This window comes from Callospermophilus lateralis, unplaced genomic scaffold (genome assembly GCF_048772815.1).
Source record: "Callospermophilus lateralis isolate mCalLat2 unplaced genomic scaffold, mCalLat2.hap1 Scaffold_143, whole genome shotgun sequence".
Taxonomy (NCBI): domain Eukaryota; kingdom Metazoa; phylum Chordata; class Mammalia; order Rodentia; family Sciuridae; genus Callospermophilus; species Callospermophilus lateralis.
In genome coordinates this window covers 721,396-793,213 of record NW_027512573.1, presented here as the reverse complement: position 1 = coordinate 793,213, position 71,818 = coordinate 721,396, and the positions used below count along the sequence as shown (strand labels likewise).

General features: G+C 46.4%; 1 pseudogene; it reads left to right on the top strand.

The window, feature by feature from the left end:
- Positions 1-22,003: 22,003 nt before the first annotated feature.
- Positions 22,004-65,321, top strand: LOC143387888 (E3 ubiquitin-protein ligase RNF213-like; annotated as a pseudogene).
- The last annotated feature ends 6,497 nt before the right edge of the window (positions 65,322-71,818 follow it).

Genomic DNA, 71,818 nt, shown 5'->3' with positions numbered 1-71,818 from the left:
GGAATCATGAAGCTCCAGAAAGATCCATAATTGTCCTTTGGCATATCTGTGCTTGGCAACTTTACCCTGGGCTCCGTTGTGTCTGAAGATAGCTGGATCTTGTGGAATACTCCATGCCAATGCTGAGTAAACCTCTCCTCAAAGGTGTTACTCGAGGGGCTGGAGATATAGCTTAGTTGGTAGAGTGCCTGCCCCTCATGTACAAGGTTCTGGGTTCAATTCTCAGCACCACACACATCCAAAAGAAAAAAAAGAAAAAAGAAAAAAATGGTGTTACTCCAGTTTCTTCTGGTATTCATTGCTGATAAAATAACTTGGGAATCTGGCTGTGGCCTTGTGTTTCTGGGAGGTCATGTGCTGTCTGTGAGTTATCTAAATAATTCCTGAGATGTTTTGCTCACATAAGGTAAAGCCCTCATACTTTTTAGGCTTCTTTCAAAGGTGATGTTCTAAGTGTTAAATAGCAATTAGAACAGGACATTGCATCCCTATCTTGGGTTGTAGGGCAGGAAATTCAATAGGTACTATTCAGAGGCAAATGGCTGACAGTATTTAGAGAGCCAATGTTAGATGACCCTGGTTCTGAGTCTGAGCTAGTGGTGGGGACTCAGACAAGGATAAGTTTGGAGCTAAGTAAAATCATTGGGCAATGAGCAGGACACTACCACCCCACAACTCTTCTCAAACACAAAAGGCAAGCCAGAGTAGCCTTCTGTTTCTCAGCAGGTGTTTTTTTTCCCAAGATCTTATTTTAATGTTTAAGGTTTGACAAATATGGTGGAGCAAGGGCCGGGAGAAAAGTGTCATGCAGATACTTTAGTATAAATTTGTACTGGTATGGAATTAGAGAGTTCATTGAATAACATGGAGGAAAGCCTAGCAGAGGTCCTTATCATAGGCACCAGAGCCTTGCTGTTTAGAAGGCCCCACAAAAGCTGGCTGCATTTCTACTGTGAGTGCTATTCCAAGACCTTGGAATAAACAAGCTGCTAAGGAACAGAAAGCTGCTGTGGCTTGCCTTTTGTGTTTCAGAAAGATTGTGAGGTAGTAGTGTCCTGCTCATTGCCTAGTAACTTTACTGTGCTCCTCAGAGAATGAAGGAGGTCATCTAATTCCTTTTTTGTTCTCAAGTTACAAATTTTTAGTTATGCTTTCTTGCTTACCAGTATCTCATGCAGTTTTTGTACATAAGAGATAATGAAAGAGATACCTTTGGGCTCTACTTGTAAGAGTGGGTTGTTTGCACAGAATGAGTCATCTGGTGGGTGGCAAACATGGTGTTTCTGGAATTCCCTGTGAGAAGAGTTGGAGAGGCATGAGATTCTGGCAGCCATCTGTCACCAGGAGAGGGATGACATGGAACACATGGAGAGAACATGGACTGAGATTGCTGGGACAGGAGAAAGCAATGGCACAGAAGATAGCAATGGAATAGAAGAAGGTAATGAGACAAGAGATTTTGATGGGAGAGGAGCAGGCTATGGGACAGGAGAAGCTAATGGAACAAGAAATGGCAATAGGAAAGTGTTATCGTTTGGATGTGAGTTGTCCCCCAAAAGCTCATGTGTAATACAATACAAGAAGGTTCAGAGGAGAAATTGTTGGGTTATCAGATTCTTAACCCAATCAATGAGTTAATCTCCTGATTGAGATTGATTGAGTGGTAACTAAAGTGGTAAGGTATGGTTGGAGAAAGTGGTTCATTGAGGGAATAGCTATGGAGTATATATTTTGTATTCTGAGAGTGACTATCTCTCTACTTCAGGATCACTATATGAGATGCTTCCCTCTGTCACATGATTCAGTCATTATTTTCTGCCCCACCTCGAGCCCCAAGGAATGGAGCCAGCCTCCTATGAACTAAGCCCTCTGAAACTGTTATCTGTCAAATAAACTTTTTTCTTCTTTATAATAGTTCTAGTTGAGTCCTTTTGTGTGAAAAAGATAATTAAAAAAGAAAGCCTCATGTTTGATAAAAATATTTAAAAAGCTTCTAGTTAAGTATTCAATTAGTTCAGCATTTTTTAGATTAGTTCTTGACTGATTATCTCAGTCTCATTAACCTATCCATAATTCCATGGAAATGACTTTCCTTCATATTTGAAAGGACAGCAAGGAAATAAACAGGAATAGGTATAGTATTTGTTTCTGATATTAAATAAAATAGACACTGTCACAATATATGAAGTTCATGATTATTATACATGTTAAACTGTTAAACTGTGCTCATAGTTTGGGTTGCTAAAATCCAAAAACTTACCTGCAACATGAACTTCCCATCTTGTGATAATTGTGCTAAGTTCCAGTACAGCAGGTTTGCTGACATTTTAAAGCAGCTGTCCTGGTCATGAATCATAGCTGATCTCCATTGCCTAAGACCTTCCTTTGAAATGATGCCTTTGCCGAGAAGGCCAGCACCTGCTGCAGCTGTGACTCTGAAGTGCTTTCCTTGAAATACTCCTTTAGATAGAAGGGAACAGAAAAAAACTTAATGGAGCACAAGTTACTGGTGGTAGTTACTTAATTTCAGTTTTTTCTACAGGTCTATTTGATGCACCAAGATGCATACTCCAGGGAAAAATCCTCTAGCAGAGGCCTCTGCACCTAGGGCCTGAGGCTCTCCATGGTGGTTCTGGGTCAGCTGAACACTCATGCCTCATGGTCACACACTCAGGTCCTCACTGTACATGGCCCAGAAGTCAAGGGCAGAGTCTGGGGAAGATGCTGAGTAAATAATAGGAAAAACAATAGCTGCACGGGCATTCTGTAGAGTCATTGAGGGTAAATCTCTAAAGGAACTGGATTTCTCAAACTGTAAAAATGGATTGGAAATAAAATCAAATGACAATAAGGAATAGGATAAAGTTAATTTGCAGAAGATGCAGAGGTATATCAAAACCCCTGAAAAGCCAGGAACTCTCTATAGGGAACTAAAAATAAACTCAAGGAAACCATGCACAACCTTCCCCACAGAAGGAGTCTGCCAGGCCTCCTTGGTGTCCTTTTCTTGATGACCAGGAGCCCTGCAGAACCACCCTTCCACATCTGGATCTGGTCCTCAGTTCACAATCCCTCTGGGGCCAACTTTTGACTGTAGGGCTCCTGTGGAGAGAACAGTGCAGTTAGAACATACTGAGCCCCCAGTAGCTTGTGTGCTATGAAAGAGCTGGTCTCAGAGCCAGAGGACTCGGGGCACAGATAAATCCAGGTCATCACCATTCCTTTGTCCCATGAGCTGAGCAGTTCAAGGCAGAAGGGGGAGATGGGCAGTGGCCTAGGGCATTTTCTGTCAGGACTTGACTTTTTGGATGCATCCAAGGCCTGTGCCAGGGGCTGATTTCCCCACTTTACCCTGACCTCTGAAGCCTCAATACAGTGACTCCCAGCTACGCCCACTGCCTTCAGGTTCTCTGCACTTGGACTCAGCCACCCTGATCATCCTGCAAAGGGGTGACTAAGACCTCATGGGACTAGCTGGGATCTTCATAGGCTCACTGGGCACAGAAAGCAAGAATGGTCACCACAGCCTCCAAGGACCTAGAGGACGGAGACAGAGAATGGCAGATAGGTCTGTCAGCAAAGCTCGGCTCCTCCAGGTCACTAGGACCAGGCCCCACTGATCTTGATGACAAACTGGATGCACAATTCCTTCAGTTCCCCAGGCCTCTCCGCCCACACTCTACAGCTACTCATTGGAGTAATACAGTATCCCACAAATTCAGCAGCCTCTGCACAATGGCCTCACAAAATCTCCTGCCTCCAGAAACCAGCACCAGTCCAGGCTGATAGAAAGTTTCTGGGTTCAGGGAAATGACTTATTAGAGTGGCTCTACCTGGTTTCAAAGGACAAATTCAGGTCATCTCTATCCCCAAGTTCCCACTTCCCATGGAGTCCATTCATGCACTCATCAGTCTCTTGTGGTCATATTCCAAGTGCCTGTTTCTGACACACACATTCCCATGATCCTGTATTTGGGGGAGAGGGGTGTAACAATGAATAAATACATAAATACTATAAATAGCAGTGGGCCAGGCAAGGGCATGGACTAGGAAGAACAGACCTGGCCCTCCTGGGGACAATGGGAGATTTGTGGGATGGGCACTCAGGAATAAGCCCATTGAGAAGGTAAGGAGCCCTGTAGCATTGGGGAAGGGGTTGGCATTCCTGGCACAGGGAAATCAAGGAGGGTTTCAGAAAGAAACAACATCCAGAATGGTTCAGGGAAAACCCTAGCATGAGTGCAATGCCATGGGGGAGGGATATGATGAGAGAAGCCACAGAGGCCCCCAAGGGCCACACCCTGCAGGACTTTGAGGCACTAGGTGAGATCCACGGGAGGATTTTTAGGAAGGCATTGATCACTTGGCTTTCTATTTAGGGATATTTGGGGTTCTGAACAGGAAATAAAGGAAGGAGGAAGGAAGGGAAGGATGCTGCCTATTGATGAGGAGGATATTGCAGAGAATCCAGGGGGTTCTCTCTCTCTCCCAGCTGTGTTTCTGACATTCTAATCTGTTTCCAGGTATGGGAGATTGAGCCATGCCCTCTGTCTCCTCAGAAGACTGTGATGTGCTCCAGGGCTGCATCTGTGGGGCACTGTTCTGAAGGATGAGGGCAGAGGGTGAAGTCTCAGTTCAGAGAGGGTCTGACAGTTCCCTTGCTGAAGCCAGTGGTTATGGCCCTTGTTGTAGTTGCAGCTGGATGGCTGTGAGGCTATGCCTATTTTTGTGTTTTCTGCCCTGCACTATATAATTCATAGCAGCAGAAAATTTTTCTCTTTTAATTCACAACTTATTTCACTTTAACTACAGTGCCTAGTGTGTAGCACTTCCTCAATGTGTGGGGTGTGTGTGTGTGTGTGTGTGTGTGTGTGTGTGTGTGTGTGTGTGTGAAAGAGAGAGAGAGGGACAGAGAGAGAGAGAGAGAGACTGCATATTTTCTGTTAGTGGAAAGCTTCCCTTTTTCTTTCCTACTTTCTCACTTTCCTTTTGTAACTCCATAAAGTCTTCTCCATCTTTTCTGCATATTTTGTGTTTGTGGGGATTGCTAGAAAAATGTATGGGTGCCCAGCCCCTGGGAGGTAGCGTTTGTCTAGATGCCTCTTTGCTGGTTCATTACATTTCCTTTTTTTAAAAAAATATTTATTTTTAGTTGTACACAATACCTTTATTTTCTTTATTTAGTTTTATGTGGTGCTGAGGGAGGATTGAACCCAAGGCCTCTCATGTGCTAGGCAAGTGGTCTACCGCTGAGCCACAACCCCAGCCCTGGCTCTTTACATTTCTAGAGTCCTTTTGCTGTAGGTATTTATTGTATTTCCAAACTAATAAACTATCCTGAATTCAGTTCTTGTCTCCCATGAGATAAAGAAATGACATTTATTTGAAAAGTTAACTAAAACTGGGCAAATAAGGAAATATCTGTCACTGGAGGTTGGCAGTGTTTTATTCATGTTTAAAATTTGTGATTCTCTAAACTGTGGGTTAAAGTTGAAGCTAGTGAAAACCTGTAGAAGTAGAAATTTTGCAGGTTTACATTTGGAATCTGTAGCTTTGTTCAGAGGCAATGGCATAAAAAAGGAACAGAATTTCCCAAATATTTTCTCAAGGAGAGAAAACCATTTGGGAGACCATATTTACAGTGTCTCAGTGTCTTGGTATTCTGGGGGCAGGAAAGGGCTGATGGTTTCCCTCTTTGCTTCCAGTTGACCAAGTAGTTTCAGAGGAAGGAAGAGTGGATGTGGGGATTCTGTGGAAAGTCTCTGTGAAATGTCTCTGTGTTCAGTCCCTGTGGGAACTCTATGAGGTGCCTGTGTGACATCTTTGTGTGAATCTCTCAAAATTGGTAAAGTATGTATAAAGTCTCTGTGTGAGGACCCTCTATGAAGTCACATGTTTCTCTGAGATATCTTCATATTATATCTCTTTGTGGTCTCTGTGATAATTTCTCACTGAGAAAATCTGTAGGACATCTCTGTGGAGATGTTTCTCCAAGGTCTGAAACTCTGTGGGAGGTCTCTGTGAAAAATTTACTGCATGAGGACCATGTGTCAGTGAAAGGTTTTTGTGGAAGATCTCTGTGTTATTTCTCTGAGGTTTCTCTTGTAGGTACAAGTCTCTGTCAGAGGTGCCTCAAAATGGTCTGTGTCAGGAGTTCTGTGAGATCTCAATGTGAGGACCCTGAAGTTGGTGTTATTTCTGAGGGAGGTTCTTGTGTTTCTTTGACTGCTGTGTTGGAGGTTCTGTGGGGGTCTCTGTGGGGAATCTTTTAGTTGGGTCTCTGAAGGGCTTTGTGTCTGTGGGTTTTGTGTCTGACAAAATTCTGTGAAAAGTTTCTGTGAAGAGTCTCTTCATGCTCTTCATGGGTCTCTGTAGAGTCTCCTGATTGTTGGCATTACTGCTCCTCATAGATGAGAAAGCTGGCAGCAATACAGGGTACAAGACTTTCCCTCATGTTTCTTGCTGTCCATCAGTGTCACTGTCTGTGGCATTATCCACTCTGGATTCCTGGGGTCCCTGTCTAGTCCTCTGCATGGAGAACCTGCCTCTCTGGGTTCAGATAGGACCCAGCAGGATCAGAGTTAATGACCTGTCTCTGTTCTAGCCCATTCTTCGTCTGGGTCTGTTCTTGATGCTAAGCCCTTCCTGGGGTTGATTATGATCAAGGAAGGGACAGGACCTAGCTCAGGGGTTACACTGGGAGGGATTGCCTGCTTTTACATATGGAGTACTTTCAGACATAAGATCAGGACCACGCCTATATCATCTGCATTGGTGGCACCTCCAAGTATGGGACTCTCCGTCAGGGAACAAACAGGACAGAGGACGCTGGAGTGGTGCTGCTGCCTTCCCAGGTGGACCATAGCATCAAACACTCTGAAGACATGGCTTCTCCTCTTCCTTCTGTGGGGCCTGCCTGCTTTCCCATGTGGACCCGCCCTGGGAAGAAGCAGCATGTACTGAAAGCAGAGTGAGATGGAGGAAGACTCTTTCCTGGTTGCCCCCCCCCATCCAGCTTGCTCTCACGTTTTGGACAAGTCACTGCTCTGATGTGACAAGTTCTAACTGAATCATCTCTTCTCTGGTCTAGGGACAAGTTCTGGAAACCTAGAAAAACTTGCTTTGTGAACCCAGGCTACCCCCTGTGGTCTTTTTAGGTCCCCATCTTTCCACTGCAGAGGAAGTGCTAGAACCATGTATGTGTCTAAAGATCACCAAATTGGGAGTCACAGCTAGAGTTCCTTGGTCCTGGCTATTCTGCCAGTTGTTAACTCATCCCTTCTATAAATAGAAAAACTCACCCAGCCTCATTCAGTATAATGTCAGGAAATGAATTTTCTCTACCAAAGGGCTTGCTTCCTCTCTAGCCTGTGTCATTGCTAAAAAGCCTTCTCCAGGCCTGTGGTCTGGGAGCAAGAATAGAGTTCACAGGGGTGGAGCCAGGGTGAGTCTGTGATGTCTCTTCCCCCTAGGTTGGTAGCTGATACTGGGAGGGCAGGGGCTTCCCATCCACCATATCATTTCATCCCCATGTTACCCTCTGCCTCTTTTTTTTGCTCCATTTCAGTCCTCCACATCCCACTCTCAGTGACCACTGTCAGATGGTTATTTTGTGCATATTTGTTCATACTTGGGGCTTTGGGAGAGTGCTACATGTGACACAGCCCTTAACAGCCAACCTGTAGTTCTTGTCCAGATACTCACACACAGACCTGCAATTTCCATCCTGATTACTGCTATAGAGAATGAAGAAGGCAGGAGCAGAAGGGGGTGACATTGGTAACATTATCCAGCCTGAGCTAAAAGGACTTTGTGAGGCCCATCTCAATGTTAGCCTCCAAAAGGCAGGGATTCCAAGGGCAGATGTCCTCTGTTCCCTACCAAGACATCCAGCATCCACTTTGACCATCTCTGAACTCAGGGCCAGGAAACTACCTCATTCTTCAAAACTCCAGAGCCAATTTTGTGGCGTGGGAAGCTACTAATTCCCATGACAACCCTGTACACCAATCCCTATAGCTCACAAAGTTCAGGATGGAGGGAAAGGCTGATTCAAACATTAGAGTAGGGTCTTTGTGGGTTTGTCCCATCTTGATAAGTCCCAAAGTCATTCTATTATTCCTGTAACAATCAAATCATGCATTCTTAATGTATAATGATGGAATATGGCATAAGGGTGGTAACTCAATGCTACTGTCACTTCCTTGCATGTCCAGTCTCTTCTAGAATCCATTCTAATGAACAACAGATGCAACCCCTTTTCTATGACCCAGCACAACAAAGACAGAAGCCTCTTTGATTAAAAAGCAGTATTATTAAGCAATAATAACCTCATTAGGAAAAAGCCATTGTCAAATAAAGTTTGGGCTCACATGGGGACAGTTTTGGGTTTTTTTTCAGTATGTTTTGAATTATGGGAAAAAAAAAAAACCTTCTTCCCAACAGGACAGGAGCGGGAACCATATTGATATTGACCAGACAACATACATTTCTGAAGAGCACAGTGCCTTGGACAGTGAATATTGTGGTCTGAGATACATGCCACCCTATGCTGGCAGGGGCTGGGCAGAGGTGCAGACTCCTTCGTCAGGAAGGCCTAATTGTTGTCCTTGTTTCTGATCCACCTGTTCACAGGATAGCTGTGGCCACTGGGGCTGGGGTGGTGACCACAAGTCTTAGATCCCATCACTTTCTTTGTTCCTGGAGAAGGGACCCCAGGAATAATGGGATTGCCTATCCACAGGGGCCTAGGTGGAGTACCTCTTTGACCATGTTTTTCTTTGAGACAGAACAATCATGATGAAACCTCATTTTCTGCTCTATGATGACCCAACAAAAGTTATGGGTACCTGGGCTTCCAATGCCCTATTGTCTATAAGCAGTGAGCCTGTGACTGACGCTCAGCTTTGGGTAGAAGTTAATGGGGTCATGATTTTGAGTGGGGAGTTTGTCTGCCCTTTGCCTTTACTGGAGGAAATATGCTGAAGAAAGTTCTTTATCCTGTCCCCAAAGTTTCTATTTGAAGGAGCCTGGGAGGACTTGTTCCCCATAGTGTCTCCTACCTCCATGACCTGGACAGAAGGGCCCATTTCTCTAGCACAAGAGGTCCTCCCACCGGAAGGCCTTTCTCCATGTGCGTCTGACTTGTGCCAAACCCTGTTCTTTCTCTCTTGGCAGCTGGCCTAAACTTATTTCTCCTTCTCTTCCATGGATCCTGGATTTCAGGGATCTTGGGCTCATGCAGCTCCTGGCTGCTCTTGTCACTGGATAAGGATCCATACATCCCCTGAGAAGTTGATGCACTGTTACTGGACATTCTTAGGGAGCTGGACAGTCTCCCTTGGGAAGCCAGGATATTTGCAGCCAAAAGCACCTCAGGATCACAGTCCTGCAGGAACTGTCAGTGGATGTTTTATAGGATGCTACCCTTAAGCCATATCATGAGGCTCATATCTCTGGCTCAGTCTGTGCTTTAAGGCATGAGTATCCTTGGCCCTGGGAATTATAACTTCTAGAAGGGGAGGAGATTTTATTGGTCCCCTGAGATTCTAAGTTCCCGCAATTAATATGTACATTTTGGAAGTTTGACATCTTCCTGATTTCCATGGTGATTGCTGAGTCAGAAAGCTTCTTATTATCTTCTATCTTTCTGATTTCTTCACCTTTTCAAAATGGGGCCCCTACCTGAAGTGATGACATGCTGTGGCATGAGCCTTTTGAACTCACACTTCCACTCTCCAATGGCTCATGCCTGCCCATTTCTAGGTTTAGATTTGGTCCACTTTATTTCTTCCAGTTCCCAGGACAGCAATGCTATGCCCACAAGAATGTAAGTATGGGGCTGAGAAGGCAGGCTGTCCTCTTCTGTGGTTGAAGGAGGTTCTGAGAGCCCACAGTTGTCACCAGATGGAATTTTTTCTCAGGGACTCAAATGAGGAGCCAAAAAGAGGACTCTTCAGGGTGGAAAGTGAAATTAGGGCTGCCTCCTTCAATCCTGGGCCTTTCTGAGTAGATTTTACCAGGACCTTGAGATCGTGGGCAAGGGAGTCAGCCCTGGAATCACAGAAGGATGAGGAGGGAAGGGCAGGATGTGAAACTGGTGAAGTCTCAGAGTTTTTCATCTTCAAGACATTTATGTGCTTGAGGACCCTGAGGGGTAGACCCCACCTGTGCCTCACTCTTAGACTTGTAACATGTGCCTCTAGCACCTGCCAAGTGTTAGCATCAAGGAGGGGGAATTCCTCCAAAATGTTCCTAAAGGCTTCCCCCCCCATTAAAGATGGTTCATCCATAGTTTTCTTATGGATATTTGAATTTCCTAGCAAGGCAGAGACATAATATGTTCCAAGCCTAGAGTGACAAACATCCACAGAAATCATTCCTTCTTGGATTATTTCTGACCTCTCTAAATCAGTCTTCTGTATAGCAGAGCTGCTGTCATGTGGAAACACTGAGGTCCAGGAAGATTCATAATTGTCCTTTGCTGGATCTTTCCTGGGGACTTTGTCCCAGGACTCCTACAGATTCAGAAACAGATAGATATTGGGTGGTAGTTCATACTGGTGTTGCATGAACTTCTTGGGAAAATGTTGCTCCATTTTCTCCTGTAGTTCAATGCTGAAAAAGTACCCTGGGGGCTTGTCGATGGGCTGGTCAGAGGAGTCCCTGTTTTCAGAAGCGAGATAACTGAAAACATTCTGAGACCTTAAGACAAAATAAGGTAAAACCTCTCTACTTTCTACTTGTTCCCTCGAAGGGTGGTATTCTAGGTGGTGACGAGCGGAAAGAGAAAGCTGCTGGGTCCCCGCTTGGCTTGTGGAGCACGGAAATCCACAGGCAGTTTTCAGCAAAACATGGCATGGCAGGCTTGGGAGGGATGATGGGAGATGGTCCTGATGGTGTATCTGAGCCAGTGATGGGGACTGGGACCAGGACAAGGTTGGAATCACAGGCTGGATTTGGACAACAGGGTGGGGTTACAACTGGGAAGCAAAGAGTGGCCCAGGTGAGCCTGCACCTGCCCTAGAATGTAATCAGGAACTTCATTGAATTCTATGGAGGAAAAGTCTGCTGAAGGCCCGGAAGTGCTGATAATAGCCACCAGAGACTCACTGTGCAGAATGGGAAGGTCCCAAAAGAGCTGGCTGCATTTCTGCTGTAAATGGTCCCCCACAACCTTGGTGGAAAAGGGCTGCTGAGAAACAGAAAGCTTCTCTGTGCTGCTTTTTGTGTTTCAGAAGGGTTGTGGGATGGTGGTGTCCTACTCCCTGCCCAGTGACTTCACTGTGCTTCCCAGAGAATTAAGGGAGTAGTCTGATTTGACTTTTGTCTTCACATTGCAAATTTTCAAGTCTGGGCTCTTGCTGATCAGTTTCTCCAGTTTCTGGACATCAGGTTTAATGAAAGAGGTCCTTTAGCGTCTACCTGCAAGAGTGGGTGGTTTGCGCACTGGTGCGTGAGAAGAATGACCTCTCTTGTATTCACTGGGTGGGGAGTGGGAGAGGACCCCGAATCTGGCAGCCATCAGCCACCAGGAGAGGGATGAAATGGGATAGGTGGAGATAACATGACCTGAGATTGAGGGAACTGGAAATGGCAGTGGGACAGGAGGAGGCAATGGCACAGGATAAGGTGATAAGTTAGGACAAAGCAAAGGGCCAGGAGAAGGCAATGTGTCAGGAGAAGATGATAGGACAGGAGACGTCAACCAGTATTATTGGGTGGAGAGGAGTTCTGTGGGTTGATTCCCAGTGAGAGTGTCATTGAGTTACAATGAGAAAGAATCAGGCTGGAGCCTGGCAGAGATGGAGGGTGGGCCATGAAATAAGGAAGATGAGATGGTAGGGTGAGGAAAATCCATGTGGCTGAGTGAACATTGTTCTAGAAGAATCACAGACTCTGGTGACTGAGAGGCACTCAGGGAAGAGTGCCTCTCAGTCACCAGAAGGAGCCTGGGAGGACTTGTCCCCCATAGTGTCTCCTACCTCCTACCTATCAACAGAAACTGAGGAAGTTATTAGGTGTGGTGAGGAAGTAGAGCTAAGAAGCAGAGGGTACTTGCTTAAAGAAGTCAGGGAAGCCAAAGAGAAGGCAGCAGTGGTCAAAGCATCCTGCACAGGCAGTGTACGTGACTGATGAACTCCATCTGACTCTGGTTGCACATATCATCTGGGTCATCTCCTTCTAAGTAATGGTGAAAGGTACTGTCATCATGGAACTTCCTAGGAGGCTGCAAGTGATTGGAGACACAGGCTGAGCCAGAAGCAGATGGGACCAGGAGGTAGGGCACAGTGGTCAAGTCCTGCCCCAACTGAGGGCCCCCAGATCCCATGAAAGTTTTGTGTTGTCAGATCATATCATAGGCAGCAGCAGGAAGGATACAGGAAGAAGTAGGAAGTGACTCACCTTTGTAGAAGTGAAACCAGATCTTCAGTCTCTTCCACTTTTTTCCATCATTCACTATAATCTGAAAATGGAGACTGGGTTACCATGGAGAAGGAAGGGTGAATGGAATATCCACATGAGGCTGAACCAGTGTCCAAGGCCACCTGTCAGGTGACAGGGATAACAGGCCACAGGGAGGGGCAACACTTTGTCATTTACTTCCACCTCCACTAGCCTCTTGTACTCATAACCACAGTGTGGGGAGAATATTGGATCATTTCAAAGATAATGGGTCTCAGGGAAGTGAGAGTTTGTCCACACTTTGGCCAGGAATTCCCACCTGCATATCAGATTAAATGGAGACAAAATAAAGTCAGTAGATAAGAAACACTAGGGTCCAGTCAGGAAGATGGGGGCTGGTTGGTAAGGAAAGGAAATCAAATGCTCTTTACCCTTCCTCCTCCCACGTTTCCTTTTTCCTTCTTCTCCAACCTCTTACTAAGGTAACCTGCCCCAGGAATTGTTCCTCCATGTGGGCAATGTAGGAGTTGTTAATTAATGCCTCCTGGGCTGCTACCTTCCTGCCTGGATCACTCCACCATTTAGCCCATGTTTGGGTCATGTATGCAGAATAGGAGAGGAAAGGGGGCAGGATACAGGGAAATCAAGAATGATTACAGAGAATTCTAAAATGTATAAAAGGGACAGGACACCTTCATCTCTTTGATTTCTCAGTTCTGGGATCCCTTTTCTGCAGAGAAGTCTGTCTCTCTACCATCCTTTAAATAAAACTTGCATTCTATGTTTGCCTAAACATTTCTTTGGTGTTCAATCTTCACTCCTGGAGAAACAGAACTCAGCCCTGACTGATTTTCAACACTGGCAGTATCATAGCATGGCTGCATTAGTGCCCACACTGCCTTACTGGATATTACCCACCCCAGCTTCAGTCTGCACAGAACCTGAGAAGGGTCTCTGATATGATGATTTCCTTCCCAGGATCCTCCCTGTCTGGACTCTGAAACTGACATCCTCTGGGCCATGGCTGTGGTCTCTTGGGGACAAGGGAGAGAAAGTCACACTTGGGTGGAAGGCAGGGACTTACCTTTCAGAGTGCCACTCTTCTTCTGGTTTTTGCTCTGTCCCTTTTTCACCTTTGGATACTGACCAACATTAAAGAAAAAGAGGGGGCTGGGTCTGGGGCTCAGTGGTACAGTGCTTTCCTGGCATGTGTGAAGCACTGAGTTTGATCCTCAGCACTGGGTAAAAATAAAATAAAGGTATTATGTACATCTACAATAGATAGATAGATAGATAGATATAGATATAGAGATAGAGATAGAAGGAACACTGTTCTCACTCTTTTAGACAGTTGAAGACATTCCATGTTTCTGAACAGATTAATTTTCTACAGTTAGCTAGTGGATACCCTTTGATTCAGAGAACATTTTTTAAATGGCAAAATACTTCATTTTTCTTCCTTACAAACTCCCCAAAACTATTTTATACATAAACTACACCATGCATGTTCTCAGTCACTGATCCTTGGCTCAGGAACAGACTCATTTCCACAGGCTCTTCTCAGCTGCCAGCAGCTTTCTGCTCCCTGAGGCCAGAGGTGTCTCCAGCAGGTGATGGAGGCCCTCAAGGCTCAGCACCTCCCTCACCTGAGCCCAGCACAGAGGAAAGCCTTGTTCCAGAGACACCTGCCAGGAGGTGACTGATGGAGCAGTGTTCAAGGCCTGTCCTTCTTCAGAGGTTCCCAACTCCCTCAGGAGTCCAGACTTCAGCCACTGAGTCACAGTGTGTGTGTTTTGCTCTGGGACCTGCAGCTCACCACATGGATTGTCTTAGAGCTTCAGATCGGAGAACTCCTAGTGCACACTGTCTCACTTCCCTGGCCCATATGTCACAGAATGATGCTCTGTTCTGTCCTGAGATTTCTCTTTTTGAAGTGTGTCTACTTATTTGAGGGGAAAAAAAGGAGACAAAAAAGAATTTTTTTTTCCTTGTTGTGTGTGGCCTATGGGTTTCTTCCCTTTCTGAGTTTTCCCTTTCTCTTTGGTGGTGGGAAGGATGGATTACCCTGGAGGCAAAGAAATAAGAGGAGAAAGAGCCCCAGTTCACACACAAAGGCAAGGATCATACCCATTGCCCAGGTGGTGAAGGGGAGGTTTAGCCATGTGGCACTAATGCTATTCAGAGGAAAGAGAGGATTTTTCATCGTCTAAATCACACTGTCCAGTTTGGACAAATGAGTCCTGAAAGTTCTTTTCAGAACTCGGGTATGGGTCCTAGGCCTGTGTCACAAGGCTTTGCTCTCTCATCACAAAGGGATTCTGATAGTAGGGGTGGGGTAAGAAGAAGAGGCAGTACCACACTCCTGTCCCACCCTCCAGCCCAGCATGTCCTCCACCCTCCTGGGCCTTATAGATCCTTCATTCTAACTCCACCTGCTCACCCTGCCCCAGGAGACCTTAATTCATTTTCTCCTGTTTCTGCCTAGTATCCAGACATAACCTGCTTCTTTGTAGATCTCTGCTTAATTCCATCAATATCACATTTTTTGAAAATTGGATTGTTTCTGTAATTGTTATTTCACAGAGATTATTACATTCAGGTTCTCATTTCTCTGCAGTTCAAGATTTCCAAAGTAATATTTTCTTTCCTTGCATTAACTCAGACATAGAATAGAAATATGTTCTAAACTTATTTAGTTTTGTGAATTTTGAGTAAAATTTCTTCATGATTTTTTTGTAGTTAATTTTTTAAAAGTATGTTTTTGTTGCAGATGAACACAAAACCCCTGTGCAGGGTGCACAGGGGCGCAACCACGATGAGTCTGTGATGTCTCCTCCCCCCAGGTTGGTGGCTGGTACTGGGAGGGTGTGTTCCTCAGCCTCTTTCTTTGTCTCCATTTCAACCTTCCATGTCCCACTCTCTGCCCACAGTGCCCCACTGTCAGATGGTTATTGTGTGCATATTTGTGCAGGCTGGGGGCATTGGGAGGATGCTGTAAATGACACAGCCCTTAGCAGCCAACCTGCAGTTCCTGCCAAGGTACTCCCACCTGGACCTAAAATTTCCATCCTGATTATGGCTCTAGAGAGTGATGATGGCAGGAGCAGAAAGAGGTGACATGGCCACATCATGGAGCCAGAGCTAAAAGGAGTTGACAAGACCCGTTTCCATGTTAGCCTCCATAAGGCAGGGGTTCTAAGGGCAGGTCTCCCTGTTCCCCACCAAAACATCCAACAGCCAGGACTCTGACTACCTCTGAACTCGGGGCCAGGAAACAACCCCTTTCCCCAACTTTTCTGAGTCCATTTTTGGCATAGGAAGCTACTAAGTCCCATGGGAACCCTATACACCAATCTCTACAGCTTCACAAAACACAGGATGGAGGGAAAGGCTGACTCAGACCTTATATTGGGGTCCTTGCGGGGTTGCCCCATCTTGATGAGTCCCAAAGGCACTCTATTATTTCTGTAATGATCAAGTCATGCATTCTTAAGGTATATTGATGAGATATGGCATAAGAGTGGGTACTCAATGTCACCTCCATGCATATACAGTCTCTTCTAATGAATAACAGACACAACCACCTTCCCTATGACCCAGCACAACACAGACAGAAGCCTGTCTGATTAAACAATAACAACAGCAAAACAGTATCATTAAGCAATTGTCACCTTATTAGGAAAAAAGTCTTTATCAAACAAAGATTAGGCTCACATGGGGACAGTTTTTCTCAGTATCGTCTGAATTATGGGAAAAATTTCTTCTCAGAAGGACAGGAGTGAGAAGCATATTGATGTTGACCAGACAACATAGGTCTCTGAAGAGCACAGTGCCTTGGACAGTGGACATTATGGCCTGATATGCTTGCCACCCTGGGCCTATGCTGGCAGGGGCTGGGCAGAGGTGCAGATTCCTTGGGCAGGAAGGCCTGGTTGTTTTCCTTGTTTCTGATCCACATGATGTCTGTCACCACTGAGGCTGGCCTGGTGACCATAAGCCTTATGTCCCATAACTCTCTTTTTTTCCAAGGAGGAGGGACCCCTGAAATAATGGGACTGCCTACCCCACAGGGGCCTGGGATACCTCTTTGATCATGTTTTTCTTTGAGGCAGAATGATCATGATTAAACCTCATTTTCTGCTCTATGATTCATCCAACAGAGGTCATGGGTGGCTGGGCTTCCAATGCCCTGTTGTCTGTAAACAGTCAGCCTGAGACTGACCCTCAGCTTTAGGTAGAAGTTGATGGGGGTCATGATTTTGTGTGGGGAGTTTGTCTGTCCCTTGCCTTTACTGGGGGAAATATACTGTGGAAATTTCTTTGTCCTGTCCCAGTGTGCCTCTTTGAAGGAGCCTGGGAGAACTTGTCCTGCATAGTGTCTCCTACCTCCATGACTAGGGCAGAGGGGCCCAATTCCCCAGCACAGGAGGGCCTTCTCCTGCAAACATTTTTTCCTGTGTTTCTGACCTGGCCCAATTCTGTCCTCTATCTTGGCAGTTGACCTGCACTTATTTCTGTTGCTCTTCCATGGATCCTGGAGTTCAAGGATCTTGGGCTCCTGCAGGTCCTCGCTGCTGTCTTCACTAGTTAAGAGTCCATGTAGCCCCCAAGAAGTTGATGCACTGCTGTTGGACATGCTTAGAGAGCTTGAAAATCTCTCCTGGAAAGCTAGGATGTCTGTAGCCAAGAGCACCTCAGGGGCAGTCTTGTAGGATGATGCCCTTAGCCATATTTTGAAGTTGCTTCTCTGGATCAGTCTGTGTTTTAGGGCATGAACTTCTATAGGGGAAGGAGTTTTTACTGGTCCCCAGAGATTCTAAGTTCCCTGGATTAATATGTACATTTTGGAAGTTTGACATCTTCCTGATTTCCATGGTGACTCCCCAGTCAGAAGACTTCTCATCATCCCCTCTCTCTCTCTGATTTCTTCACCTTTTCAAAATTGGGACACTACACAAAGTGATGAAATGCTGTGTCATGAGTCTTGTAAGCTCATACCTCCACTCCCCAGTGACTCACATCTTCTCGTATCTAGGTTTAGATTTGGTTCCAGGCTCTCTTCCAGCTCTCATGACAGCATCGCTGTGCCAGGTTTTGCCCACAAAAATATAAGTGTGGGGCTGAGAGGGCAGGCTGCCTTCTTGTGCAGTTGAAGGAGCATTTCACCAGATGAACTTCTACTCAGGGACTCAAAAGAGGGGCCTGAGAGAGGACTCTTCAGGGTGGGGAAGGGAGTTTGTGCTACCTTCTTCAGTCCTGAACCTATCTGGGTGGTTTTTCCCAGGACCTTGGCATCATGGGCATTGGGGTCAGTCCTGGAGCCATAAGAGGCTGAAGAGGGAAGGGCAGGCTGTGGAGGTAGTGAAGCCTCAGAGTTCCTCATCTTCAAGATATTAACATGCTTGAGGACCCTGAGGGGTAGGCCCCACCTGTGCCTCACTCTTAGACTTGTAGCATGTGCCTCCAGCACCTGCTGAGTGCCAGCATTAAGGAGGGGGATCTCCTGGGAGTTGTTCTTAAAGGTTTCCTTACCTTTTATGGATGGTCCCTTCCCAGTTTTCTTGTGGGTGTTTGAATTTCCAGGCAGGGTAGATACATGATATGTGCCCAGCCCAGAATACCAAACACCCACAGGAATCATGCCCTCTTGGATTATTTCTGACCTCTCTGAAGCAATTTCCTGTACAGTAGGGTATCAGAGACTGGCCTGAAAAGGAGTTATGCACACTTCTTTAAGTCCTGAGCAGGGAGGTACTGGACTGATATCATACCCATTGCAATTCATGTGCACAACTAGCAGAAGAGGTGGTGGCTGGGTAGGTGTGCTTTGGGATTCATGGGTTAGGGAAGAGCAAAGGCCTGCCATATTGACCTCAACCTGGAGTGGCCATGATTATCTCCCTAGTTGGATGCCACATGGTCAAGGAAAGGAGTGGTCCTCCGTAGATGGCAGTGTCCTGCCAGATATTGGGAACCCCAAACCCAACCTGTTAGCACAGGCTGGCCTCTGCCAGAAGCGGTGCTCAGCCAGAGGTGATCATGTCCACTAGCACCTCTCAAGTGCTATAAAGCTGTCCCTATAAGAGTCACCCAACCCTCCCCTGTGCTTAGGGTTACCTATGGGGCAGCTGTCTTGTCCTCTCTCTCAGGGGAGCAGGGTGAGATACTAAGGCACCTATATTAGGCAGTGACACCCAGCTCCAACCTTGCTTTTCAAACAGCTCTACACACTTCTAGGGGCCACTTGTGTTGGGCCAAGGTTCTGCCCTTGCTACAACTCCACCCAAGTCCCCCTGCCCACCTCCCCCAAGTTCTCAGTGGTTGTCTGGAAAAGCTGGCCTAGCCTGCAGTCTGACCTACAGTCTTAGCTTGTTGGGTGGTGGCAGAGACAGAGAAGGCAGTGTCTTTTGCATGGAGGGGGATCCAGGGCAGAGTGGGAATTGGGATGGGCCAGTGGCCATGAGCAGTCACAGGAGACCCACTGCTGCTGGGTGTCAATTGACCAGGAGAACTTTCTGGTTTCAGCAATCTCACTTTTTTTATAAACTGAAACTGAAATGGGATTGTAGTCACCTGAGAAGGAGGCACAGTTTATAACAGCTGCCTTGGGGAGTTTTGCTCATCCTTTGAGACCTGCAGGGGAAGGGACACTGGGCTGGAGGATTCCCCCAGCTAGAGACAGCACTTCTCCTGTGAGGAGGCCTCCAAGTTCTGTAGCCAGTGTGGAGAGAGGCTGCCTCCTGCAGTCCCAGGACCAGGCAAGTTGCAAGGAGTGCTGGGGTCAAGTGGGGAATGCCTTTTAGGCAGATGGGAGCAGGGCCAGCTTGCAGACTCATCAGGGGCCCAGCTCCTGCTTAAAGTTTCTAGTCTCTTTTCTTTGAGGGAACTGGGATTTAGTCCCTCTTGGGGATGAGAAGCCTCTGGCTGAGCTGAAGGGCCCTGGACATTCCAGAGGATGTCTGGAGAGGTGTCTTAGGCTGCTGGAGGTGGAGGGCTCTGTGGGTTTACAATGCACTGGGAGAGGTCCCTGCAGCCTGCCCAGGCTGTCAGTAGAGAAACAAGAGGGGGTAAGCTATCATATGGGCCTTCCCTGCTGATAGTCAGAATAGAGCAAGTGCCTCCCCTGCTCCTGTCCTGCTTCCCTAGAGCCTATGGGGCACAGTGCTCCCAGAGGGCAGCACTGCTTTCCCCCAGCCCCAAGGATGCCCTGAGCATCTGGGACTTGTGGACCCTGAGTGGCTGTAGATTCCTTGCCTTGTGAAGATGGAGTTGTGGAATGGTGGAGCCACCTGCCAGGGCTCCCCACCCCTGGGAACCAGGAAGAAAAACTGCCAGCTGGAGCTTTGGGAGGGGAGGGTTTACAGTCCCAGGGGTTTTAAAAAGCCAAGCTGCTAAGCTGTGGTGTGCCCAGCATTGTGCTAAACACGACATTATCATAAATCCCTGTCCTTCAGATGCTGAGAGTGAAGCACAGAGAGGTTAAGTAACTTGCCCACAGCCTCACAGCTAGTGGCAAGAAGAGACAGGATTTGAACCCTCTGGAACCCAAGTGCAGGTTGAACTGTGGTTGAGGTCTTGCTGGTCTGGTTTGAGGGGAGAAAAGGGGTCTGAGTGATGAGCAGCACCAGCCTGTCTTCACAGGCTTGCTGTGAGGCCGGCATTAAAAAATTAATTATGGGACAAGACAGGGTGGTCCCTGACAGTGGCCAGGAAAGGGCAGGTGGGACAGACACAGCACCCTTAGGGGCTTCATTTAGTCCCCAAACCTTTGGGAAGTGGCGACCCACTTTCATCCTGCTGCAGGGCCTCCCTGAAAGGTCACTGCCCCCTGCCCCTCTTTTCATTTTTGGTGAGGAGCTGGGACTGGCCGAGAGCAACAGAACCACTTGCCAGCAGAACCAGGATCTGCCTGAGAACACAACACACGCATGAGGCCTTTTTACCAAATGCCACTGATTCCTACTGTTGCTGGGAATCAGACAAGAAGCAGGAGGATCACAGTCTCGGTAACTTTTTTAGAAACTGAAACAGGACACAAGGGACTTGGCTTCCCAGAAGAGAGAGGCCTCTCCTTTCAGCCACTTGGAGGTTCTCCAGGTGGTTCCACCTGCTGCAAGACCAGAGTAGGAATCCCAGGAATCCATGGGGCCAGCAAGGTCACTGTGTGCTCTGCCAGGAACCCAGGACTGGAGGTCCCATGGATGAAGGCATGGGGGAGAGGCTGGGGTCTCTGCACAGACAGGTCGTTGGGTGAGGGCTTTGAGAGCTGTGGACCACCCATCTCTGCCCTAGGTCGCCCAGGGACCCAGGCAGGCCTCCTGCCCAGAATGCTGGGAGGTTCCTGGAGGAGGCACCAAGGTCCAGGCAGCGTGCTTCCTTTTTCTTCTATGTTTTCCTGGAGGATGTGTTTCTACAATGGAGGAAATAAGTTCAGAGTCTCCAGAGCATCAGGGCTCCTGGGAGGCTGGGAGTGTGCAGCTTGGAGCCTGGATGGTGGGCGCTCCTTGAAGGAGGAGCAGCCTTGCCTCTTGGGCCCAGGGTTGGTGGGTTTCAGCCAAGCCACTGGCATGGGTCTGGTCTGTCCCCATAGGAGTCTATAGGCTCCAGGTCCCTGGTCTCCACCTTATTTTCCTGCCCTAGACCCAATATGCATGTGTCTCAGGAGCTGTGGCCAGGCCAGGTGTGGGTCCCACTCTCCTTGGGGTCTCTGTGTTGATGTGCGGGGCTGGGTGCTCCTCCACTGTGCCACAAGACCCATGTGTGGGCGCTTGTTGGCTGGCAGGTGCTTTCAGGTGCTTTTCCTTGGAAGTGAGGCCCCATCAGCCTCTGGGAGGCATTAGACATAGAGGAATTATTCTTTGGTCAGGGACTCCCACTGGAACCCAGGGAGAGCTGTGGGAGGGAGCTCCTTGCCAGCGTTCAGGAGCACAGGGCGGTGGGGGAGAGGGGACTCCCTGGCTCAGTTCCAGCTCACAGACACCCAGAGTGTGGTGCCTGCTCCCAGGCTTCCTCCTGGGCAATGCAAGACCTCCTTGACATACATTAGGATGGCTGCAATAAAAACCATCAAATCACAGGTGTCACTGAGGAGGTTGTCTGTGTGCCTGGCTGCAGAGCCTCTCGCTAGCCCTGGATCAGCTGGTTGCCCTCATGCTTCTGCTGAAGGGACTGAGCTGGGCCATTTGTGAGGTGGCAGCACCCACTCAGGTTTTGGGCCTTGTGGCAGGTCATTTGGGGGGGGGCACCGTCTTTCTGTTCTGTGCTGCACATCCTGCCTGCCCACCCTGACTCCCAGCTTTTATTTCTTGTGAAAGTCTCTCTATTGACATCCACAGGCCACCCAGGGTCTTCTCACCAGGCAAGTGCCATCCAAGTTGGGTCTGTGCCTATCAGCAGGCTGTTCTTGAGACACTAGTGGTGTGGCGGGCAGCTTAGTGTCTGCTTTTTGGGGTTCACTTTCCAGAGCATTGGTTGGGTGTGTTCCAGGTTCACTATAATATGAGTAGAGAAGCTTGCTCGTGTAATGAAGGTGCTGTGAACATGAGGAAAGCAGGGCCGCTTCATCCCTGTAGAGGGATGCTGTCACTCCCAAAGGGCTATGGCAGTTCCTGAGTACCATGGTCGCACACTATTTCACATGTGGGTTGGGCTGGGCCCTTGTGAGTTTGGAGACAAGGTGCCTGGTGTGAACCTTCCTCCAGGGGTATGGGTGGGCCAACAGCTCCCTGCTGTGGTGTTGGTGGGCATAGCCATGTCAAATCAGGTTGGACTTGCCCAGGTCAAAGTGAGCCCTTCATGTCAGTAGCACAGGTGCAGTGGAAGGAACTAGTGTGCCCAGGAGTAAGGGAGGGAGGAGGGGCCAGGCAAGGTTGGGGAAGGGTCCTCAGAGGACATGCTGTGAGATGCTTGGGTTAGGGGTAGCCTTTCAGGCTGGGGCTTGGTTGCTCTTTTCAGGAGGGAGAGACCAAGGACGGGTTGGCTGCTCCTGGAGAAAAAACACGTGAAAACAGCTCAGAACCCAAAGACCTGAGGAAGCCAGAAGGGAGTGACAAAAATTACATGGCTGCAATGACAAAGGAGAAGGAGCAGAAGAACCAGAAGGCCAGTGCACAAGCTGTCCCCACAAGGTACTAAGTTGCCACTCCAGGCCCAAGGCACAGGGAGGTCACCTGTGCCTGTTGAGGGCTGCTGGGATGAGTTCAGTCCAGGGGTTGTAGGGGAGGCGGGCTGGCTAGGCCAGGGACTCACACCCTCCTCTCCACTTCTTTGCTGCTTGTGATGGGCAGCAGCCAGGGCTGAAAATTACCAGTAGAGAAAGAGGAGGTAGGCCAGGCCAAGAGCAGTTGGTGACCACAGTGCTTCCTTCTCTCTTCCAGCTGGCTGAAGCCTGAGGAGGGGATCACTGTGCACTTCCACGCCATCATCCCCAAGCATGTCACCTTCAATCCCGAGGTCCACACGGTGTTCATCAGGGGAGGAGAAGAGCTCGGACGGCCTGAGTGGAGTGATGCTTGCAAGATGTACTATGTTGAGTGAGTCTCACGGCCCCCAGCCCTCTGAGTGTGTGTTAGAGTTGATCAGTGAGCCCCCAGGGTGGCCCTGCTCCCTGGATGAGTGTGTGTTTGATATTCCCAGCATGCATGTCTTCATTTCGCTTCGCTATGGCTCTTTTTTCTGTCCTAACTGGAAACAAAGCCCTGCCCTGTTCTAGACATGCTGTCTTGGTCAGTGTCCGTTATAGCTTTGGGTCTATGTTCCCGGTGTTTGAGACCTAAATCTTCTGAGTTAAGACTTCCGGATAACTGGCCAGTGTCTGTTGATTTGCAGGGACTTACATGAGCACGGGTCCCTCATCGAAGGCAGCATTGTCATTCCCAGGCAGAGCCTGGATAGAGCCATTCCTTACAAGTACGTCCTTCAGCATGGCCAAGACACCAACTGCACCGTGGAGTATGAGTACATCTATGAGCAGCCGCAGAAGGCAGGCGAGCACGTGAACAGCTGCCTGTATGTCAAGTCCTCCCTCCTGTGCTCCAGAGGTAAAGGGCCTTTCCTGTGGCACCTGTGTTCTGGCTTGGATGCTGTTGTGTGGAGCAGACTGCCTGGTCTGCATGGGTCCTCTGCTGTGCGCTGCCCCTGCTGTAGTTTAACTATTGCGAGAGAGGAAATGGGAAGGAGAGAAAACAAGCAAGAGGAAGGGCTTGGGCAGTGGGCAGAGTGGGTCCCAGGTCCCAGGCAGACTCTGGGACAAAGCAAGGAACAGGGAGCTGCTGGTTGGCCCTTCCTGGAGGCAGCTAGGTGGTGACTGGAAGCAGGATAGGGTGTCAAGAGCTTCCTTGTGGGTCTCTGCTATTTGTCATGTTTTGTTGGTGGCATTTGGGTGGCTTCCACATTTGACTTGCTGAATCCTTGGAAAGAACCCTCTGCACCACTTCAGGCCCTCTGGCAGCTCTTTGTATGTGACCCTTTCTGTAGCTACTGGCTGTCCTGGCCTGCCTGGGCACCCAGCCCTGTCCTCAGCTCCCCCCAGGGCCTAGGATTTTAAAAAAATATGTTTTTTTGGCTGACCTCAAGCACCTGGGCTCCAGAGGTCCTCCTGCCTCATCCTCTTGAGAGGCTCTATGTGCACCATGCCTCCTGGCTATGTACTTAATATTTAATAACAATAGTGTATTCCGAGGACTTCAGCTTTTAGGCGAGACTGGACTTCATCAGATAATTCCACAAGCAAAGATGAAGTTTCTGCTCTGACAAGTCCCAAAAAGCGAGGAGCTGGAGTAGGGTCAGGAGAAGCTCCAGAGGAGGCCATGCCTGAATCAGCACATGAACCCTGGCCAACTGTCACCTGGATGGGACAGGGTAGAGCTGGGGTGGCTGAGCCAACCAATGGGACAGTAGCGTGCAGAGTGCCTGCTTTGGGCCTCAGGAGTCCTGCTCAGAACCTGTCTTAATATTTCACTGCTATTTGTGTGTGTCTTTCTACACATAGGGCTTTTTTTTTTTTTTTTTGGTAGTAGGGATTAAACCCAGGGGCACTTTACCACTGAGTCATGTCCCCAGCTCTTTTTATTTTTTGTTTACAGACAGGATCTCCCTAATTAGCTTAGGGCCCCTGAAGTTGCTGAGGTTGGCCTTGACCTTGCAATCCTTTTGCCTCAGCCTCTAGAGTCGCCAGGATTACAGGAATGTACCATGGTGCTCAGCTACCTCTGACCACCTTATAAGTTTTCTGTCTTTTTTCTTCTCTTTCTTTTCTTTTTATTTCTTGCTTTTTTTTTTTTTGACAATGCAGGGGCCTCATGCATGCTGGATAAATCCTCTATCCCTGAGCTAGATCCCTAGCTCTTTTAAATTTTGAGTCAGGTTTTGCTAAATTACCCAGCTGCCCTCAAAATTTTGATCCTCCCGCTTCAGCCTCCTAAATTGCCTCGAGTACAGCCATGCATCATGGTGCTTGGCTAACCACTTTTGTTTTCTAATTTTTTTACAGTTGATGTCACTGTATTTTCTAGGTCTATAATTTTGTCTCTTGCAAGCTGGATTTCAGAGCAGACTTGAATTCAGTCCTTGCCCTGTAGTGGGCTCCTGCTAGTATCTCTGTGTCTGCTGGGTAATCTGCACTGTCCTCTTTGGAGTGGGTGTTTCTGTTCCCAGTAGGTACTCCGAAGTCATTTACCAGAACAGGACTCAGTTGCTAATGAGATGTAGTTTTGGAATAAATTTTTAACCTGCGTGTGGTCATGTTTAAAGTTTTTACCAGGCTTTCTGAACTGCATGACTAAGCAGAGACTTGGTTTTAAGCTCATCACTGTGATTTGTCTGGGATTTCTGTCTCTAGGGGCATGGCCATGGTAGCTGACGGAGTGAGTTCTGATTGCCTCAATTTACCAGAATCCTCTTGTTTTCCTTCCGTTCTTTCATCCTCTGACTGTGCTCCCCAGTTTCCTGTCTGTTCATTTTTTAGTCAGGGCCTCCCTAAGTTGCTGAGGTTGACCTCCAACCTGTGCTCCTCCAGCCTTAGCCTCCTTAGATACTAGCATTACAGACATGTACCACTGTGCCCAGCTATGCCCCGTGTTTGTCTTCTGGGATGGTGCCTTGGGCTGGTGGGTTTTGAGATCTTAAGTGTGACATTTTTCTTGCTATCACCCATAGACTGGCATCAATATGATGACATAATTTGCACAAAGCCTCCTGGGACATTCCAGAAATTTCAGAACTTCTTCACTAATAATATGAAGAAGGAGCTGGTGAAGGGGAAGGAGATAGCAGCCGAGATCATGCTGGGCCGCATGTTCAGCAACCTTCAGACCTGGAACCTCGTCAACCTGCAGAAATTCTTCACCTACTTCCGGCAGTTTTATTCTGTTGTCCAAGTGCCTATGATTTACGAAGGGAAAGCACAGCCCTGGAACATCCTGGGCCTCGAAGAGGAAGAGGAATCAGGCTTCCCCCAGTCACCAGCAGCTCTGGTGTGGGTGGGCAGGGTCCCCTGACTACTACCGGTAAGGAGACCCTGTGACTGACTGGGGCAGGTGCTGAGGTGGGTGGGCAGGAGGACCTTTCTTTTCCTTCTTTTCCTGCTCCACCTCTTGGGAATCCCCTGCCCCCATGTCCCTTCTCCTGATTGTACTTCTGAGCCTCACTCCCAGCACTGATCTTGAGTTCTTTCAAGGTCTAGGAAGAGTTGAAAGAAAGGGTGGAGCCCATCATTGCCCCTTCAGCCACACTGTGGCTTGGAGACAGAGCTGATGCTCTCTCTGAGTTCGACATTGAGCTCTCAGGAGCATCTAGGGGTCTCCCAGACCCACCTCACTGCAGGGTTTGGGACTGAGCATCCCTGTGCTTCTGCTGTCCCAGAACCTCAGTGTGCCTGAGAGTTGGGGAGGTGAGGGAGGTGGGACCCTCCCCAGAGCTCCCCTGCCTCAGGGCCTTGATCCCCTGCCCAAGAATCCTTCAGCCTCCAGGGCATGCACTCCATGGTCTGTTGTGCCTCTTTTTTCCCCTGTATCAGGTGAGAAAACACCTATGGGAGTGTTTGAAAAAGCAGATTAAACTGGTTCTGGAAGGAAGAAGTGGGGACGCCCTGCCTGAAGGCTGGCCTGTGAGGAGCAGAATGAGGATGGGCCTGGTCCTCCTTTTCCTGGTGGAAGATACCAAACTCTGCTTATCAGAGGGTGACCTGACCTCACTGTGCTCCATCCTCTGCCCCAGCACCTGCTCTCCAGATGTCCTACACAGTGAACTCCACCACATCCTGGGCACATCTGAGAGGTATCCCAAGTTTTTTTTGTTTTGTTTTGTTTTGTTTTTGTCAGAGGTTTCATAGGCATTAATCATGATTTTTATCTGATTACAGAGCTAAGTGCTTGTTAGAGAAAGACTGTGCACACACTGGGAAAAATAAAACCACAGTCATGTCACCATTTGCTCCTGTCATTTTCCTGGCATTGTTTCATTGCTAGTGTTGTTAAATTCTGTGTTCTCCTGAATACCCTGACTTCAAAAAACTTCAAAGAGCCAGGCACCACGGCAACACTGTCATCCCAGCTACTTGGGAGGTTGAGGCAGGAGGGTTGCTTAAACCCAAGAGCTTACAACCAGCCTGGGCAACTGGAAAAAATAAATGAATATAAAATACATGACAAAAGTGCTCCTGGGAGGACCTTCCTCTTCATGCTCAGCATGCCTTAGCACTGGGGCCCAGGCCGGCCTGCCGGTGTCACCTAGGAAATCTGCAGAACCTGCAGGGATGCTGTTCCTGCTGTCTCATCTGTGTTGGTAGCTCTGGAAGCACCCTGCCCCTGCTGGGTCAGCCATGGCCTTTTATGTGGTTGGGGAGACCTCTTCTGAGCTGCTGTGCTCGGACAATCAGGGTCTCTTCTGCTTCTGTTTGGTTTGAGCTTGGGTAAAATCAGGCAGCCTTTCCTGAGCTCTTAGTACCTGACGGTTTCCTAAGTTTTAAAGACCCTTGCAGTTGCTGTGCCCTCTGTGAAAGAGAGACATTGGTTAGGAAATCTAGAAACAGCTGTGTGGGGGTGTGAGAGAAGGAAGAAGCATCTATTTCTGTGCCTGTGAGACACCCACCATGAGTTGTTCCTTTTAAAAAGTGGCTTTGTAGCTGGGCACAGTGGCACATGCCTGTAATCCCAGTGACTCAGGAGGCTGAGGCAGGAGGATTGCAAGTTTGAGACCAGTCTCAGAAACTGAAGAAGACCATGTATCAAAATAAAAAAAGGCTGGGAATTTAGCTTAGTAGTAGTGTGTCCCTGGGTTCAATTCCCAGTTCAAAACAAAGAAAAAAGTTTGCTTTGTGTTTAGGTTCACCTTTGCCAGACTGCCTGGTTTAAACCCTAGGCCCTTTGTGAATTCTTGGCTAGAAACCTAGGGCTTCAATACCTCAGCTGTTGTGTAGGTGGAAATGACACCCGTGGGAGTTTGTTGGGATTCATGACATTCTGGTGCACTGGGATGGGGTCCAGGGAACTTGTCCCCTTTGCCACCCTATGTCTCCTGATCTGGAACTCGGTTCAGGTGCGCCACTTGCTATTTCTGCTGGTTGCCCTCCTGAGACATTGGACCACAGGGCAGGTTGGACACAGCCAACCACAGGTCACATTAGGTCTTGGTTCCCTTCCAGATGGCAAGAGTACTTGGTCAACCTGTGTCAAAGGTGCATAGACACAAGAGTCGTCGACTGGCTGGGCATCCTCCCTGTCCTGCACTACTGTATGCAGCTGGTTCCTCCAAGAAAGGACTTTGTGAGCCAGCCTGAGGACATCTGGGCTGCCCTTAAGGGAATCTCCTTCTCTCAGTTTCAGGAAAAATGGCTAAATGAGTAAGTTGTAAAGCTGCATTTATATAAGCACATCTTGGAATAATGATTCTTTAGCACTTTGCCACTGAGCTACATCCCCAGTCCTTTCTTAGATTTCAATTTTTGAGACAGGTTTTGCTAAGTTGCCTGGCCTGGCCTAAACTCATGATCTTCCTGTCTCTGGAGTAACTGGGATCACAGGTGTGGCTACTGTGCTGGGCAGTCTTTCTCTTATGATTGTATTAATGTGTGTTTACTCATTTGTGTGACAGACATTTAGCACCTCTGTGTGTCCCAGGACACAGCCCCACATATGGCAAACCTTAGTTCATGATCTTGCCTCTGACCTTGCCTTTTACCTGAGGTGAGGGGTGGTGATTGCATTTTTGCAGGGCTGGAGCAAGATCCTCTTTTTGCTGGCCATAAGGCTCAGGCCAGAGAACTGGCCAGGAGAAGCAGAGGACTTTCACACTCTCTGCTCTCTAATTGTGAGAATGATTTGCTGTCCTGTAGGTGGGAGGCTCAGGCCTCCTGGAGTGTGGAAGTCTTGGTGGGCAAGAGTACAGAGACAATGACCATGGGCTCACTGGGCCCTGCAGTGTGTACAAGACGGTGACCATCCAGTGGGGAGAGGAACTGAAAATTGGAAAAGTCACTGTTCCTGAGATGTGGATGCATAGAGCTTGCTGAAGTCTGAAGCAGAAGATAGGAGCCAGTTTCTGTGGACACTCAGATTCTGGCTTCTGCCAGGGGTACTATGGCCCTTCTGTCAAAGGATTGAAAACTTCCATGATCTGAGTCTTGCTATGCTACAGCAAAGCCCTGGCTCCTCTCCCTCATGCTGCATGGCCAGGGAGGAAATAGGGGGGTGAAACCCACAGATAGCCCCTGTGGGGGGATTCAGGGAGGGTGTTAAAAACAAACTTGAGGAATATGGTAAAGGACCTTCAGAAAAAGTGGGCGATGCTCTGAACAGTTGGGGAATTTCAGAAGAGCATTGGAAACCATGGGTATTAAGAAAATTGCCAAGTCAGAAGGCCACAGATGACACCTGGAGTGCAGAAGGAGACTCTTCTTGATGGCTCAGCAGCCACCTGGAGACAACAGCGGGGAAGGGGCCAAGAACCAGAGGACTGGGGACTGGGCAGTAGAAATGTCATGCTCACCCAGAGAAGGAGCAGAAGGAAGAAAAGCAGAACAGAACTTCTGAGGTCTGTGGGTGAAAACCAGGTGAGCAAAGAGGAGAAAGAGGCCAGAGGAAAGATGGAAAGATTGTGCTGGGTTTCCCAGAACAGAGAGTGCTGCCTAAGAAGCCTAAAGACTCCAGGGAGGACAGGGGCAGGCCATTCAAATCCGGCACAGTCATGGCTGCTGGGCACCAAAGAAAGACTTTCTCCAAGGCAGCTGGAGGAAAGACTCAGTGAATCCAAGGGACTGTGGAAGGGTGAATGGAGGAGGGAGAGGTGGCACTCATACAGAGTGCTAAGCCTTCACATGGAGACAGGTTCAGTCACATGCTGCAGCGCAGACCTGTGCTGAGGATATTGAGCTAATGAACCAAATCAGACCACAAAAGGACAATTACCATGTGATTCCACCCATGAGGTCCCTAGCATCCTCACACTCAGAGTAGTGTGGCTTGCCAGGGGCCAAGGAAGGGGAGTTAGTCTGTAATGAGGATAGAGTTTCAGTTTTGCAAGATGAAAAAAGTTCTAGAGTTTGGTTTTGTGACCTTGTGATGTCATTGACACATTGCAAATACTGGAAAATGGTTGAAATGCTAAAATTTAGGTTATGTTTACTACCATAAAAAAAAAAAAAAACTAACTTTTAAGCCAGGTGTGGTGGTACGTGCCTGAAATCCCAGAGACTTGGGAGGCCAAGTCAGGAGTATCATAAGTTCAAGGCCAGCCTGAGCAACTTTAAAATCTTAAAATAAGATTTTAAAAAGGGCCATGGATGTGGCTCAGTGGTTGAGTGCACCTGGGTTCACTCCCCATTACCAAAAAATAAATAAATAAAATCGTCATAATAATTAATTTTAAAAATCCACTAACGTAATTCTAGGCATGATTTCCTGACATTAGCACTGTTGTATTTTTGGGACCAGGCCATTCTGTGTGGTGGAGGCCATCCTGTGCACTGTAGAATGTTGAGCAGTGTGCCTGGCTCCCACCTGGAAGGTGCTGCTGGTCTTGCCCCCTCCCCAGTTCTTAAAGGCACACGTGTCTCCAGGTATTGCCAGGACCCCAGGGTGGGGGAGTGAAGGGCTTGAACACCCCTTTCCCCACTTAGAACTGCGCTTCAAGAGGTGAAAGGGGACTCAGAGATGCAAAATTCCAACTAAATAAATGATAAACTGGAATACTAAGCAATATGCATTCCACCAATTTAAAAAGCTGGCTGAGGCCCTGGGTTCAAACCCCAGCACCACAAAAAATAAAAAAGTCAGAGTGGGAGTTACAGAAGAATAGGTGGAGAATCAAATCCAGTCCCAAATCAAGAGTCTGAGAGGAGGAACAGGAAATCTGTACCTCTGTGGAGCTCTGTGCCTCCATTCCAGGGACTGGTGCAGCAAATGGCTAGAGAATGAATATGGTATAGACATTGGAGAGAAAGCTGCAGAGAAACCAGACCCAGGTGTCACCCAGGGGCTTTAAGCCACCCATGGCAGGACACACCGCTTTCTCAGGTGTGCCTGTGGAACATGGAGCAAGACAGGCTGCATTCTGAGCTGGACCACTCTCAGTACCCTAAGGTGCTGTAGTCCAAGGGTGCAGGTTCCTAACCACAGCTGAGTAGATGGCTCTCTGGAAAATCCTTACATGTCTATGTGTTAATGGCATGCTGCTTCTAAATAACCTCATCTTGAAGTGAGGAAAGGTTTTTCAGAGAAAACATGGAAAGCACAACCTACACAAGAAAAATTGTAGGGGGCTGTGCTGTACTCAGTGGCAGAGGCCTGCTAGCAAGGGCGAGGTCCTAGGTTGCCACCTCAACACCACAAAAAAAATTAAATCCAATTTAAGAGAGAAGTATAAAACTTAAAACTTAAAATAAATCTGAATTAAACATGAAAGCACCCTTTGCACTCATTTCCACACACAGATAACTGCCATGTGTGGAGTGTCCTGTCCCCTTGCCCTCCCCGTCCCCTGGGAGCCTGGTGCCATCTTTAGGGTTGAAGGCAGTAAGCTCAATTGTTCTCATCTCTTCTCTATTTTAGGAACCTTTTGAAATGAAAGCTAAATAGAAATGATTTTTAAAATTTATTTTGTTTTTTTTCAATTTATTTATTTTTGTTATTTTTAAATTTATTTATTTATTGGTGCCAATAAATTTATTTATTTATTGAAACCAGGGGTGCTTAACTACTGAGCCACATTCACAACCCCTTTTTTATTTTTTTTATTCTGAGACAGGGCCTCACTGATTTGCTCAGGCTGGCCTTGAACTTTCAATCCCCCTGTCTCAGCCTCCTGAGTTGCTGGGATCATAAATGTGCCATACACTTGGCTATTCTGTTCAGTTTTCATCTGATTCACTCTGTATGTCTGTTTCCACATAATGATGCATTGATATCATCATTAAAATCTGAGCTTTCTGGATCTTCCCAGCTTTGCTTTTCCTTGTCTTGAGTCTGTTCAGTGCTCTCACTGCTGCCCTGGTCTCTGTCCCGGTTTCTTCATTCAGGAACCAGATTGTTAACTTCATGGAAAGGAAGAAGCAGTTGCTGAGTATGGATATCTCTTTCAATCCTGGTTCAGTTTGCTACCTCTGGGAAGCCTGGTTCCCTATATGAAAAACTCCAATGAATACTTGAGTCTCATGCCTGCTCTGGTCCTGGACTGTTTCCTAGGGACTCACTACAGGCTGAAAAGGCTTCAGAAGATCTTTTGGAGGTTTGTGGTTGGGAGTAGGGTGTCAGGTCCTTTCTTAGCAAAAGCAGGTTACAACTGAACAACTGAACATTGAGTGCTTGTGGGTCTTCTGTCCTGGAGGGCAGGTTGGTGGAAGTGCCAAGAAATAATAAGAAAATTGTTGAAATAAGAAATCACTATTTCTTAGGGTGAAAGTTTGACTTTCCAAAGTTGATTCTTGTTTAGTAAATAGAGCACAAGAGAACAGTAGCCATTTGTTAGATATGAGTATTAGAAGGCACTCTGGATGTCACACATTTTATGCTTACTGTCTTTCTTTTTGGGGTAAAGAAAATGGGATAAGCACTGAGATGTAGCTCATGGCAAAGCACTTGCCTAGCAGATGCAAAGCCCTGGGTTTGATACCTGCTTCCAAAAAAAAAAAAAAAAAAGAGAGACAAAAAAAAAAGGAAAAAAGAAAATGGCATAAATTTACAGTGTGCATTTCACTGGTTGAAAATGAAGTTTGGTCCTTGAGCCCTTCAAGGCTTGTATACAGGGAGAACAGGATGAGTCCCTGTGCCTTTCTCCCTTCGTGGCACAGACAGCTGTTTCCTAGTTGGACCTTTCATATTTCCCTTTCTCTTTCCTGCCCTAGCATGTTGAGAATGTTTTCAAAATGCTCATGGACATCTATCAGGAGTATAGATGTGTAAGTAGAGCAGCTGGTGCAGCCCCTTCGCATGGGCTCCTATATGGTGTGGGCCACCTGCTGACAAAGTGGGAGGGTGGTACACCAGCAAGTGCCCCAGTGTCCTCTGCAGTTGCCAATCCAGCCATTCATGTTTTCTCCTCCTCCTCCCCTCCCTCCTTCTCCTCCTCTTCCTCCTCCTCCTCTTCTTTTTCTTAAAGGAAATTAACAGGGCTGTGTATGTAGTTCAGGGGATGAGCACTTGTCTAGCATGTGCAAGGCCTGGGTTCAGTCCCCAGTACCAAACAAACAAACAAAAAAGCAAATAACAGCTCTTGTGTGCTGAGATTTTGCTTCATTCCCATCCGACCTTTTGGTCTTTGTGTAGTCACTTATTTTTAAATGATCATTGTCATAGTACAAATGTATGTGTCCTGCATTTTTTAAACATTTAGTTCTACTTTTTTGTAAGTTGGGCCAATATAAAACAAAAATCAAAGGTAGCCTTGCAGAATCATTTACTCCCACACCTGTGAGTGACCTTTGCCACCTGGAGGAACAGCATGGGAAACACAGAACAGGAATGTTCACCAGGGACCTGTGTGTTCCTGGAGCCTTTCAGCACTGCTGGTGCTCCCCCCTCCAAGCCCCTGGTGTGTCTGGACATGGGGCATAGCACAGGGTCCCCCTGTGTGGCAAGCCCCTGTGACTTTGCAGGGTCCTTTCTCATATCAACAGGCTGTCAGTCAATAAATGTGAAACCTGGTCATGCCAGGTGGAAGAAATTCTGTGTTCAGTGCACATTCTTCTTCTAGCACCCTCCCTCCCTCCCTCTCATGTCCCTCTGAATTTTTCTCCAAGTGTATATCATATTTTAATGTTAGAAATATTCATCCCTTGAGGTTTTTTGAATAAGGGAATGTATTTGCAAATATTTTATCTTGCTTTTGTTAGAGTTCCAACTGCTGAGCTAAGACAAAAGAACTGTGTTCCATTTTTATCTTAGTCACAGCTTTAAGACCTATTGTAATGATAGTCTGGAGGAGAACAAGTAAATTCCTTACTTGTAGGTCATTTATTTTAAGTAAATAATGTATTTGCAGTACTGGTTATTGAACCCAGAGGCTCTCTACCACTGAGCCATACCCCCAGCCCTTTTTATTTCTTATTTTGAGATAAGGCCTTGTAATTTGGTGAGGCTAACCTTGAACTTCGCCATCCTCCTGCCCCAGCCTCCTGAGAAGCTGTGAGTACAGGCATACTTGTAGGTCTTTTAAAGGGAAGGGACTGGTATTAATAATTGGTATTGTTTTCTCATTTCCCAATGACTTAAATGAGCTCTCTGGACTCCTGGTTGGTAGGATTCTTGAGAAGACCTTGTTAGAGTCTTACTTGACTGTGTGCCTGAAGCTCCAGGAATCTGTCTGCAGGATCACCAAACACCTGAGGTTTTACGAGATCCCCGCCTTGTCAGCTGAGATCATTTGCAGAGTCATTGGACTTAGACCTCTGGTGGTGAGTAGGATTTATGGACCAAATGTCATGCCCATGAGAGGTCCTGGGTTCCATGCAGCCTGATTTGGAAGGGAATGTGGGAGTTCTGGGATGGCTGGATGAGACAGAGTGGTATAGTCAGTTGTCAGGTATTCATTTGGCATCTCCTACATGCTGGGTTCCATTGTATGCAGACTACACACTTCGCCCCTGGCCTCGCCAAGAAGATGACCTCCCCATTTTCCTAGATTCTATTATTCACAGAAAACTAGAGCCCATTTACCCCTAAAGAACACATATCTGTGCCTTGTCTTCCCCGCCAGACTCTTCCCTTCATGTAGCTACACACCATGGCAGCAGAGCCCATGTCCTGCTGCCCTGCTCAGGCCCCTGTGCCCCTCAGCGTGCAGTCATTCTCGCCCTCATGTCCCGGAGGGAACCTCACTCTGATTCCTGCCACTGGAGCTCAGCTGCCCCTGGCCCTCACACTCTGTTCTCTCACCCATGTCTCAGGGCAGTGTCCCTGCTGCTGCATCAGGAGCTTTGAGTTGCTGTGCAGCTTCTCTACTGTGGGTCCTGAGCTTCCACTGTGGGTGATGGAGAATGGCAACTGTGGGTGACTCATTTTTTTAAACCTTTTTGCACATCACCTCAGACCTGTGATGTCAGGGATGGAGATGGTCAAGTCTACATTTTTCACCTGATTCCTTTCAGTCTTTCGTCTTTAATATACCACAGATACACTTTAAGAATTTCTTTTTTCAGTACTGGGGTTGAACCCAGCAGTGCTTAACCACGGAGCCATATCACCAGCCTTCTTTTGTATTTTATTTAGAATCAGGGTCTTGCTGAGTTGCTTAGGGCCTTGCAAAGTTTCTGAGGTTGGGTTTGAGGTTTTGATCCTCTTGCCTTGGCCTTCTGAGCTGCTAGTATTACAGGTACTAAGAATGTATTTTATTGATAAGGTGTCTGCTTTCTCCTGAGTGATACTATTTCATCCATCACAGGTTGGTGCCAGATCCCAATAAATGGTGCTTCAGTTTGTCAATTATTTAGGGTTTACTTTTCTGCAGAAGGAAGTGTCCTCATTGTTGGTGGGGGTCCCAGATCTGTGTTACAAATATTCTACCTGTGCTGCAAAAACAAAATTTTTGCTGTGCTAGAATTGACCAAAGCAAAACCACGCCTGGGCATGTGGGAGCCTCCTGTCAGGTGGTCATCTGGCTGGCTGCTGTGAGGGTCAGAGCACAGTTCAGGGTCCTGCTGCTTGTTCAGCCTCAGGGTTGTCCCTGAAGTTCATTTATTGACCACCTCTGCCCAGCCCTGGATGACACCTGGATGGGTCAGTGTGTGGCAGGAGCCATTCTTGGAGTTGGTGAAATGCTTGAGGCCCAGTACAAGGGACATACATGTACTGATGAGGCATTCAGATTGTCCTGGAAGGTAGGAGGTGGCAGACCCAGGTTTTGTGCAGCCCTCAGGGGCTCAGGAGAGGCCTCTCTAAAGTGGGGCCTGATGCTGTAGCTGTGTGTGCTCCCTGGCACCTCTGGAGTGCAAAGAGAGAGGGGCTGAGGAAGGGTTGTGTCACCAGAGGACTTGAACCCCTGAAAGGGAGTGGTTCTGTGGGTATGGTGGTGGAGGTGGGGAAGAGAGAGACAGTGGGTGTCCCCACAGAGTACTTATGGGGAGAGAACTGGTCTGGCCTCCTGGCCAGGAGAGGGGCTGCTTCATATTCCCAAGGATTAAGGGCTGGGAGTTTGCATGACCTATTGGTTCAGGGTTCTCTGGAATGTTCATGGGTACATTTTTCTCACCCAATCTGGAGGGCTATTGTGTATGCCTCCGCTGGTGGAGGCTCTTGGTGAGGCAGAGTCTGCTCAGGGACCTGTAACACCCATACCTTCTCCCCTCCTCTCCCATGTTGCCCCTTTTATGGGAGCCCAGGGTACTGGGGAAATGACAGTGCTTGTGTCAGTGGGCTTCCAACAAGCATGGAGCTAGAAGGTGGCTCAGGTGTGGGGAGCAGCAGAGTAGAGCTGGTAAACCTTCTCTCATGTGCCCACAGGAAGTGGCAGAGGACTCAGGAGCCGCAGCCAGGAAGAGTCACTGGAAGACATCTTCCGGAGTGTCCTGGCCACCACGAGATCCTGGCTGCGCACAGTGTTAGCAAAGAGCATGCTCCGGAAGGGTTCAACTGTCCTGTTCACATACCCTGAGGAGATCCAGGTGAGCTTTGCCTGAGGCTGCAGAGCCTCCACAGGCACCAGAGTGGGGAGTCACACAGCTGTGTCCTGTCACCAAGCACCGGACCAACAACGCCTTGGTCAGGAGGCCTGGGCTCATCCTGAACCTTACCTTGGGCCCTGGTCTCTTCTCTGAGGAAGGGACATTGCCGTTTGCCCAGAAGGGAGTCATTGACTCTGGTAGATTGTGATGGGGTGCAGTCACACTGAGACAGGGGTTGCGAGTAGGACCATCAGGCTCCGCTTCAGGTCTGAGGCTGCAAGCCAGCTGTGTGGAACTGGAAACAGAAGGCCAAAATGATAGGAAGCATCTTTAGCTGGCAGCTGAGTGAAGTCATTTGACAAGACGGACTCCTCCTCCAAAACCTGGGACATGGGGAGGATTCCACAATAGTCACCCCAGTGCTGGAGAAGACAGCTGAGAGCCGGTGGGATCCAGGAGCCTGAGTCTCTACAGGGCTGCAGGGGAAGGAGGTAGAGTGGGAGGTCCTGCCCACTCCAGGCCTGCTGTCCAGCCTGGCTGTCTTTTCCTTGTCCTGGAAGTGCTTGTGTCAGTGGGCTTGTCCCCCTTGAGCCACAGTTTTCCAGGGAGACTGTAGAACCTACTTGTGGTCTTAACACAGAGTTGGTCGCAAGATTTATTGTCATATGAGGCAGGGGTACCCCAACTGTATGGACTAGGGTAGCCAAAGGGCCAGGGGTTGTTCATTTCATTCAAGGACAAAAAAAATCCTCCCCCAACTGCTTTGTGAAGTTTGATACCAACAGACTGAAATCCCAGAAAAACAAAATTGTATTATTAAATATTATTCCAGGATTCTAAGTAGTATAATCCCCAGGTGTTAAGCATGAGTGATGAGTAGCTGAGCAGCGACTGACAAGAAAGAATGATTCTAAGTGCAGTAGTAATGATAAAAACATGAAATTTATTAAACATCTACTCTGAGGTGGTTGCTGTGGTTATTCCTGTTTTCCAAATAAATTTACCAAGGTCTGAGGAGATAAATGTGCTGTTGGTATTGTTGGAAGTCAGGATAAGGGTCAGGATAAGGGAGTTAGGGAGTAAGAGGGAGAAGAGCTCTGTGGTATAGAAGGAGCTAGAAATAGCAGTAGGAACTCATGATTTAGATAGTTGCCAGCTCAGTCCCTCAAGAGTCCTGTGGCAAAGGCACCCTGGGACCATGAGCACTTACAGAAATAATGATGCCCTGGGACCTGAGCACACCCACATCCCATCATGCCTTTTTTTTGTGTGTACTGGGGACTGACCCAGGAGCACTTTACCAATGAGCTACATCCCGAGCCCTTTTTATTTTTTTATTTTGAGGCAGGGTCTTGCTAAGTTTCCCAGGATGGTCTGGAACTTGAGACCTTTCTGCCTCAGCTTCCTGAGTAGCAGGGAATACAGGTGTTCACAACCCCACAAGGCCCAATCATGCCTTTTAACTCCCATTCCCACCACACAATTCTGTTCCTGGAAGAACAGCCACCTCCATGGGTCAGTGGGAGATGCACAGGTGGGCCAAGAACTCCTTGTGCTGGAATTTCAGGAAGTGCTGAGGCCGCAGGCCCATCACAGGGATAGAGTTAAACGCATGTGATGATCCAGACTCCTCCTGGGTTGGTAAGAGGACTCCGTGTGAAGTCTGAGGTTGCCATGGTGGTCTGCTGTTGCTAGCTTTTAGCTTTTGACAACTGAGTGGTAGTCACGTTTATGATGGCAGAAACACGGTCAAGAGAACATAGAAATTATCTGGGCTACCTCTGCAGAATTTTTGTAAGTCTAAAGTTATTTTGTATTTTTTTAAAAAAACTGTTGAAGATGCTCATGTTAGCCAAATCTGGTATGATTTTATTATTAAAAGGCAAAATGATAGGAATGGATTAAAATTCATTGATAAACAAAGAAGAAAAAGAGAAATAATGCACTTTTTTCTTTTTCTTTTGAAGAATGGAGCTAAGAAATATAGAAGAAATAATTGCAATAGAAAACTTTCACTCTATAACCAAGGTATAGTAGCTGATGCAGGCAGGTATCACCCAGGAATCCTGAGATTGGTGAGGGTGCCAGGAAGGCACAGAATTTCCAGTGTCCCACTGCAGAAGCCTTTATAGAGGAGGAAAGATGACTTTCACAGTGAAGAAATCTGGCAGATAAGCCTTAACTAAGGGCCAACCTCTCTGTCAGCCCTGGTGGAACCAATAGGTTTCATGGGCCACTTGATAAGGCTCAAGGTGTTTGGCTGGGCAGCTGTGGCAAGTGCAGATGTTTGGCCACACCTGACCTGAACTGAGTACATTTTTACGTAGCTTGGCTTAGTAGTGTCCCAACCAAACCATTGTAATCATGGGAAAACTGTGAGCCAACTGGATCAAGAGACAGTCTACAGAATGACCTGAACTTTTCAAAATTGTCAGCATCAGAAAAGATAAGGCCAGGGAACTTCTCTAGGAAAGAGACATGACCAGTAAATGCATTGTGTGTCCCAAGGTGAACCCTGGATCCAGATGTCAGGTGGACATATGGAGGCATGTGGGCAGGAGCAGATGATCCAGGCTCCTGTCCTCCTAACATTGCCTGTCCTGAGCAGACATGGTATGTGGACAGATGTCTACCTGGGCTTGGAGACTTGTTAGAATGCTGCCTTCAAGTGCTTTAACAAAATCCTGCTTCTTTTTTTTTTTTTTTTTGGACTGGGGATTAACCCAGGAGCATTCAACCACTGAGCCACATCCCCAGCCCTTTTCTTCTTTATTTTTTTATTTAAAGACAGGATCTTGCTGAATTGCTTAGGGCCTCACTAAGTTGCTGAGGCTGGCTTTGAACTCGTGATCCTCCTGCCTTGGCCTCCTGAGCAGCTGGGACCACAGGTGCCCCCATACCTGACTGTTGCTCTCTTATCTGCAGGATATCCCTGTGGTGTTTACTTGTCCCTGTGGCTGTCACTTAACATGTGGATTTTGCAGGTCTGGCGGCGGCTGGTGGAAATAAACTTTTCTGTGGAACATGGCTAGAAGGAGTCACTGCTGGGGGACATGGAAGGGAGGCTCAAGCAGGTACCAGACATCAGGACACATTAGCATGGTGATGTATAAGCCCAGATCACTGGCAGCACCCAGGGCTATGAGCAGTGCACAGTGTGTGCAGGCCCTGGAATCTACGCCAGCTTTGTATTTCTGTTTCTGATCAGGACTTTGCAGTTTGACCACAGAATGTGATATTCCTGAGAAGAGCTGGGGAATGGGATTGTTCGGTCACTGGGGCCCTAGACATATGTGTCCTCAAGCCCTCCATATACAGGTGCTCCAAGGGACCTGCTGGTGGCAGGGTCCTTATTAAACACAGTGACATGGAGAAAACACACACAAAAAAATGCCCTTCATTTTGAATGAAGCCCTGTAACCAAGGAAAACTGATTTATCTCTGAGTGTTTTATATGGACCTGGTCAAATGGACATTTTAGCAAAACGGAAGCAAGGAAAAATGGCTCATTTTTCAAAATTTGCATGTTTTTGCAAGCTGCTTTTCTGGCTGCTTTTTTTGCAGCATGGGAAGAGTCTAACTTGGTTTCATCTATGCTCCTCTGTGAAGGGCAGAGAGGACATGCTTAGTGTAAGGCAGGGAGGAGGGGAGTCAGAACAACCAGGTGTTCAGACCCCCACCTGCCTCTGTGTTTGCAGGAGAGGCCCCTTTCCCAGATCTCTGCCTTTTGCAGCCCTCAGTGGGATGCCGCTGGCTTCAAAGGCAGTGTGGCCAGGAGCTTTGAGAAGTGTGTCATCAAAGCTGTGAGCTCTGCCTGCCAGGTGACCAATCTCTTCTTGAGAAACATGCTTGGGTTCATAGCTGCTTGCTGACATGGCTAGCTCCAGGCCCTAAGTGCCTGCCAGTTCCAAGGCCTGTGCTGACCAGGATTGGGTCCTTGGTGCCCCCTCTCTGGCTTGGGCCTCATGCTGTGATCCAGTGTTCTCTACCCACTCCTTGACATGCAATTTGGCTTCCTTCTATAGAGGCACCACACACCCTGTGTAACCACAGCGGTGTTACAAGCCTTGGTGCAGATGATCTGGTGGGCTGGGCCTCCATCTGCCCATTGTGATCCTTGCTGCTGTTTTGTTTATGACCTGTTCAATATTGCCCAGTAGATATGCAGGAAAATACTCCAAAGGTTGACAAGACATCTAGGGAGGCTTATGAAGTTCAATAGACTCCATCCTTGTTGGGGTAGAGCACTTGCCTGGCATGTGCAGAGCCCTGGGTTCTATTCCCAACAAAAGGGGGAAATGTTTCTATTGGTTCACTAAGCTTTTTTTCTGCAAAGTGGGAAGATGTTCTGCCCCAGTGCATGTCAAGGGTAGTCCCTATACAGTACCCACGAGGCTCCAAGGGTCCTGCTCTATTTCCTAGTGGACAGTTCATACTCTGTACAGACCTCAGCTTCATTACTGGCCAGTAGATTCCTGAGAATTAGAGGTCCCTTCTTCCAGGGAAACAGGCTCTCATCTTTTTATATAACTAATACTTTCTAAGGCTTTCATTCATTTTTTGCTCAGTGCTTTAATAACATGGTAGCCACATGTCCTGTCACTCATTCCTGGAAGCCACGCTTGGGGGAATGGTGTGTTTCAGGTGTGGGTGCTATCACCACAGTCTACCTGACAACATTCTCATCAGCTCAGAAAGAAAACAGCCCTTTATCTGCTGTGTCTGCCCTCCACCATGCTGGCCCCAGGCCCCTCCCTAGCAGCACCTAATCTCCCTTCCTCCTCCACAGACTACTCAGGCATCTCGGAATGAAATCACACAGGCTGTGGCCTTGGGTGCCTGGCTTCTTTTGAGTGTGTGTTCAAGGCCATCCATTCTGGAGCATCTGTCAGTACTTTGTCCCTTTTCATGGCTACATGTTGCTCATCATATGGATGCAGTGTGCTTTTATGTTCCACTTGTCTTCTGGTGGACATCCGGGCTTTCCCTGACTGATGGCTGTTATCAGTCTGCTGCTGTGATCCTCCACACATGGGTTTGTGTGGATGTGCTGTTCACACTCTCTACACCTGTGGTGGAGTGGCTGGATCACTTGGTACCTGTGAGATTTGAAGGACTGTGTGGCCCATTCCCACAGTGGCTGGACCATTTCCGTGTCAGCTGCCAGCCTTGGAGGGTCCTGACTTCTCCAAACCCCCACAGCCTGTGCTCTCAGACCTGAGACTGAACAGTCTTAGGTATGGGATAGTTTCTCAGGTGACTCTGGTGGCTATGACCTTGGGCACCTTTTCCTATGTTTATTGGTTATTTCTGCTTTCTATGTCTTTGGAAAAATGTCTGTTTAGATCTTTGGCCCATTTTGTTCATTTGGGCTCTACGTCCTTCCTTGATTGTGGCTTATGAGAGTTCTTTGGATAATCAGATGCAAATCTCTGGTCAGATATGTAATCTACCAGTATTTTCTCCTGTCCTCTGGATTTTTTTCACTCTTGGTGATTTCTTTAGAAGCACAGAGGTTTTTAACTTTTTTTTTCTCTCTCTCCTTTTGTGGTAGTAGGTATTGAAACCAGGGATGCTCTACCACTGAACTATTTCCCTAATCCTTTTTAAAAAAAAAAAAAAATTTTTGAGACACAGTCTCACAAAGTTGTCCAGGTTGACCTCAAACTTGCAATCTTCCTGCCTCAGCTTCCTGAGTAGTTGAGATTACAGGTGTGCCCCACCACTTCTGGGAAGGTTTTTACTTTTAGTGAAATCCAATGTTTCTATTTTTTTCTTTGTTGTTAATACTTTTGACATAAAAAAATCTTGTACTAAATCCTGGGTCATGAAGTTTTACCTGTGTCTTCCTCTAAAAGGTTTTTGTTTTGTTTTGTTTTGGGCACTGGGTATTAAAACTAGGATCATATGCCAAACAAGTGCTCTATCAGAGAGAGACCCCTTCTGAAAGCTCTAGAGTGCTAGCTCTTAACATTAGTCCCCTGTTCTCCATGGTAGGAGGTAGGAGTCCAGGTACATTCTCTTGCATATGGAGATCCAGCTGTCCCAGGCCATTTGAGGAAGGCACTATACTTCACCCCTAGAGTGATCTTGGCACTCTTGTCAAAAGTCAGTTGACGCAGTCCTGAGGGTTCACCTCACATCCATCCGTATCTCCACTGCCATTTCTTTCCAGTAGGTCATAAAATCAAGAAGCATGAGTTCTCCTGATTTTTTCTCCTCTTTTGGCATTGTTTGCTCTTCTGGATCTCTTGGGATTCCATATGTATTTTAGAATCAGTTTGTCAATTTCTACAAGGAAAACATCTGGGATTGTGACAGGGTTGGCTTTGGATCTATAGGTTAGTTTTGGGAGTGTTGACCTCTTAACAATGTCACATCTCATGGTCTCTGAACCTGGAATGTCTTCCCATTTATTTTGGTTTTTAATTATTTTCAACAATGGTTTGCAGTTTTTATTTATTTTTTCTTTTTTATTGATTTATTTTTATTTGGTACATTATAGTTGTACATAAAAGTGGAATTCATTGTGATATATTCAGATATGCACAGGACAGAGTTTGATTAATTTCATGTTGTTGTTCTTTCCCTTTCCCAACCTTCCTACTCTCCCCTCTCATTCCTTTTCTTCTAATATTCTTCTATTTTTAAAAAGATCCACCCTTTTAATTTCTTATTTTTCTCTTATTTCATTTTATAATTAGGTTAAAATTACAAAACTAAATCACTATGACAGCTTTAGAATGGCCACAAATTCTTTGCAACTCTTTTCACTAAGAAGAGGAATTGCTTTCCCCAACCCTTGAATCTGGATTGACATTAACACTTTGGTTTGACTGAATGAGGAGGAAATGTCTGTGAATTCCAAACATAGGCCTCCAGAGACCTTATGAACAGACCAAAAAAGAAGATAAGAAACCATGTGGAGATCCCTAAATTGGGAGATGTTGCACAGAAGGAGATAAACTATACATCACTCAAATTGCCTTTTATTTAGTTTGGCACAAGACTGTGATCTTCCATCAGAAAAAATATTTAGCATACTTATATACATAGACATATACAAACATGGTCTATACAGATCTATGACATAAATATGCAGATATATGTCACCAAATAAAATATTCCTCCAAATGTAAGGCCATTTTCAAAATTCTTGCTACTCTTTTTTGCATCATGTACTGAGAGAATTTCACTTATGTTTCCAATTCTGTTCTCTTGAGTGAGTTAACTGAAAGGTTTGCAGTTTTTAAATGTAAGGTTTGCATTTCTTTTGTGAAGTTTACTCCTAAGTGCTTTATTCCTTTGCTATTGTAACAAATTATTTTCTCAATTCTGTTGTTGGATTGTTCATCATTAGCATATGAACGTAGGGCTGTACCTCGTCTTTGTGTCCTGCAACTTTGCAGGCTTGTTTGATGACTCTAGTGGGGCATGCATGGGAGAGTGTGTCTTCTTTGAGTTTTCTATATAGATGACTGTGTTATCTTCCTACGAGGACAGTACTTCCTTTTCAATCCCAATACCTTTTTTTTTTTTCATTTTTCCACTTAATTACCCTGGATAGCAACTCTGGGACTGTGAAAGTGGTGAAATTGGCCATCCTGTGTTGTTCTTGGAGTTTTGTCTGACACTTATTCTGTGTGTATTAAAATGGCTATTATTTTGTTCTACTGGAAGGATGTGTTAACATTTTTTGGATGTATGTGGTACTGGGGATTAAACCCATGTGTGCTTTACCTCTTTATCCCAGCCCTTTGTATTTTTCATTTTGAGACAGAGCTCAGTAAGTTGTTGAATCAGGTCTCCAACCTGTGATCCTCCTGCCTCAGCCTCACAAGTTGCTGGGATTAAAGGCATGTGCCACCACACCCAGCTTATTAACTGATTTTTTTATTTTAAAACATTCTTTTATACCTGGGATAAATCTGCTTCATAACTTTTTATGTGTGGCTAGTTAATGATTTTTCTGTTCTTTCATGTCAAAAAAGTATCTGTTGTTAGTTTACCCTGTGTTTTTTTCTGACTACTGAACATTTTTTTTTTTGTAAAATTGTGAACCCAAAGAAGAAATGCATTTTGTTTTTTAGTGAAGCATCAGAAGGAGAATTGGATTGTCTATGGTGCTTGAGGGTAGTCTTTATGAGAATCACAGCTCAGAATATAAAATACATGATATAGTAAAGTTTTCCTCATCTTGTTTTTGGTATTTTTAATGACAGGCAAGTCTAAGAGAAATGCAGCTGTTGGCAGTGAGCTGAGATGGGGTATGACTTGGGGTTGTGGGGGTGTGTTCATGCATGTGCAAGCATCTTCAAATCTCTGGCACCTCACATAAGAAGCCAGACCACAAGGAAACGGAATCACTCTAGGAAATTTTGAGCATTTTATGTTTTTTCTTTCTTTTCTTTTTGCAGTACTGGGGATGAAATCCAGGGAATCCAATAGGCTAAGCTCCCCCTTTACCAGGGCATATCCCAAGCCTCTTTTCTGTTTTTTTTTTTTTTTTTTTGTTATTTTTTGAGGCACTATAAAACTAGCTTCAGTAGATTTCTGAAATTCTATTGGGTACTAACTTGTGTCATTAAAAAACAAATCAGTAAAATCTTCTAAAGTCCTCTCCTTTCAATTTATTTTCTTTTAGTCTCAGACCAGTGTCCTAGAGGGAGTCTCTTGTCATGATTTGCAGAAATTTGGCAGCCTTATGTCTGCTGTGATCACCAAGTCCTGGCCCAGGAACAACAGAGAGGCTGTGGAAGGCCTGGATGAGATTCTTGAACACCTGCTCACAGGGCCAGATGTGAAACAGCTCTTCAAGTTGTACAGTGCGTATACGGCTGGTTGGGGTTGCTGTCCTTCCTCAGGCAGCAGAACAGGGCAAGATACTTGACCTGATCCTCAGCCTGCATGTGCTGAGATTTGGTAAAGGCAGGACGGACCGAGATGCCCAGGCAGGTGCTAGGCATCTCATGTAATTAAGAATACTAACAGCAGAGCCAGAGTCTGCTGAATGCTTCCTGGACATGTGCTTCTGGGGAAACACACTTGAAGCAGCCCCTCTGAAAGTCCTCAAGCCCCTTGATTTCCAGATGAGAGAATAGAAGTGTCCAGGACACGTTGCTTACCCAGGGTGTTGAAGACTTACTGTCTCCAAGATAACAAATGATTAGAAATCAAGTCCAAGCCCAGCTTGCCTCCCTGTGAAGCTCACATTTTGAGACCAATATTGATAACTAACAAAACATGAAGTGACTCTTCAGCCATCATCTTTCCAAGTGTCATGCATTACCCTGGAAATGATGGTGCAGGTTTATGTGTAAATTGCTAGATTCAGATCCTGTAGTGGGAAAGCACTGGGCATGGCAATAAAAACCCAGGGCCAATGATTGTCTCAGCCAAACCAACTGCTCTGTTCTACACCAGGACATAGGCAGGAGTAGTGTGTGGTCCTGAAGGTGGCTGCTGTGTGCACGGGCCATAGTAGCCTGCTGGGAAAGAGTACACTGTATTACACTCTGCATACTTGGCAGCACGCAGTTAAGGCTCCTCCTTGTCTTTTCCTGGTTCATGGCTCTGTTCCTTTTATCACTGAGCAAAGCCCCCTTGTCTGGATGTTCTTGGGTTGGTCAGTTCTCCCACTGAAGGCCATCTCAGCTGCACTGTGTGTGTGTGTGTGTATGTGTGTGTGGGTGTGTGTGATGCTGGGGATGAACCAGGGTCTCGTGCTTGTTAGCCTAGCACACTACCACCAATATACACCCCAGCCGCCTGCTACTTTTGTTTTTAATGGTAAAGATAAACTTGGTCTTCTTATAATACTATACAAGAGCCTCATATTATTGTGAGATAAATAATCTGGCAGTTAAAATAGTCATGTTTTAAAATGTTGCCCTCTAGTTGCTCCAAAAGCTCATGTTCCAGGTTTTGATTCTGGAGACAGGATAGGCAGAGCATGAAGCTGCAGCATGGATCTGCCTTTTTCCTGGGTGCTGTGCAGATGCTTCCCTGCACCCATGGAGTGGCCTCTGATGTGAGCTTGTCCTGTTGCAGTTTATTTCTGTACTACTGCAGGGTTTCTCAGGACAGGTGAATTTCAAAAGATATCATGTGTAGTCCAAGAACTATGTTCACTATAATGTGGGCTCAGACCTTCAACCCTGAGCACTGTGGTTCTCCTGGCTGATTCTGTCCATTGGAAGGGTCTCCTCCTTCCAGTCAGGACATGCACTAGGGTAAAACTTTAACCTCACAGGTACAGGTATAGCTGAGTGGGGCATCAGCACATCTGGAAACACCACTGACTGCTGCAGGCACCCTGTGGGCGTGCGGCTGGTGTGAGGTTCTAGCTGCAAAGAGGTGAGAGGGGCAGGGACTCACCGCTCTCCTTACCTGATTAGGAACGGAGGAGAAGCTGTTAGCCAACATCACAGAGGACGCCAAGAGGTTGATGGCTGCTGCCAGCTCTGTCTTCATGAAGGTTGCTGGTGACATCCTGGATGGGTCCATATTTGTCAGACGTTTGGAGCTAATACTGAAGCACAAAAGTCAGTTTCTGGACCTGTGGCAGTTACGAGAGCTGTGGCAAGGCTGGTAAGAAGACTGTGTTCACATGTGTGCTGGCTGTCCTCCTCTATGCCACCAAGTGGAGGCCTTCTTAGTCCTTCTGGTGGTGACTGTGGGGCACTCCCAGAGAGAGAAAGGGATGCAGTGAAATTTGTTTCTTTTGGCTGACATTGTCATTGTTTTCCAGAGACAGAAAGTTCTTCATTCCAAGAGAAAAATTGTGACATGGAAGAGACACTGAACTGGAGGATGGATGAAGTCGTGTTTCTGAAGAGAGAGAAGAGACAGGTGGACAGCCTCCTGAGGCTGTGTGGGAAGGTGAAGCACCTCATCCAAGGTACTGCTCCCGCAGTCACGCTGGACACCCTTGAGAGCTGTCACAGGGACCAAGCAGGCCACAAATAGTGGGGCCTTATTTTTCAGGGAGAAGCTTTTAAAAAACATTCTTGACCCAGTTTTCAATGTGTTTGCGTGGGGAAACACCTTCCCCTTGTACATTCTTGTTTGTGTGCCTCCACACCCATTGATGTCCCTGATTTCCCAGTGTCAGTGTCCTATGCTGGCTTCCCAAGGAGGGGAGGTGTAGATCTTTCTCCAGTCTGTGCCCTGAACATGAGGCTCCTTGCTGCTCTGTCACTCCCAGTGGTGTCCTGAGTTACTGGTACCTTCTTCAGGGTAGGGCCTTCGCCATGGTGTGAACATAGGATTCACAGGCGAGCCGTGTGGTGGACCATGGCCACTCCATGGTTCTGGCACAAAGTTTCTGTAGCTGGTGGAATTGCATTTCGTGCCTTGGTACTTTCTTTTTCCCATTTTCATTGTGTTTATTTCAAATTCAACCCAAAACTGTACCAGCTATCTGAGTGGATGTCTCTGAAGCATCTTCCAGGACAGACGGCTTATTTTCCCTAGCCAGGAGGTGGCCCTCAATCTTCCCTTGTCTCCCAGGTTTCCTTGGCTCTGGCCTGTGCTTGACTCCTGTTTGACAGAGAGTGGCATCTAATGCTTGCTGGGACAGGGACATAGGAGGCCAGATACAGAACTGTGCCCCTGCTGTAGGTTGATCATTGGTCCAGGGGCAGAGTTTCCTTCAGAGTGCTGCCTTAGTGCTGCATTGGGACATCAGATGCAGCCTCACTACTGATTCTCTGTATGGAGCTTGTTGTCCTTCTCTGGATGCTCTTGAGAGCTGTGTGACCCTGGTGTTCTGAGGTTGACATTAATCTGTGCCTGGCCTTGGGTCTCTTTTCCATCTCTAGTATGGGGCACTGACAGGTCTCAGCCTGAGATTTAGTCTTAGAGCTCTAGGGCATTCTCCTAAATTGGTTCATTGTGCTTTGTCCTCTTAGTCCTTAGATTGAATAATCCCTGTCCTCTCGAGCTGCCCAAGACAGGTGTGTGTTTAGAAGTAGCCTCCAGGCCTGAGAGCCCTGTAGGTGGTCCTTCCTGCCCCTTGCCAGGTAGAGAGAAGCCCCTATCTGCCTCCATGGTGGAGGTGGACTCTCACCAACTGCTTCTTAAACAGACTTGGAACCAATTCCAGTTCCCTCTCTGCCTCTCCCAGTCTAGGGTGCTAGGCCTAGCTGAGCTTATGTCTGCTGTGGCCTCAGGTTCTGTATTCTCAGGCCCCAAGTGTCTTTTGCCACTGGTGTGGCTGTCTTTCCACTTCCCAGCTTGTGTTGCTATCAATCTCCTTTTCTACTCTCCTCGTTCCTGCTGATTCTGATCTTTCAAAAGTGATTTCTAATCTGTCACTGGAGTGGGATTTGGGGGTGGGGGATAAATGTGTGTTTCCAACTGTTCCCTCCATACAAGAGCTTACAGTCTATTTTTAATTATTAAAACTGATAAGCAAGCTCAAGGCAAGATGGAGGGGAGGAGGGATAAATTCTTTTTTTTTTTTAAAGAGAGAGTGAGAGAGGAGAGAGAGAGAGAAAGAGAGAGAGAGAGAGAGAGAGAATTTTTTTAATATTTATTTTTTGGTTATCGGCGGACACAACATCTTTGTTTGTACGTGGTGCTGAGAATCGAACCCGGGCCGCACGCATGCCAGGCGAACGTGCTACCACTTGAGCCACATCCCCAGCCCCAAGGGATGAATTCTTACTGAAACAAAAATCCCAGCAATGATACTCGCTTAAAGAAATAGTTTTCTTAAATAAATGATTAGAAATTCCAGGAAAGTAAATAAGATGACTAGCAGTTTAACTTCCATGTTTCCTTACGGTGTCCCAAGTGGATTTTGGAGAGATTGAAGCAAGACACTCAGAAGATCTGAACCACAAAAGACTGAATGAAGCCATGAGGGTGAGCCAGCCGGCATCCTCAGCCTGCAAGCAGATGATGCACTACAACCTGGACTGTGAGGTCCAGGAAATGGCTGCAAGGATTGACTCGCTGATGGACAGCCACATCTTCCAGATCTTCTGGGAAGAAGCTGCAGAGTCATTAAGCCATCCTCAGGGAGAATCTGAAAGGCAACCCCATGCACTTACAAAGGCCTATGAGTACTTGTACTCGCCTTGTTACCAAAAGTTCATGAAATTGTATCAGGATCTGAAGTCAGGAGAGGTCACCATTGGAGAAATCAATGTCATCTTCGAGGACTTTGTAGATAAATACAATGACCTGACTTTAGACCTCCAGATCATATGTAAAGTAGACCCCCAGGCCCAGAGGGGCTAGATCTTGGAGCATGTTGAACAGATCAAGAAGTACCATAGCCTGCACCAAGGAATCAGCTCGGCCAAGGTCATCTTGCAAGTCAAAAACAATTTTGGATTGACCGGTGACTTCAGTGTTATTTACACTTTAATAAATTTTGGAAGTTATTTGCTGGGGACCCTGGGAGGTAGGGGCCTACTTCAGACTCCTTGGAAGCCCCAGGGCTTCTGGGAAGGTCAGTATGGCAGCACCCTTCAAGGGCTCTCATCTGGGCTGCACTAAGCCTGGAATATTCCAAGCCCTGGAATTTTCACCTTTGCTTGAGACAGTGTGATTGTTCCTTAGCTAGTAAATTTTTTTGAGTTTATATGAAAACCCAAAATTCAGGATAGAGAAACCATCCCTTTTCTAAAGGAATCTCATCTCTTTAGGTTGTAAAAGCACAAAAGGAAATATTTTGTCAGCTGTCCAGGTACCTCTCCCTAGTTCTGGTGGAAATGCCAAATGGTACCTAGTTCCTGTTGTAACTCAGGCCTGAGTCTCTTCTTCCTATTTCTTAGCCTCAAGTTTCTAAGACACGTGTAGCCCATTTTTCAGTAGAGACAGGTGTGATAATGCTTAAAATTTAGCACAGAGTATGGAAGTGTCCATACCTAAACTTGAACCCTTCAGTACATCTGTGAGTAACTCCTGAAACAGAGAAGCCAACGGCATGGACCTGGCAGGGCTATTGTGAGGAGCAGGTTTCAAAGTCCAAGTAAGCTTCCCCATAGGACCTTGGGTACCAGTGACAGTAGCTACTGCTGCCCAGCAAGGAGGGCTGTGGAGGTCATGCTATCCTTGGTGCAAGAGTGTGTCATGCTGTTGCTGTAGCAGCTGCTGGTCCAGGCATGTGGAGGCGGGGCAGGCATGGGTAGTCTCTGGTGCAGCCCACAGCAGAGCTTCATCTTGCAGATTGAAGACTTTGAGGCCACCCTCCTTGAGACACTGGACCAGATCAGCCCGCAGCATATCTGGGCTAAGAAGCTGCTGCAGGACATCAGTGAGCCCTGCTGCCAGTGTCTAGAGGAGCTGGCCCTGCAGAAGGAGCTGGTCAGCTGGCTGCAAAAGGCCCTGGGAGGTATGGTGGGGGACTTGACTTCAGTTGTTTGCCAAGTGGGGTTCCTGAGCTTGAGGGCTCTCTGACTCATTCCTGTGTGTGCTTTAAGTGGGGGACAGTGTCTGCTTCCAGGCCCACAGTGGAGTCTTCATCAGGACGGCTTTTCAGGGTTCTGGTTAAAACTGTTTGCTTTGCTGCTCTCTCCATCTGTGTTCGTAAGCATCTGGATTTCCTTTGCTCCTTCTAACTCATTCTGCCAGAGGCCTAGGTAAGCTCTCGCAGGCAGGGGGGCATTGCTGCTCTAAGATTGTAGAAAATGTGCATTTCTCTTCCATCCTAGCACTAGGCAGCCTGCATGGTTGTGTGGACTAGATAGAGGCAGGGGAGGAGAGGTAAGAAAGAAAGTTCAAGGAGGTGGAGCAGGGGCAGAGGCCTAGAAGACCACCTCCTGCTGCCACTAAGGCTGTGCTGCCTCCAGCTCTCATCCAGAGCCATGCTTCTTACACCTTGTACTCCTGAGTCTGCTTTGACGTACATTCTTTGATTAGTAATTAACCCTGGGAGAATTATCTCAGTTTTTTAAATAAGTAATTGTCCACATATTATCAACCAACTGTATCTGAATTGTTTAAGTGATGATGTTTGTGGATTAAAGGAAATAAGTTACACACAAGCCTAGAACAGTGCCTGAGACATTGTTTGGTAAAGGTTAGATGTTGGTCAGTGGTGTCATCATATGCTGCAAAAGAAAAGGTGCCCTGGTGTCCTAACTGAAGGCAGGAAGTATCATACATCCTAGGTGTTTACTTAGTGTCTATTGATGGCCTCACAAAGGATTGTGCTCCAGGTGAGAGTTGTGCAGAATCCTGGAGTGGTCCTGTGCTGACCTGTTCTTTGCCCCAGGCATCACGGAGCTCCAGGTGTTTGTGGACCTGGCCTCCATCTCAGCTGGAGAGAGTGACATTGACGTGGACCGGGTGGCCTGCTTCCATGATGCTGTGCAGGGCTATGCATCCCTGCTGTATAAGCTGGACAAGAAGGCAGGCTTCAGAGAGTTCATGGAACAGTTGAGAGAACTCTGGAAGGCTCTGCAAAATGACCCCCATCTGCCCCATAAATTGGTGAGTCTTGTTCCTGGTTCCAAGGCATGGAGGTCTTGCAGCCCTGGGGAGCAGCTGTGCTTTGAGGGCACATGGGCATGGAGGCATGTAGGCAGCCATTCAAATTGATGTTTAAAACCAGCTTTTCTTCACATATGGAAATGCTTTCTTTGTCTTGGGTTGGAACGGAGCTACAGAACTGCATGTCAAGAGCAGTCTCCACCCTACAGGACAAGTGTGGAAAGAGCATGGTAGGAAGTGTGCAAAAGGGTGTGCAGCAGTTTTCTCTGAATGGTAGTAATTGTTCTTTTGTTTGGTAACTTTTGAGTATTTTTCACAATTAATATTGATTTTTTTATCAGAAAAAAAACACTTAAGTAAACTGCCTATACGAGCATCTGAGTAAACGTACACTCATAACTCGCCCAACGAGAAGAGATTTCCAGAAGCCTGCATCAGCCTTGGGACAGTCCTGTGTGTGGTTGGAGAGTGGGGAGATGGACAGAGAGAGCAGTTTGCAGTTTAGTTTTTCTGCTAGAAGCTGACGTTCTGTTGCAGTTTTTCAAGTTCTTCGGGTCATGCTCAGGGACCATGGCAGGACATTAAGATTTTAGGGCTCTCTGAGGAGAGAGGGCCTTTGTTCTGGGAACCTAACAGGATGGTGGCATTCCACTTGGGAGTGTGGCCTGTGGCCATCCACCCAATCATCCATAAGTGCAGGCCACATGCACTCCAAGTGTCAGCTAGGAACCAGCCACCAGCACAGCCATACTGAGTGGCCAGGGTCCTTGGGGACCAGGCAGGGTCCTGAGGGACCAGTCAGAGGCACCTGAGACAGCCTCAGGCACTGGATGAGCAGCTACACCCAGAGCCCTGGAGGAGAGTGGCTGGAATTTGCCCAGCAAGGGCAGAGGCAGGAGGAGGACAGGGAGGAAGACAGTCATTCGAACCCTGGCCCATGTTCTCTGCTTTTGTTCCAACAGCGAGATTCTGCCAGGAACTTGGAGTGGCTGAAGACAGTGAAGGAAAGCCATGGATCCATTGAGCTCTCGTCCCTGTCCCTGGCCACAGCAATCAACAGCAGAGGCATCTATGAGATCAGGGCACCCACAGGTGTCCAGAAGGTGAGCCCTCCCAGATTCCAGGTGCACTGTTGGTGCACGCACTGGCCTGCTGCAGAGTCAGGGTTTCAGCCACCAGAAAATGGCCTCTAAACATGTTGTACCTCCCAGATCTCCCCAGATGCCATCCTGAGCCTGATCCTCCCTGGGGGTCACAGTGAACTGGAGCCAGAGCGCTCTTACACTTTGGAAGAGCTGAAGGATCTTTTAAACAAGCTGATGCTGATGTCTGGCAAGAAAGACCACTAGAGTATGGAAGTAGAGAGGTTTTCTGAGGTGAGCAGGTGCCCTGTTGCCTCAGGCTGGGCATGCTCACTGCCCTGCTTCCTGCAAAGGGGAAGGGGCAGGGGTTGGCCTCCTGTGGACAGAGTGGCTCCAGAGAGTGGAGCTTGTGGGTCTGCAGGGTGCACCTTGCCTGGAGCCACATCTGAGGTGGGACAGGCCCTGGAGGCATCAGCTCCTCCTTAAGAACATCAGAAGGTTCTGTCACCATTGGTGGTTAATCAGCTGCATTTAGCAGGAGGTGACCAAGTAGATAGATCTTAAGAAGAAGCACAAATATCTTTGTTTACTCTGTAAATTGGTAAAGTCAAACACCTCAAGATTTTAATGGGCGCAGGTCTGCTTACCTTGCAGGCACAGGCGGGGGCTCTGCTCTGCCCCTCCTCCAATTGGGGTGACATGTCTACCACGCAGGTGGGCCTCTGAGAAATGCAAATCAAAACCACCCTAATATACAATCTCACTCCAGTAAGATTGGCAACCTTTATGAAGTCAAACAACAACAAGTGCTGGCGAGGATGTGAGGAAAAGGGTACACTTGTACATTGCTGGTGGGACTGCAAATTGGTGCGGCCAATTTGGAAAGCAGTATGGAGATTTCTTGGAAAGCTGGGAATGGAACCACCATTTGACCCAGTTATTCCCCTTCTCGGTCTATTCCCTAAAGACCTAAAAAGAGCATACTACAGGGACACTGCTACATCCATGATCATAGCAGCACAATTCACAATAGCAAGACTGTGCAGCCAACCTACATGCCCTTCAATAGACGAATGGTTAAAAAAAATATGGCATTTATACACAATGGAGTATTACTCTGCATTAAAAAATGACAAAAATCATAGAATTTGCAGGGAAATGGATGGCATTAGAGCAGATTATGCTAAGTGAAGCTAGCCAATCCCTAAAAAACAAATGACAAATGTATTCTTTGATATAAGGAGAGTGACCAAGAACAGAGTAGGGAGGAAGAACATGAGAAGAAGATTAACATTAAACAGGGATGAGAGGTGGGAGGGAAAGGGAGAGAGATGGGAAACTGCATGGAAATGGAAGGAGACCCTCAGGGTTATACAAAATTACATACAAGAGGAAGTGAGGGGTAAGGGAAAAAAACAAGGGGGAGAAATGAATTACAGTAGATGGGGTAGAGAGAGAAGAGGGGAGGGGAGGGGAGAGGAGGGGGGAATAGCAGAGGATAGGAAAGGCAGTAGAATACAACAGACACTAGTATGGCAATATGTAAATCAGTGGATGTGTAACCAATGTGATTCTGCAATCTGTATATGGGGCAAAAATGGGAGTTCATAACCCACTTGAATCAAAGTGTGAAATATGATATATCAAGAACTATGTAATGTTTTGAAAAACAAACAATAAAAAATTTTAAAAAAAGAAAGCTGATGGAAATAAAGTATCTGAGATTTTTCCCCTTGATTTTTTCAGATTACAAAAATAAAAAGTGGTTGCAAGACAAGTTTGTCATACTTGCTTTGCTCTCAGAAAATAAAAAAAAAAAATATTCTAATGGGCACTATTCTTCAAAACTAAAGTAATCAAGCCAGGTGTGGTGGAACATGCCTGTAACACCAGTGACTCAGAAGGGAGTCAGGAAGATTGCAAGTTAGAGGCCAGCCTCAGCAACCTAGTGAGATTCTGTCTTAAAATAAAAGGGCTGGGGACATAGGTCAATGGTAGAAAACCCTGAGTTCAATCCCTAGTACCAAACAAACAAAACAAAACCCCCAAAACCCTGAAATAATTGTTGACACAGGTTGTTGGTTTTTGTAAATCTCTCTCTCTCTCTCTCTCTCTCTCTCTCTCTATATATATATATATATATATATATATATATATATATATATATATATATCCTGTTATAGGTTCTTTCCTTACAGTTTATTTGTACTTCACAATTGACATTTTTTCCTCCAGTGCAGCCATAGAGCCAGGTCCTGGCACATACTAGGCAAGTGCTCTACCACTGAGCACAGTCCAGCCCACAGTCAGCATTCTTATCTGCCACCTGATCTCTTCCTGAAGGTGGCTTCCCTCTCCCTAGGCTTTTTGTGTTTCCCAGTGACCATGTGGGAGGAGTGAACCCAAGCCCCTTGACTTAGAACCTGTGTGTGTCTAAATTGGCACGTCCTTCTTCACTAGCTCACTGTGACATCTGCCTCATGCCCCTGTTTTTCGCAGTTATTCTGCCATGTGCAGCGGCTCATGCAAGCCTTCCTGAACCTGTACTCTGCGGGAAACATGCTGTTCTGGACCTGGACTGCCAAGGTCTACTGCTGCCCCAGGAATGGCATCTCCATCTGCATGGAATTCCACTTGGAGTTAGTAAGCCAGTTGACAGAGAGTGGGGATGTCACCTGGCTCCTGGAAGCCCTCTGCAGGCAGATGGAGCACTTCCTGGAAGACTGGAAGGAGCTGGTGAGCAGAAAGCGCAGGGAGCGTCTACCTCAATTCTACATGGCCGAGCAGCTGGTCCTCCTGAGTACTGAGCTTAGGAAACAGTCCCAGCGAAGCTGCCCTCATGATGCTATCCTTCATCAAAGACAACTGCACCCCAGCTGACATCTTAAGGGCCACCGAGGGGTTCATTGAGGCCCCCAGACACCACGTGAGGACAGTGATGGAAAAATTACCTCCATTGCAATCCACTGAGATCACCATGGAACAGTCCCTGGAGTGCATGAGTGTCTTTCTGCCTGGCTGCCTGGACATGGAGGCCCTAGGCCATTGTCTGGCTTGCCTGGCCAGGATGAGTGGGCCTCCTGTGGAACGGTCACTCCCCTTGGGCCTGCAGGCTGGCCAACCCAACCTGGTCTTATTTGGCCACTCTGAGGTGTTGTTGGCTACCTTGGCCATCTACATGCAGGCCCCAGGCCAGCCCCTGCCCCCCTTCAATGAGGTGCTACTCTGTACCCCGGGGACCACATTTGAGGAGGTGGCCCTGTTTCTGCACCGATGCCTGGCCCCGGTTTCCCAGGGGCACAAGGTCTACAGCCTGCTGTTAGCGGATCAGCTGTGCTATGAGGTGGCCTGCCAGGCAGAGGCCCTCTTCCGCAGCCTGTGCACACAGTATCCCCAGGAGGACTACCAGCTGGTGCTGGTCTGTGAAGCAGCAAGGGAATGCTGCTACCTGCCCTCAGCCTTCAGCCAGCACAAAGTCCACCTCATCCCCCAGGAGCCACCCCATGCCATCTGGAATTATTTGGCATGTCACTACCAAGTCACAGCACAGACCCTGTCCGCAGCAGCTGTGTTCAGAGACGGATGTGTGGGGGGATCGTGGCCTTGGAGAGAGCAAGAGTTGGTAATGAGAGTACTGGGGTGGGCAGGCAGTCTCTGAGGGCTTCCCAATGACCCCTGCCTCTGCAGCAGTGGGCACCTCAAATGACACCTCTCTGCAGGTGGGAAAGTGAGTCTCAGGAGGGTCTGACTCCCTGCAGTCAGTGCTTCCTCTAGAAGGGGCCCCCTTTCCACCCAGGTTGCCATTCCTTGGAGCCCAGCTCCTCCTTGGATGGACTTCTCTTCAGGTCACTTTTTTCTTGTGTAAACCCTTGACCTTTTCTGGGTCCCATTAGTGTGAGCAGAGGAGGCACAGCTGCTCTGGCTTCAGGAAAAGAGTGCTTCGCACCCTCCCTTCAGTCACTGACATGTGTCCTTGGAAAGAAGTGGTGACTTCCATTCTGTTGATTTCATCCCATGAGCATCATTGTGCCCTGTCAGGACAAAACCTGCCCTCCCCTACCCACCCAGGACCTGCCTCTGCTTTTACATTATTACGCTTCCACTGCTGTCATCATGGAGGATGCCAAGATGCTGAGTGGGTGACAGCTGGAGACTCTGGCTTCATGATGGAGTTGTGCTCTAATCTGATATTCCCTTACATCACTTTTGAATTTTACACAGAGAAGTAACTGTTTTTATTATTTTGAAGCTGGATTTGCCCCAGGGGTGCCTTACCACTGAGCCACATTCCCAACCTTTTTTATTTTTTATTTTGAGACATGGTCTCAATAAGTTGTTTAGGGCCTCAGTAAATTGCTGACGCTGGTCTGGAACTTTCAATCCTCTTGCCACAGCCTCCAAAGTAGGTGGGATTACACGCATGTGCCACTGCTCTTGCCTGAGACATAATTTCTAATCTCTCTGGATTCTCTTCCTCTTGGTCCATGGGCTTGGGATCTCATTTCCTTATTTTAACATTACAGGGAAATCTCTCTATGTGAAGAGATTGCATGAAAAACTGAAAAAGAAGTTAAACAGTGAAAAGGTCCCTTCAAAGATTGTTCGGTTGACTGACACTCGGGTGGATGAGGGCCGCATCCTGGGCTCCCTCCTGTCTTTCTGGGATTCTCAGTATGGGAAAAAGCCCATGATATTCCACTTTGATGTGACTGCTTCAGTAAGTTCCTATATGGCAACCAAATGGCCACAACAGAAGGTGTAATTCCAAGGGCCCTGTGTGAAGAGGCCCTTCTTTCTACACCTACCTGTGGTCAGTACCCTTCTCTCAAGGAACAAGACAGGAGGGTCCTGGGGGTTGGGAGAGATGGTTGGCAATTGTGTATTTTTAAACCCATGCTTCTCTGTCTTTAGGTACAGACTGGAACTTGGGTCTTTCTTTTCAAACTCCTCATTTTACAATACCTAATGGATACAAGTGGGAAAATGTGGCTTTGGAACCTGTGCCATTTATATATCATTGAAATTACAGAAAGAAATTTAGTGCAGTCAAGGAGGTCTTCAAAGCAGGAATGCACAAGGGCATTTGCAGGTGGTCATGGTACACTTTTGATTCTGTGGCCTGTGGCTTGGAGTGACACATCTTAGTTGTTTCCCACTTTTGCCTTAGAGGAGCAGCATGTACAGTGTCAAGGGAAATGCATGATTGGACTTAGAATTCAATGATGTCTGGAATGAGAATGCTCTTGTGTTGAGTGACAGCATCTTGGATTTGTCTGGATCTTTCAGATTGGTGCTGTGTGTCTGGGTTGAGTCCCAGCCATGCTGAGTGTGGGACATTTCTCTGTTGACAGACACTGTCTCTTATGTTCACTGCCAGTGAACTTGGCAGGGACACTTCATGCATAGAAACCCATTAGCTGGTTGGAGTTCTATTGTCACACACCTTGTGTGCTTAATGGAGAGATGGAGCCGCAGGATTGGAAATGGCTTCCTGGTTCATAATACAGCTGACATAGTTGAGCTTTTGTAGTACCCTAAAGTGCAGATGCCAGCCTCTGTGAACAATAGACTGCAGAAAGTCACATGCATTCAAGTGATTTTTTTTTCATAAAGGCCCATACAGGGTATACTACTTGGAAGATGTCTGCCAGGAAATCAAGTTCTAACTTCTACTTATGTCTCTCCTTTGCAGACTCCACATGTCCCCCAGTTCAGTTTTCTTGATATCTTCCCCAAAGTCACCTGCAGACCTCCCAGTGAAGTGATAGCCACAGAGCTGAGCCCTGAGAGGAGCATCATAGAGCCTGGAATGGATGAGAGAGAGTTCCAAAGTGCCACTTTCCAAAGACCTTTCCAATATTTAAAACGATTCCATCAAAAAGAAAACCTAGACACACTACACTATCAAGAAGTCTCTGTTGAAGGTACCCCAGGGGAATGCATCCAGCACCTACTCATATACTGCGGGGTCATCAACCCCTCCTGGTCAGAACTCTGGAATTTTGCTTGATTCCTCAACTCTCAGCTCAAGGACTGTGAGGCCTCTCCATTCTGCAATTCAGGATGTACTGAAGATGCACTACGGGACTTCAAGAACTTTTTGGTCACCTTCATGATCTTCATGGCAAGAGACTTTGCCACACCAACACTTCATACCTCTGACCAGAGCCCTGGGAAGCACACGGTCACCACGGATGGTGAAGATGAAGAAGAGCTCGCCCCTTTCACTCTCCGGAGGAGGTGGGAGTCAGAGCCTCACCCATATGTGTTCTTCAATGGTGACCACGAGACCATGACATTCATTGGCTTCCATCTCCGGCCCAATGAGAATGGAAGCATTGACGCCATCAACCATCTCAATGAGAAGATAATCAAGAAAGATGTCATGACAGAAGAACTGTACAGAGGGCTGTTGCTTCAAGGTGTGCCCTTCAGTGTTGACTTTGATAACCTTCCCAGACATGAGAAAATCTTGAGACTCTGCCAGCCACTAGGAATTTCTTGGGCCCTGGACCCTGATGAAACATATGAGCTTACAACAGACAACATGCTCAAGATTCTGGCCATTGAGATGCGGTTCTGCTGTGGGATCCCAGTTATCATCATGGGAGAAACAGGCTGTGAGAAAACCAGGCTCATTAAATTCCTTAGTGATCTGCGGCATTGTGGTGCCCAGGCTGAGACCATGAAGTTGGTCAAGGTTCATGGAGGAACAACTGCAGCCATGATCCACTCCAAAGTCTTGGAGGCTGAGAAAACTGCCTTATATAATAAAAACCAACACCAGTTGGACACTATCTTGTTCTTTGATGAAGCCAACACAACAGAAGCCACAAGCTGTATTAAGGAAGTCTTGTGTGACCAGACCGTGGATGGCCAGCCACTGGAGGAGGGCTCAGGCTTGCACATCATAGCTGCCTGCAACCCTTACAGGAAGCACTCTCAGGAGACCGTCTGCCGTTTGGAGTCAGCTGATTTGGGGTACAGGGTGGGTCAGTGCAGAGGAGACAGCAGACAGGCTGGGCTCCATTCCCCTCAGGCAGCTGGTATACCATGTCCATGCCCTGCCCCTGAGCCTGATTCCACTGGTGTGGGACTTTGGGCAACAGAATGACACTGCTGAAAAACTCTACATCCAGCAGATTGTGCAGAGACTGGTGGATCACGTCAGGATCAACAAGGAGGAGATTCGTGTGATCACGGAAGTGCTCTCTGCCTCTCAGAGGTTCATGAGGAACACTAAAACTGAGTGCAGTTTCGTCAGCCTCCGCGATGTGGAGCGCTGTGTGAAGGTGTTCACATGGTTTCATGGCCGCAGCGAGATGCTGTTGGTGAAGCTGAACACCTTTCTCTGTGAGACCAGTGTCAGCAAAAATAACTTCAGGAGAGACCCCGTCCTCTGGTCCCTGGTGATGGCTGTGGGTGTCTGTTACCACGCCTCCCTAAAGGAGAAGGAGTCCTACAGCAGAGCCATTTGCAGGTATTTTCCAGAACCATATGACCACAGCGGGGTCATCCTGGACAAGATCACACACGCACAGGATCTTTTCCTGAGTGGGGTGCCTCTGAGGAAAACCATAGCCAGGAACTTGACTCTGAAGGAGAACGTCTTCATGATGATCATCTGCATTGAGCTGAAGATACCCCTCTTCCTGGTGGGAAAGCCCAGAACCTCCAAATCTCTTGCCAAGACCATAGTGGCAGATGCCATGCAGGGCCAGGCCACACACTCCACTCTCTTCCGCAGCCTAAAGCAGGTCCACCTGGTGTCATTCCAGTGTAGCCCCCACTGCACCCCACAGGGCATCATAGACACCTTCAAGCAGTGTGCTCGCTTCCAGCAGGGGAAAGACCTGCAGCAGTACGTGTCTGTGGTTGTGTTGGATGAGGTCGGCTTGGCAGAAGATTCCCCCAAAATGCCCCTGAAGGCTCTGCACCCACTGCTGGAATATGGGTGCATTGAAGATGATCCTGCCCCCCCACCAAAAAGTCGGCTTCATCGGTATTTCCATCTGGGCCCTCGACCCTGCCAAGATGAACCGGGGCATCTTTGTGTCCCGCGGCAGCCCCAGTGAGAAGGAGCTCATAGAGAGTGCCAGAGGGATCTGCTCTTCAGACAGCCTGGTGCAGGACAGGGTCCGAGGGTACTTCGCTCCTTTTGCCAAGGCCTATGAAACAGTGTGCAGCAGGCAGAACAAGGAATTCTTCGGGCTTCGTGACTACTATAGCCTCATCAAGATGGTCTTCGCCACCGCCAGAGCATCTAACAAGAAGCCTTCTCCACAGGATATTGCACAGGCAGTCCTTCAGAACTTCAGTTGCAAAGATGACATCCCTGCTTTGGACATCTTCATGGCCAGTTTACCTGAGGTCAGGTACGTAACAGAGCTCAGGACCCTGGAACTCATCAAGCAGAACATTTTCAGGGATATGAAGACGGCAGCAGTGGGGGAGTAGAAGGAGCTGAATCCCGCTACTTGCTTGTGCTGACCAAAAACTATATGGCCCTGCAGATCCTGCAGCAGTTATTCTTCAGTGAGGACCAGCAGCCCGAGATCATCTTTGGTTCCAGTTTTCCCCTGGACCAGGAGTACACCCAGATCTGCAAAAACATCAACCGGGTGAAGATCTGCATGGAGACCGGCAAGATGCTGGTGCTGCTGAACCTGCAGCACCTCTATGAGAGCCTGTACGATGCACTCAACCAGTAGTACGTCTACCTCGGGGGCCAGAAGTATGTGGACCTCGGACTCGGCACCCATCACGTCAAGTGTCGGGTCCACTCTGACTTCCACCTGATTGTCATCGAGGAGAAAAATGTGGTGTATGAGCAGTTCCCCGTGCCCCTTATTAACCAGCTGGAGAAGCACTACCTGGACCTCAGCTCAGTGCTGCAGGGGTGGCAGAAGAGCATCGTGCAGGAGCTCATGCAGTGGGCAGAGCAGTTTGCTGACATGAAGGCCCATCAGTTCCTGGCTGGGCACAAGTACAGCCCTGCTGACATCTTCATCGGCTACCACTCTGACGCCTGTGCCTCTGTGGTGCTGCAGGCTATGGAGAGGCAGGGCCCCAGGGACCTGACACAGGAGCTATATCACAGAGTATCTGGGGAGGCCAAGCTGATCCTGCTAGACTGTGCCACACCAGATGCTGTGGTGCGGCTGAGCACCTCCATGCTGGGCTCATTTGCTGCACAGACACTGTCTCAGGAATACTGGAACAAGCAGCAGCATCACTCCTTTGCAGATTTCCTCCAGGCCCAACATCACAATGCAGACTCAGAGTGCCATGCCATCTTTACAGAGGTGACTGCCCCCACAGTCTTTCCCTTTCCTCTTTTACCCAGGAGCCAGGAGGTCTCCACTCTGTTTAAGGCACCATTCAGTCTGGGAAATGGATGTGTCCCCTTCATGTTAGGATCAAGGAGGATAAGTTCAGTTAGGCTTCTCTTGCCTGTTTATGAGCAGAGCTCTGTTCTGAGAGTAGAACTGGGCATAACGTTCACTTCCTCAGAGTGCCAGCAGACCCCAGGTGTAAGTGATTGGCCTACTTGTCATGCTTGTAGTGTAACAGTAATTGACTCTGATGCCTCCCAAGCTGGTGCCCTTAGTGTTATAAGTGAAAGCTGTGCAGCCAGGTGGGGGCATGGTTCATAGGTGGTGTTAGTAGAAAAGAACCTGGCTGGTTGCAAACTTCACACACCAGCTGAGCTCTTTATTCAGGAATGAAGTTTCATGTAGGAATGGGGTGATGCCTCTGATGGATCCACTCTGCTGAAGGAAAATAAGCCATCATCCAAAGGGGAAGTTTGCACTTGTATAGGTTATACTGAGAGGTAACCTAATTATTACAGAGTGTGTCTAATGGAGGGTCTGGGGTCAGCGGTCAGAGGACCAGATGGAGGGTCTAGTGTCATGGTCAGTATTCATCTCTTTCCCTCCACGGTCTCATTGTACTATCACTGAGAAAGGACTTATTTGGGGAAGGGTAAATGCTTTGGCTTCTTCCCAGAGACTGCCAGTCTAGGCTTGGATGGGTATTTCCTCCCAAGGGCTGGTCTTGTCATCAGCAAAGATTCTTCCAGGGGAAGGATCAATGCTATCAATGTATGGCTTTCTTTTTTATTCCCTTCTCCCAGGCTGCACTATTTTGGTGTTTTTAATTTTCCATATCCAACAGCCAGTTCTCCTTAAGAGAGGCAACTTGGGCTGGTCATGAGGGCTTCCTGGGCAGGCATCAAAGGCAGAGGGCTCCGTGGGGCACAGATATTGAGTCTGAATCTGCATCTGTGCAGGAAACCAGGAAGGGACTGCTGACAGTGCATGAAGTTCAGGCTTCATGAGTGCTGGGTCATGGGAATAGGATAGGTGGAGAGACACGGGGAGGGCCTTGCAGCCTTAAGCTTGGTCTTGCTTGTGCAGAGAGGAGCTATGAAGGAAAGTGTACATGGTGGATACACCCCACTGCCCAGGTGATGGGAAAACAGTGGCACAAGAGACTGACATTGAGAGGATATACCAGTCAGGAGGCTGCTGTCATGGTGCAAACTGCAAATGGTTAGCAGACAGCATGGCTGGGCTAATCACTGACTCCATGGAAGGGAGGCAGAGGAAGAGGACAGCCTTCCTGAACTCATTGCAGCTTTGTGCAGTCACCATGAGAATCCAGGGAGGAGCAATGGGTTTGGGAGCCAGTGGTGACATCTGTTTGGGATAGGTTTGGATGTCTGCTGTGTAAGTTGGATGTAGGAATTGGAAGCTTGTCAGTAATGACAGGGTCAGAGAAAGGGTCTGGAGCCAGGTGCAATAATACATCCCCATGATCTCAGTGGCTTGGGAGACTGAGGCAGGAGGATCTCAAGTTCAAAGCCAGCCTCAGCAACTTGTAGAGGCCCTTAGCAAGATCCTGTCTCAAAATAAAAAAAAAGGACTAAGGATGTCACTCAGTGATTAAACACCCTTGCATTCAATCCCTGGGGCCAAAAAAAAAAAAAAAGAAGAAGAAGAAGAAGAAGAAGAGTTCTGAAGAGCTGAGGTCCTATGTGCCTAAAACGACTGGGTTTGCACTGTGGAGTATGGTCCATAGCAGAGAATTGAGAACTACTGAGGGGAGGGAGCATTGCCAGTGGCTAACTCCATCTGATAGCAGGAAGCCAGATTACAAGAAGAAATGGCATTGTGCTAGTCCTAAAGGATCAGAAGGCTCTCAGGTAGGGAAAAAAGCAGAAAGAGAAATATTGGCATCTCAGAAGGAGACCAAGGCAGCTTTGGGTCAGGGCAAGTCTTCTCTCTGACATCTGTTGACCCTGAGGTTCTGTTTGCCTCGGCCACTCTTTGTATGTAAAAGCTGCTCTGGGTTGGGCTTCTTTATGTCTGAGTGCCCACTGGCCCTGAGTTCTGACCAGTTCTCTGCGCCCTTGCTTGAATCTGGCTGATGGCTTGTGTGCCCATGTTGCAGGTCACCACCTTCTCCAGACTGCTGACGAACTGTGACTGCAAAGCTCTAGGGGCAGAGGTGAAGGGCTTGGCCCCTAAGCCTGTGATCCTGTCACTGCAGCAGTTTGACACTGAGTACTCATTCCTCAAGGAAGTCCGATGAGGTGCCCTGCCTGCCCATCACCCTTGGCCCCTGCCCTGGGAACATGGTATCGCATGCCAGGGTGTGGTAACCACTTGTAATAAACTCTGAATACTATGGAGGCTCATTGCTCAGCCTCCTCGTATGCCCCTCTGGCCCCAGTTTTAAGAGAGCTGTGTCCGTCTGTCTCCTGAGTACTGTGTGGCCCTTTTCTTCTCCAGTGGAATGCATCCTCAGCATGTGGAGGGAGACCCCACCTGGATGCTGGGTTCTGCATGGCCTGTGTTTCCCTTCACTTTGTGGACTGTTATGATCCATGTTTTTTGTTGTTGTTGTTTTTGTTTTTGTTTTTGTTTTTTTGCTTGTGCTGGGAATTGAACCCAGGGCTGCTCTACCACTGAGCCACATCCCCAGCCCTAATTTTTATTATTATTAATTCTGAGATAGGGTCTCACTGTGTTGCTGAGGCTAGCCTAGAATTGATGACCCTCCTACCTTAGCCTCCTGAGCTGTAGCTGCAAATGTTTTAGGACAGAGGACTCACTTGGGTGATTCTCTTTTTCTTTCAGAAGTAGCTTAATGAAGACAGATGTAAAATCCTCATTGTCCAGATAGATTTTGATGATGGCGCTCATAGTGCTCAGCTCATTGCATCAGCTAAGTATGTTCTCAGTAGTTTTCTAGAAAAACATAGGAAGCCAAAATCTCCCAGGACATCCTGAAGAATTTTTTCCATGAAAACAGTGTGGAAATAAGAATGACTCTCCCTCCCAGCTCCTGACATGGGCTAGAGAAGCTAGAGAGTAAAGGATGAAGGAAAAGGCCAGTAATGGCACAGAAATTGTGGAATGAAAGATGCGTCAATAATGCAATTTTGTAGTGTTTAGGAGGATGTGTTAAAGCTGCATTTGCAGTCATTTGCAGTCCTTTTTTGATCATTTTGATTTTGAATCGCATAATTAAAATTAAAGTTCAGTATGGGATGTAGCTTGGTGGTACAGCACTTGCCTAGCATGTCTGAGGCCCTACATTTGATCCCCAGCACTGCCTAAAAAGAAAGAAAAGAACTTATCATAAGTTTAAGGGCAGTAAGACTATATAAATAAATTAATATTTATTGAACATTTTTGTGTTGTCCATAAATCTGAAAATTTTAGAATTAGCTATGTTCTGTTAACTCATGTAATTAAGAGCGACATCTGCTCCTTTAAAGCACTGGGAGCCTTAGGATAAGTTAAGACCCAGCCAGATGCTATGGGCAGGTGGTCTGCAGCCACTGGGTGTGCAAGGCACACTGTACCACACAACATTGTCTTGAAATTGGAAGGCCAGCAAGCCCCACCCTCTGAATACGGGGCTGCTGAGAAGGACAGAGTAGTGACCTAGAGACATAAAAGTGAAATCACAGAAAAGGAAAACAGGAAGCAACCAGCTTCACAGGGAAAATCTTTTGCTGTAATCAATCAATCCCCCTGAACCCCTAGTTCAGGCAGTTTTAGAATTTTATATCTAGTGTATAGGGGGAGGGACTCAGAGGTTCACATTCTACAGAAGTTCCCATGACAACAAGTTTTTCTTTCACTGTTCTGGGCCAATTAATCCCTCAAAGATACTTTTTGCAAGAATTAGCACTGGAAAAAGGGAGAGCCCTCACCCCCACCCCCAGCTGTTTCCATGAAACCCAATTAGTAACACTTTCCCTTTTATTAATTTATATTTTATTTTTATTGATTTTTTAAAATGACAGTGGAATGCTTTACAATACTTGTTACACATATAGAGCACAATTTTTCATATCTCTGGTTGTAGATAAAGTACGTTCACATAAATTCATATCTTCATACATGTACTTTGGATAATTATGTCCATCACATTCCACCATCCTTATTAAGCCCCTGCCCCCTCCCTTTCCTTCCCAGCCCTCTGCCTTATCTAGAGTTCCTCTATTCCTCACATGTTCCCCCTCCCTACCCCACTATGAGTCAGTCACCTTATATCAGAGAAAACATTCATCCTTTGTTTATTTGGGATTGGCTAACTTTGCTTAGCATTATCTTTTCAAACTGCATCCATTAACCTGCAAATACCATGATTTTATTCTCTTTTATTACTGAGTAATATTCCCTTGTGTATATATAACACATTTTTTTAATCCATTCACCTACTAAAGGGTATCAAGGTTGGCTCCACAGTTTAGCTATTGTGAATTGTGCTGCTATAAACATTGATGTGGCTGTGTCCCTATAGTATAATGTTTTTAAGTCCTTTGGGTATAGATCCAGGAGACCTGGGTCAAATGGTGGTTCTATTCCCATATTTCCAAGGAATCTCTATACTGCTTTCTATATTGGCTACGCCAATTTGCAGTCCCACCAGCAATGTATGAGAGTACTTTTTTCCCCACACCCTCGCCAACACTTGCTGTTGTTTATCTTCATAATAGCTGCCATTCTGACTGGAGTGAGATGATATCTTAGAGTAGTTTTGATTTGCATTTCTCTAATTGCTAGAGATGATGAGCATTTTTTTCATATATTTGTTGATTAATTGTACATCCTCTTCTGAGAATTGTCTGTTCAGGTCCTTGGCCCACTTGTTGATTGAGTTATTTGTTATTTTGCTATTTAGCTTTTTTTTAGATCTTTATATACCCTAGAGATTAGTGCTCTATCTGATGTGTGAAAGGTAAAAATTTGCTACCAAGATGTAGGCTCTTTATTCATCTCATTGATTGTTTCTTTTGCTGAGAAGAAACTTTTTACTTTGATTCCATCCAATTTATTGATTCTTGCTTTAAATTCTTGCACTATAGGAGTCTTAATAAGGAAGTTGGGGCCTAATCCCACATGATGAAGATTAGGGCCTACTTTTTCTTCTATGAGAGGCAGAGTTCTCTGATTTAATACCAGGTTCTTGATCCACTTTGAGTTGAGTTTTATGCATGGTGAGAGATGGGGGTTTAATTTTATTTTGTCACATATGGATTTCCAGTTTTCCCAGCACCGTTTGTTGAAGAGGCTGCCTTTTCTCCAATGCATGTTTTTGATATCTTTGTCTAATACAAGATAATTGTAATTTTGTGGGTGAGTCGCTGTGTCCTCTATTTTGTACCATTAGTCTACCAGTCTGTTTTGGTGCCAACACTATGCTGTTTTTGTTACTACTACTCTGTAGTAAAGTTTAAGATCTGGTAGAGTGATACCACCTGCTTCACTTTTCCTGATAAAGATTGCTTTAGCTATTCTGGGTCTCTTATTTTTCCAGATGAATTTCATAATTGCTTTTTCTATTTCTATGAGGAATGCCATTGGGATTTTGATTGGAATTGCATTAAAACTGTATAGTGCTTTTGGTAGTATGGTCTTTTTGATAATATTATTTCTGCCTATCCAAGAGCAAAGTAGATCTTTCCATCTTCTAAGGTCTTTGTTGATTACTTTCTTTAGGATTCTGTAGATTTCATTGTACAGATCTTTCACCTGTTTCATTAAGTTGATTCCCATTTTTTTTTGAGGTTATTGTAAAGGGGTAGTTTTCCTCATTTCCATCTCAGGGGTTTGTCACTGATATACAGAAATGTCTTTGATTTATGGGTGTTGATTGTATATATCCTGTTATTTTGCTGAATTACTAGTTCTAGAAGTTTTCTGGTGGAGTTTTTTGGGTCTTCTAGGTATAGAATCATATCGACAGCAAATAGTGCTAATTTAAGTTCTTCTTTTCCTATACATATCCCTTTGATTTCTTTAATATGTCTATTGCTCTGGCCAGTATTTCAATAGCTATGTTAAATAAAAGTGGTGAAAGAGGGCATCCATGTCTTGTTCCAGTTTTTAGAGGAAATGTCTTCAATTTTTCTCGGTTTAGAATGATGTTGACCTGGGGCTTAGCAAATATAGCCTTTACGATGTTGAGATATATACCTGTTATTCCTAGTTTTTCTAATATTTTGAACATAAAAGGGTGTTGTATTTTGTCAAATGCTTCTTCTGTATCTATTGAGATGATCATATGATTCTTGTCTTTGAGTCTATTGATGTGGTGAATTACATTTATTGATTTCCATATGTTGAACCAATCTTGCATCCCTGGGATGAATCTCACTTGATTGAGGTGCACTATCTTTTTGATATGTTTTTGTATTCGATTTGTCAGAATTTTATTGAGGATTTTTGCATCTATGTTTATTAGAGATTTTGGTATGAAGTTTTCTTTCTTTGATGTGTCCTTCCCTGGTTTTGGGATCAGGGTGATATTGGGCTCATAGAATGAGTTTGGAAGTACTGTGTCTTTTTTTATTTCCTGAAATAAATTTTAGAATATTGACATTAGTTCTTCTTTAAAGGTCTTGTAGAACTTGTCTGTGTATCTACCTGGTCCTGGGATTTTCTTGGTTGGTAGTCTTCTGAAGGCATCTTCTATTTCTTCAGTTGATGTTAGTCTATTTAAATTGTGTATATCATCCTGAGTCAATCTGGGCAAATTGTATGACTTAAAAAATTTGTTGATGCCTTCAATATCTTCTATTTTATTGGAGTATAAGTTTTCAAAATAATTTCTAATTATCCTCTGTATTCCTGTAATGTCAATTGTGGAATTACCTTTTGCATCATGTATGCTGGTAATTTGAGTTTACTCGCCTTCTCTTTGTTAGCATAGTTAAGGGTCTGTCAATTTTATTTATTTTTTTTCAAAGACCAATTTTTTGTTTTGTCAATTTTTTCAATTGTTTCTTTTGTTTCAATTTCATTAATTTCAGCTCTAATTTTAATTATTTCTTGCCTTCTACTGCTTTTGCTTTTGTTCTGATTTTTCTAGGGCTTTGAGATATAGCGTGAGGTAATTTATTTGTTGACTTTTTCTTCTTTTAAGGAGTGAACTCCATGCAATAAATTTTCCTCTTAGTACTGTTTTCATAGTGTCCTGAGATTTTGATATGTTGTATCTATGTTCTCATTTACTCCTAAGAATTTATTAATACCCTCCTTGATGTCTTCTGTAATCCATTGTTCATTGAGTAACATATTGTTTAGTCTCCAGGTGTTGGAGTAATTTTTATTTTTTATTTTGTCATTGATTTCCAAATTCATTCCATTATGACCTAATAAATTGAATGGTAGTATCTCTACTTTTTTGTATTTTCTAAGAGTTGCTTTGTGGCATAGGATGTGGTCTATTTTAGAGAAGAATCCATGTGCTGCTGAGAAGAAAGTGTATCCACTAGATAACAGATTCAAATATTTTATATATGTCAGTTAAGTCAAAGTTATTAATTGTATTATTGAGATCTATAGTTTCTTTATTCAACTATTGTTTGGAAGATCTATCCAGTGGTGAGACATGTGTGCTAAAGTCATCCAAGATTATTATGTTATGGTCAATTTGACTCTTGAACTTGAGAAGGGTTTGTTTGATGAACATAGCTGCTCCATTGTTTGAGGCATATATATTTATGATTGTTAAGTCTTGTTGGTGTATGGTTCCCTTGAGCAGTATGTAATATCCATCTTTATCCCTTTGGATTAACTTTGGCTTGAAGTCTACTTTATTTGATATGAGAATGGAAACCCCTGCTTGCTTCTGCAGTCCATGTGAGTAGTATGATTTTTCAAAACCTTTTAACTTCAGTCTGTGTATGTTTTTTCCTATCAGATGAGTTTCCTCTAGGCAGAATATTGTTGGGTCTTATTTAAAATCCAGTCTGTTAGCCTATATCTTTTGATTGGTGAGTTTAAGTTATTAACATTCAGAGTTATTATTATTATTATTAAAATATTTTTATTTGTTTTAATTAGTTATACATGACTGTATAATGCACTTATATACTTTGAAACATCATACATAGATGGGATATAATTTCTCATTTTTCTGAGTATACATATTGTAGAATCATATTGGCCATACATTCACATATATACCTAAAGTAATAATGTCTATTTCATTCTACTATCTTTCTTATCCCCACATCCCCTGCATTCCCCTCCTTTCATTTCCCTCTATCTAATCTAAGGTAATGATATACTTTTTTTGCCTTTATGCATATACTTTGTTGAGGTTTTTTGCATTATAATTCTTAATACACATATATACCAAAATTTTTATATCTCTGTTTGTATATAAAGTATGTTGACACCCAATTCAATTCTTCATACATGTGTTTTGTATAGTATTGTCCATCAAATTCCACCATTGTTGCTAATCCTCTGTCCCCTCCCTTTCCCTCCCACCCCTCTTCCCTATCTAGAATTCATCTATTCCTCCCATGCTCTCCCTCTCTACCCCACTATGAGTCAGCCTCCTTATATCAGAGAAAACATTTGCCATTTGTTTTTTGGGGATTGGCTGACTTCACTTAGCATTATTTTCTTTAGTGCCATCTATTTACCTGCAAAATGCCTTGATTTTATTCTCTTTTATTGTTGAGTAAAATTTTCATTGTGTATATATGCCATATTTTTTTATCCATTCATCCACTGAAGGGCATCAAGTTTGGCTCCACAGTTTAGCTATTGTGAATTGTGCTGCTATAAATATTGATGTGGCTGTGTCCCCGTAGTATGCTGTTTTTAAGTCCTTTGGGTAGAGTTCGAGGAGAGGAATAGCTGGGTCAACTGGTGGTTCCATACCCAGTTTTCCAAGGAATCTCCATACTGCTTTCCAAATTGGCTGCACCAATTTGCAGTTCCACCAGAAATATATGAGAGTACTATTTTCCCATATCCTCACCAACACCTATTGTTGTTTGTCTTCATAATAGCTGTCATTCTGATTGGAGTGAGCTGATATCTTAGAGTGGTTTTTATTTGTATTTCTCTGATTGCTAGAGATGATGAGCATTTTTTTCATATATTTGTTGATTGAATATAAATTCTCTTCTGAGAAGTATCTGTTCAGGTCCTTGCCCATTTGTTGATTGGGTTATTTTTTTTTCAGTGTTTAGCTTTTTGAGTTCTTTATATATCCTAGAGATTAGTGCTCTATCTGATGTGTGAGGGGTAAAAATTTGCTCCCAAGATGTAGGCTCTTTATTCATCTCACTGATTGTTTCTTTTGCTGAGAAGAAACCTTTTAGTTTGATTCCATCCCATTTATTGATTCTTGCTTTTAATTCTTGCACTATAGGAGTCTTAATACGGAAATTGGAGTCTAATCCGACATGATGAAGATCTGGGCCCGCTTTTTCTTCTCTTAGACACAGAATCTCTGGTTTAATTCCTAG